Genomic DNA, 72,089 nt, shown 5'->3' on the forward strand with positions numbered 1-72,089 from the left:
GCACGTAACAGCCTCACTGCTGCCGAGCGAAGAGCGGCGAAAGACGAAGACCCGCTACCGGCAGCCGCGGTAGAAGCGCCCCGAGCTGAGCGCAGCCGGGGCAGCAGCCGAGGGCGGAGGGCACACCCACCGAGCCCTGGGCCGAGCCAGCCCCGCGGCCCGAGCCAGCCCCCCGGGCCGAGCCAGCCCCGCGGCCCGAGCCAGCCCCCCGGGCCGAGCCAGCCCCCCGGGCCGAGCCAGCCCCGCGGCCCGAGCCAGCCCCGCGGCTCCCGGCGGGGCGGGGCCTGGGCCGCTCCGCCGCCGCGGGGGCGGGCAGGGGGCGGCCGCAGCGGGGCAGGGCCGGGCCGGGCGGCGGCGGCGCCGGGCGAACGGGCGGGGGAAGGAAGGAAGGAAGAAGGGAAGGACGGACTGAGCGACGCGGCGCCAGGTCGGAGGAGCTGCGGCCGCGCCCGTGCGTGTCGGCGGGCGGCCAGGATGGATCACCACCAGCCCGTCAGCCGCTACCAAGTGGTGAGTGCGGCGTCCCCGGCGAGGCCCCGCTCGCCTCCCCCCGCCCCTCGGGCCGGCGCGGCGGGCGCGGTGCGACTGGGGCGCCCTTCCCCCGCCCCCGCTTCTCGGCTCCTACGGGCGAGGGTCTGGCAGGGACCAGCACCGGGCCGGGGCCGAGCGCGGGCCGTCCCACGGAGGGGCTCTGACAGCTGGGCCTTGCTCGGGCGGCGGGGGCTGCCTCCCTCGGCCCCCGGCAGCCCCGGCCTCGGAGAGGGCGGCTGCCCGGCCTGCTCGGGAAGCCGCCTTTGCCCGCCTCCCTCTCCCCTCCCGCCGGCTCCGCGGCCGCCGGTCCCGGCACGGGCTCGGCGGATTTTCCCGGGCGCCTCCCCCGGCCCGGAGCGGGTGGCGGCTCCCGGGAGAGCGCGGCCGGGGAGGAGCGGCCGGGGAGGAAGGGACACGGGTCCTTGTCTCTGCTCAGTACGTGCCTCGGAGCGAACCGCTGGAACCTTGAGGCTTCTAAAAGCCCGTAGATGTCTGGCACGGGGATGGAGTGCAAGGCCTGTGTGAAGAAGATTAGAGGGAGGGAGGGAAGTGTGAAATGCAGGAAGAAGACTGACCTTCAGTGTGTTTGTGTCTGTGTGTATGCGCACGCACTAACAGGCTTTTCTCAAGAACGGTCTGCAGCTTTGGGGGTCACTGAGACCAGTTTTTCTTTTGTCCCTGAACTTAATCATGGAAGTAATCATTTAGAATACAAAGATTTTCATCCTGCCCGAATTGATTGTGTTGTCTGTTTCTTGCAGTCATCAGTTTAATGTCATTTACATAAATCTTGCAGTCATTAGCTTAAGGTCAGTTACACTCAAAATATGTAAACTTTCCTGATTATTGGGTGTAAAAATGACTTAGGTGCAGTCAGTCTCCTCAAAAGTTTAAATTTTATCCTTAAACTCCTTGTACTTAATAGCTTTGCTGTGAATAGAAAGATAAAGAAGTCTGAAATCTTTGTTATTCTCTGTGATTCAAATTTCTACTGCAGTCTTCTAGCTAAATCCTAAATTATTTATCTTAGTGTTTGTGTTTTACAGCTTGAGTAGTGAAAAGAATGTCCGCAGAAGTAATCACACTTATGTCTGTCCATATGTAAATAGTATTTATATTCAGGTTGTTCCTAGGTTATGATTTAAGAAAAAATAATAGGAAACACTTTTATTATATTTGGAATATTTATTTTGATAGTCCTACAGCACTGTAGATTTTTGTATGCTTTTGGGCACTTAGATACAGGGATTGTCACAGAGGTGATGAACTCACCACACGCCCTGTGATGTATTCCTTTAGGGCGGTAGTTGTTCACCAGCTGCTTTTTTTCTGGCACTGTGCTTCCATAACTTGGAATCAGTAGAAGTCCTAAAGTCATTCCTTCTTCTCTGCAACAGAGAAGAAAAATGCTGGCAGAGCATTTTTTTGAGAGCCTACAAACACTATCTTCCTTGAGGCCTGAGGTAACCTGGGCATGTTTTAAAAGGCCTTGAAAGAGCATATGTTATTAGAGGTCAGACAGGGAGAAGGGAAATTTTAATTTAGTTACTCAAAGGAGTAAAAAAAACCCCAACACGTGAAGAAATAATTTGTCTCTCTAATATTTTTATCTTATGCTTGTTAGGAACTTCCAGTGATGGTGCTGATGCCCAGCTTTGGGTAAAAACTATTTGATATGGCCTTCCAAAAGGGCTTAGCTTAATGTTTGTCTGCATGAGTTGGCCTCCTCAGTTTGCTGTGTACATTAAATTGTGAAGTAATTTGTTATAAATCAGTCTGCTGTGCTCCAGAGTTTAAAATACAGCCTTGCTGATTACTGCCACATAGGAAGGAACATATTGTTTTAGTTTCTTTGTTATATCTGACTGCTGAAGACTGAGATTTTTGTAATGTTGTTTACTTACTGTTTTGGGTCAGAGAAAGGAAGGACCAAGGCAATTGCAGATATACTTAATTAGCAGCTGATTATTCAAGCATGTGATCTCAAGTGTTGTGATGTATTTGCTTACATAATGGCTATGATAGGTACTGAGCAATAGATTATTGCAGATTTTATGGTTCTGTCCTAGTTTTTAAAGACAAAATGTAGGAAAAAAAGATGACTTAATATGGATAATACCACATTTTATAAATGTTTTATGAATTTAGTTTTGTGAGCTCTGGCCAGTTCTGCTGTGTTCACTATTTTTTTATTTGTTTGGGTTTTTTTTTTCTTTCTCCCATGATTAGTAATAAATACTTTTTGGCCCTGCTTGTACCTATTCTGCCTTTACTTCTAGCTAATCAGTTTGAGTCTATTCAGGGCAAGTTCTCTTCTAAATAGAAAGATTTCTAGGTGTGTTTTATTATCAAAAAGTTACTAACTTGTGTTTCTTGGCAGTAGCACTTCAGCGAAGTTGAAGAAGCTATCTTTCTCTTCTTATTTGTGGTTTCTTCATGTTAGTTAAATTAAAATTCTTTAGATTGGCAGGCAGTTTAGTTTTGAGTTTTAGCACAAAAAGCCAGTTCTGTGACATTTTCTTATGAAACAGAAAGTATCTCATCATAAAGCTAACCCTCCGCTTTTCTTATTTTTATCTCTGTTGGAAATAGCTCTAAAGCTTCATTCTGTATCTTGTTCTTTTTGCGTGTCTGCATTTTATTTACAAAGCAGTTCAGAAGTGTTCAAACCGGGCTGCTGTTAAAAGCTGGTGTTTGGAATTGCAGCAAAGTGAGTGTTTGTGAGCAAAGAGCAGGCAGTACGTCAGCATTACGTAACTCTGTGCCGCGGGCATGTGTGATTTGTATTGCTTTCTGGCCCTCCTGTTTTGTCTCTCTTCGTAGGGCAAAAAGACAAATAATTGATGGGTAAGAATTTGTCATGCTTCCCTGCAGGAATATGACATTAGAAGTAAATTAGCCAACCTTTGTTGTCTTGCTTTACTTCCTTTTTTCTTTTCCTTAGTCACTTGAATGACTGCATTCCTGTTGATGAATGTGTCTTAAATTTTACATTTGACATTCCTTGCAGGTAAAAGTCAGTTACAGCTGTATCATTTACTTACTGTTGTATTTTTTTCTATTTCTTTCCCTATTCTGCTCTTTGTTGGATAAGGCATCAAGTTTAGGAAAATTATATTAAAAATTCTTCAGTAATCATTCTCCTGATTGTTTTTACCTTCTAATTCTTTGTCATCGGTCCTTAATAGCATTACTATCTTGTCCGAAACATTTGCTTCTAGTCCAGCCTGTTTGCAGAAAAAGTGATTGGAATGATGCTTTGTGATTCTGTACTGGAACAAAGAGGAGGAAATGCAGCTGTTTTCTGCAGCACGTAAAACTGAGAGAGCAGCTAGGCTTTAAAGCTCAAGGTTGCCTTTTTTACTTAGAAATGTGGCTTTCCAGCTAACTGAGTCATGAGGGAAGACTTCGTGTGCATGTGAGTGATTTAGGCACAGAAATTGTGTTGAAGGCTGCAGGACTTACAAGCTGTACTGCTCATGAATTATAATAACCAGTCTTTCTTGATTAAAGTTTGGGGTCAGGTAGTCTGGAGTCCTTGACTTAGGGTTTAGTCAGAGCTAAACAGGTAAATGCTAAAATGGGAAGGTAACAAATCGATTTGGGGGGGGGCAAAGGCAGCTCTCCACAATGTCACTTCAGCTGTTACTGAACTTGCCATGCCACTGTAGCACTTTGTTTTGGTGGGATTTGTAAGTGATGGTTGAGGTAAGACTGATGGCAGCCTCCTGTTGTATGGCACTATGCAGGGATAAAGAAATTGTGGCCTTTTAAAAGAGATCTTAGTCTTGTATAAGTTGTGTGTACTTATAGAAATGGGGCTAAGAGATGAAAATTTGTTCTGTAAACACTATAGCAAAAAACAAACTAAGATAAGGCTTTATTTTCTGTATCTGTTACCTCTATTGTTGCTGACTCTTTACTGTCCCAATGTTACTTAGTTAAAAACCTTGATCAAAGTCATCTTTGTAACTCTCATGAAAGTCAACCTACGCAGGAAATGTTAACAAAGAGAAACCTCTTCCTTCTTTCTCTTCCGGGGACCAAGCCTAATAGTGATTAGCAAATAAACTCCCAAATGTAGGTAATTCTATGGCTTTGATGGAAGACTGCTAGCTTATATCTGTATATCTACTGTGTTTTCTACAGTATTTATTGTCTTAGGAAAATTCTTATGTAGCAGCAGAATTTCCTTAAGCTAGCTTGAGCTGTTCAGTAACACCGAACAGCTCAAGCTAGCTTAAGGAAATTCTGCTGCTCTCCACAGATATGGGGTGGTGTCATAACTGGAAGATAAAATTCTGCATCTGGAGCACTAAGTTGATAATACTGAAAAATACTGAGGAAAGATACATTAACTGATAAGTGTTACAGTTGTTTCCTTGTGATAGTTGCGCAGATATTTTTAGAGGTAGTAGCCTCAATCATAAGAGGATACAGTTTTTCATTGCATTGACTTTTTGCACATGAAATACCTAGATTAAACTTTTAATGGCTTAAAAATCAAATGAGACTCTCCTGAAATGAGATAAATGATGCCGTCAGACAATGGTCTGTCCTTGCATCTTAGTAGTTGTTTGGGCTGTAATATTAATCATTTAAATTTTTGAAATTATTTTTGTAGCACTTACCTGTTAGAAATTTGTCTATTAAACAGTAGTTTCTCTCTTGAATGAACAGCTTTAATATTTTTGTAAACATTTTTTGCTATTTTTTACATAAGATTCCTGCTACAAACAAGAAAGATTATAACTGTTGAAACATTCACAGATACAGTAGGGATGCAGTTAATACTTAAAGGACTACATTTTACCTTTTTTTTCACTTTTTATTTAAATTTATAAGTACTTTCTCATTTTATATGGACAAGGAAATAAATTTCAAGTCTCTCAGTATGAGGCTTCTAAGTAAAGGTGCTGAGGTACTGAACAAATACAGTATTTTTGTATACATTTAAAGCAGGGCTGTTTAACTGTTTTGCTGTTACTGTCTGATTTTTTAATCTCTTGGAGGGCCACAGACATATCACCCTGCTCTGCAGCTGATTCATAGGAGGAAACCCTGGCTCACTGGTGCCCAGGGATGTCAGTGGTTACAATAACTTTCTGGGTTTTTATGTGGGCGGTGGCCTTTCATTTTGATGTGGGCATAGAATGACCTAAGCGATTTTGCACACAAATTGGCTTAGTTTCATAAGTTTTACCATACTGAGCAAAAAAAAAAAAAAAAAAAAGAGTAAAGGCAGCAAAGTGTACCTGATTGCTCCACCCTGGTTTTTCACCAAAGGTCTTGGTAGGCCAGAGTTTAAGGTCGGGTCTGTGCAAAGGTACATGAGGAGAGGCTGGGAGCAGGACTGGCCTTTCTAGTGGCAGCAAGATCTTGGTGTGGCTGAGCCCGTCTTGTGAAACTGGGGCATTTTTAGGTTCTTGAAAGATGAAGCCTGAAAAAAGAGGTACCTGATTTGTGCAGTGACATGAAGTCACATAATTTAAAAAGGCAGCTTCAGGCTGTGGTGTGCCTAGTAAGTCTTCTAATCATATTAGAAAAGTTCAGTAACATGAATAAAATTACTTCAAATAGTAGGGTTCTGAGCAGGAGTCAGCTGTGTTATGGCCAAACTAGATGTTCTTTCTGTGGTACTTGAAAAAGGAGAAGCTGTAAGCCTTCTCTCGGCTCATTTGTATCTGAAAAATGTAGTAGGGACCGCATCAGGATAACCTCAGAAATCAAGCACTGCATTAACACAAAATGTTAGTAGTAGTCTTCTAGATGGGGAAAATGAGTTAATTTTGACAAATGGCTAATTACAGGCATATTTTGAAATTTTCTGCCCTGTGACAGTGTAGACAAAACAAGGAAGATGTGGCAACTGGTAATGTTGTCACACCTAACTTTGTGAGACCTCAGTGTTCAACTTAGTCATAGATTTCAGTGTTCTCTGAAGTTTCATAGCCTCAAATCTCCCTCTAGATATCTAGCTATTTTGAAAAAGGGAATGAACATATACCAGTACACTCAAATCAGGGAAGCCATTTTCAAATGAAGAAAAGCAATCCTAAGAGATTGAGTAAAAAAAGAATGAAAAAAATTGGCAACTTATAAAGTTGGAGAGGCACTGCCAACTTTTCCTACTGAAACTGAACTACTGCAGAGCCAAGGCTGTGGGTTTGAGCTGCCTCAGCCTTGGGTCTCCCACTTCCTGGGCAAGTACTGTCACAAGTAGCTGATTTTAGTAAATTGGGCACCCCCTTCACCAGCTGTGTTTTTTAATGAGAATGACTAACTTTTTCTGGTTTGTGCTTAAGTCTTGTCAGGCACAGAGCATGTCTGATTTACAGTGAAAGTGAAAAATAAATTTCCATTCTAACATGTAACTCTTTATTCCACTTACAATACTTAGGTATTGTTTCCGTTATTGTAGGCTAAGATTAGCCTAAAACTGAGATTGTCTAACTTACTCCTCAACCACTCCATAGCCAAAACATTAGATATTGAGTCATGCCCCCCAGCCTCATCCATGGTTGTGCCTCCAGCTGTGTTTGGAATGCACAGAACAATTTTTAAAAAGTCCTCTGGTCTTTGAGTGGTGTAGATGAAATAATATCTGCAATAAGCTGTATATTGCTTTTTCTTTGTAAACTCCTCTTTATATTTCTTTAGTTATTAGGTGCTTGGCAGCACCTTCTTACTTATAAAATGTGCATGTCTTGTAAAAAAATGAAGAAAAAGTTGGTCTCCCACTATTGCAGTGTAACTTAACATATTCACAAACATGATTTGTCCATTTTAGCTTTGAGCAATATTTACCTCTTGAAAGTAATCTTATAAATGTTCACTGATTGTTCTTGTAGGGGAGGTCAGAGTCATGTCCTTGATAAAGATGTATATGTAGCTTCAGCTATTGAACATACTTTTGCTTTTCCCTGATTAATCTGAAAAGATTATGTAGGAAAGGGCCTTGAGGAGAGGTTATTGAAAAGAGGATACTTATAGTAGCAGTTCTTTCCTTTCTGCAGGAAAAAAGTTTAAGGTTCTTTTGAAGTGGTGCAGGGTGGTGGATAAACATTGCATTGGCAATGGTTAGTTTAATTAATGCTTGTCATCTTTAAAGGAATAAGTGATGCCTTTGGTAAAACATGAAACAATTGGATTTGGAGTCTTGGCTGATACTGAGGTCAATTGTCCATTTTGATCGTGGTACTTATGAATCAATTGTTGTATCTTGAAATTTCCCAGAAAGAGTCCTTAAGGTATTTTTCAAGAAATGTACTGAAGCATTAAGGCTCTTAATTGAATCTCCAGAGTTGTGGTCATAAAATTGACTTGCATCAAATACATGGAATAAATAGTTAGGAAAAAAGACTTCCCCAAGCTGTTTGCTCCTTAAAATCTGTTCCAAATTCCAGAACAAGTGCATAATTCAAATAAAGGAGCTGGCCACTAAATCCCTGCAGTGCTGGGCCACAGCTGATGTTGAACACTGGAACAATGGCTTATGTTCCATTCTTGTGTGCCTCTTGTGTGCTTTGTTTTGTTTAGCTGCCTTATAATCAACCAACCCGCTGGAAAGTGTCTGCTTTCAGGTGTGTGCATTATCTTGCTGGCAATTGAGAGGTCCAGAGAATTGTCCTTTGTGCCACATATTTTGTTGGATCGCTTTGAAATGCTCAGTCAGCACTCTAACAGTAGTGTTGAAAAAATTCCTAACTATCTGTTGAGACCTAAATGCTTTTTTTTTTTTTTTAAGGAAGGACCCTGAATGTTTATAAATGTTGTGCGAGTTGCAAATCAAAATGAAAATATTTTCACAAGAGCCTGTTCTTGAAATTCACAGTGTGTTCAGCTGGTGTTGTGTATGTGTGTTTTTTTTAAGCTGTCGAAATTTGTCTGTATTATCTCTGTAAGTTGAGAAGCTCAACTACTCCATTTCTGTTACTAAGCAAATGGGTTATACTCAAAAAGTCAAGCATGACTGACCTGCTAATAAGAATAGAGTTTGCTCTTATTGATTAATACTGTCCTCTGATTTATATGTTTTTGATTAATGATTTCATGTTGGGCTACTGAGCCATATTGTTGAGTAGGAAACTCTTTTGCTAGGCTGGCTTTATTTAAGTACACATACTCATATGTAATACATAATATTCCTGGTTTGTCAATAATCTTGAGACTTTTTAAGTTCTTCATATTTTTTCTGAAAAATTTTCAACAACACTTATGCATGGTACAGGAGACAGACACTTGACTCCTTTTTTCCCTACTTCTTTCAAATCAGAGGCTTGAGGTGAAACTGTATGCTGCTTCTGCAGTTCAGTTTCCATAATACATTTCCAGGAGGAAAGTCTTCTTCATCTTTGTTATTCCCTCTTAAAATAAATTTATCATGTTAGCATCCTCCTGCATCGTCTTTAAGAAGTTTTTGTTCTTAAGCTCTCTCATTGTACTTTAACTGAAATATGTATGACATTTAGAGTAATATTCAGCATTTTCAATCAGCATTGAATTTTGCAGCCCAAATGAATATAAGCTAAAATGGAAATTGAACTAATTGTTGAATATTGAGTCTGCTCTTGGTGATGTTTCCTGATTTTACAGGCTGTTCCCTCTACTTTTACAGTTTTTATGTATGTTCTGTGTGACTTAAGAGTGACCAGGATCTACTTTCTGTACTGATTCTATAAAGCTGCTGCTGAGTCAAGACATGACCTGTGACTGGTGGTTTGCTGAAGCTGTTGGTTAGTGGCAGCTGCCAGCAAATCCTGATGCAGCACTGTCCATCATTAGGGAGTACGGGGAGAATGAACAGGAAGTTTTGTATGAGACACAAGACCTGCCCTTGTGTTGGTTGCTGTCAACAGTTTTGGTTGCTCTCAAGGGGAGCTACAGAAAGGAAGGGGAAGTGGACTTCTTAAAAGTGCTCTGAAATAAGTGGTGGGAATTGAAGTGACCAACACCTGCAGAGTCACCAAGGCAGTGGGTAAAAGCAGTTGTGGAGCTGTTATTCACCAAATTGTGCAATATTAAAATTGTAGAGTGTTCACTGAGGTTTGATTTAGAAAAGAAAGTACACAGGAGAAGCAAACACAAGATTATACAGGCAGATGGTACCAGCAGATTCAAGAAAACAAACTCTCATGCATCAAATCTGTAAGAGATGCAAGTGGAATAGGCAGAGATGTACACTTCACCAGCTGTAATGGAGCTGCTGTGCACACTGGGGAATCTGAGGAAAATGGATGTCAGAGAAGTGATTAAGGCTCATGTGCTGATTGATGATGGTGTTGGAGACAGAACACGCCCTTAGACTGACCTCGGGTCTCCTTAGCGTGCTTCTGTTTTGTTACTGAGTTTCTTCTATCTAGAAAGTGTTCAAGGAGGAAAACCTGATTTTATACTTTGTTTGTAGAATTAAACCAGTTCCTCAAGCTATTCTCAAGTTACTATTTGACAAACAGAAGCTACATGATAGGTGGTAATGTTTTTAGTAGCTTCTACATTCTAGAGTAGGTCAGAGTTGCAATACCTCATTCTGTACAAGCTTTAGAGTAAGCTTTTAACAACTTCTTTTTCCTAGAATTTTTTTATATCATGTGTGAAGATTTGAAAATGTTGGTCCCAGACATTCTTTTTATTAGTATTTAGTCATATCAGCTTTTTGTTGGCACATTTCTCTGTTAATTCCTATAACTATGTAATACAAAGAACACTAGGAAACAATGCCCAGTTTATAGTTTTACAATGAATATGAAGCAGGTATCTGTTGGGATCATACAAAAATTCCAGTATTCAAAATTATTGTGGCATTATTCTTTAGTAGACAAGAAACCTTCAAGAAAAGGGGATAGAAATGGATATACTTTGAAGAATAACCATACTTTTAGCGTGATTAGTCTTAGAACATTTATTTTTCGAGAAGAGTTCACGCATTCACACCAGATGTATTCTCATATTCACTAATGCCTCTACTTTTACTGTTAGTGGGAGGGATTAGAAGGAATACATCTCAATAAAAGCCATAGGGAATGAATGCAGCTGTGTGTCGTGCTTCTAAATGTGTAATTAATTGGCTAAATCTGAATTATAATACATTTAAAATGTTATGTGTGAGGTAGTTGTTGGGATGGACGGAGGGACACGTCTGTGCAGATCTATCTACACACACACTATAATGTTTTTATTTTCTTTTCCTTCACAAAGTCCTGATCACCATTGTTTTATTTGGTATGTGTTTTTTTTTGAATCAGATTTATAGGACTCTTTAAAAAAACCTTGAAAAATTCAATAGCCTAAAGATCCCTAGCTAAAAGAGTACTAAGATAATTTAAGGGTTGCTTAAATACATGTGAAGCACTTTCACTTGCTACAGATTAGTTAATTTTTGCACAAGGAAGTTCACTGTGGTAGAAGAGCCATTCTTTTGGCAACTTATTTTCCAACAACATTCAGTATAAATCTCTGGCTTCTTTTCATTTCTTTTTCAGTTGAGGTTTGCCTCCAGAGGTTCTGGGTTTCCATGGTATCTAATCCCTGTTTAACAGACACACTTGGTATTTCTACACAGCTGTGGAATGGCAGCAATGGACTTCTGTCAGCTTTCCTGCTTCTAGTGGAGATTTACACCTTTGACCTTCTGACATATTAACTACTGTTGAAAACTTTCTGCAGAGATGCCTCATAAAAAAAAACAAACAAAACCAACCCAACAGAAACAACCAATATGCCAACCCACTTGGTTATCATGAAGGGGGTGCTGCTAGATCTGGGTGTTGGATGGCTGATGCTTGCCAAGTGATGGGATGGTGAGGAAAAGAAAATTATGTGCATCTGTTCTGTGCAGTTAAGAATTCTAATCAGATTTGATCACTTAGTTTTGCATACATAAAAGGAAAAAGTAGCTGAAAATTTCTATACTTCTGCATTTTACTGAAATGCCTTATCAGCTTAATTGCTAAGTAGTTCAGTGTTTATTAATCTTAAGGTTCACCAGTCTTTAGAGGATGGTGTTTCTCTGGAGGGCTTGTGGCTGTGGCCAGGACTATATTGCAGCAGATCATGCATTTGGTAGAGAACTGGAAATAGTTGCCTTCCTGCTAGCTGGTCTGCATGGGTTCATGGGAAATTGGTGTTAAAACACACATTTGAAGAAAAAAACATGTTGTAAACTACCTTATTTGTGGAGAAAAAAACCCTGATAATGTGGAGAAAGCTAGTAAGTTAAAGTACAATGTGGTTTGTTTGGCCTATTTTCTCAGTAATCCTTGTATTCTAGAAAACTGTGAAATATTACTTTGAAAAAGCTGTCGTGGGTATGTTTTTTTTCCCAAATAAACAAGAAAATGAAAACATTTATTTTGCAGAAAGACTTATTTTGTTCTTCTGCTCTTAAAATTATTCTCTAAGTGTAATTACAGATTATTTGGTTTAGTTTTGATTTTTCAGTGGCTACTGGTGACCTAAATCAGAGCTGATTGATCTTAGCACTTGCCTTCAGCAAGTTTGCTGGTGACACCAAGCTGTGTGGTGTGGTTGACATGCTGGAGGGAAGGAATGCCACCAGAAGGACCTTGAGAGGTGGGTGGGTGCAAACATGATGAATTTCAACAAGGCCCAGTGTATAAGGTCCTGTGCCTGGGCCAGGGCAATCCCAAGCACAAACACAAGCTGAGGGATGAACAGATGGAGAGCAGCCCTGCAGAGAAGGGCTTGGGGGTGCTGGTGGGTGAGGGGCTGGACATGACCCAGCCGTGGGCACTCACAGTCCAGAGAGCCAAACGTGTCCTGGGCTGCATCCAGAGCAGTGTGGGCAGCAGGGACAGGGAGGGGATTCTGCCCCTCTGCTCTGCTCTGGTGAGAGCCCACCTGCAGGGCTGCATCAGCTCTGGGTGGGGTTAGGGTTAGGGTCCCAGCACAGGAAGGTCATGGACCTGTTGGAGTGAGTCTGGAGGAGAGACACCAAAATGATCAGAGGGATGGAGCTGCTCTTGTGTGTGGAAAAGCTATGCAAGTTTGAATTGTTCAGTCTGGAGAAGGGAAGGCTCCAGGGAGTCCTTTTGGCAGCCTTACAGTGCCTAAAGGGGCTGTGCAAGAAAGCCAGAGAGGGTCTTCTTACAAGGAGATGCAGTGATAGGACAAGGGAGAATGGAGGAGGGTAGGTTTGTGTTAGATATAGGAAGAAATGGTTTCCTGTGAAGGGTGTGAGGCACTGGAACATGTTGTGTGGAGAAGCTGAGAGCACCCCATGTGAGGAAGTGTTGAAGGCCGGGGTGGAGTGGGCTCTGAGCAGCCTGGCCTAGTGGAAGGTGTCCTTGTCCCTGGTGGGGCAATTTGGAACTACGTTATCTTTAAGCTCCCTTCCAACACAGACCATTCTGTGATTCTATTCTTGGTGATTATAGTTTAATGATATCGGTTTTATGTGTTTTTCTAAAAATAAAAAAATAGTAGCTGATAGTATGAGCTATTGATACAATTAGGTGGCATTCAGAAAACAGAAACATCATGAAGTGTTTTTCTAATAGGTTCAGAATCAAATTTTATTTCAAGATCTTTTTTTTTTTTTTGCCTTGAAAATCCCAAGATTAAGATTTTGCTATTTACATATAAATCTAATTTTTAGACTAGTAAAGCTGAAAAATGCACTATGTGGTTATAAAACAAGCATTAAATTTGCAGCCTGTATTTGTTGAAGTTATTTTTATGTAGCAAGAGATCTCTGCTTTCATGCCTCATTTGTAGAGAGCAGTTTATTGCAGACTTGGAAATCACTACCAGTAGGCAAGTGTAAAAGGACTTGAATTTTTCAGCAATTGAAAGCATCAGTTGAAACACAGATGTGAAAAGCTCCCTGTTAGCTTATTGAAGAGGATAGCTTTTATTTTAACCCGCTGTTTGTTGCACCTATCATATTTACAATGTCATGGTTTCTGTGGAATAATTGTGTGTACCAGTATGGAATATGTCATGAAGCTAATGCAGAAATGTCAGAGTTCTTTTTGTGCACTACACTGGCAATCTTGAGTCTGTTATGCCTTTCCCTCCAATGCTAGAAGCTGCAATAAATGGATATTTTTGGTTGACCTCTTGTCATAATCTGAATAATTGATAAGAAGACCAAAGTAACTTCTACCAAGTGAAGATAAATCTTAGTTGCCAAGAGTGTTTCTTTTTGTGAAGAAGATGCATCAATGGACTGTTTTGCATACAAAGGTTGAACTTAGATGATCTACTTGGCTGTCTCCATAGTTTTATTTGAAACAAAGTTTTAGGTCCAACATCATGGAATTTCTGTGTATTGTATTAGTTTCAATACAGTTTGGAAGAACCCATGAACTCGTCCTGTAAGGTCAAAACTGGACAAGTCAAAGCTTCCTTGAAAATGTAATTTCATTTGAAAGATAGAAAGAAGGATATGTTTAAAGTGCTTTGTAATTTATGATTGCTAATGAGAATTTTGTGTAGCTCTGTAGTGCCCCAGACAGAGCCATCACTGTGAAAATTTACCTAAAAGTCACATTTTGACAAGATGAGCTGGTAATAAAGGTATTAAAAGAAACAGGAAGGAAAGCTGGCTAGTTGTTTGAGATTTTGTTTTGTTTTTAACTTGTATGGCAGTATCCCCTGCATAATTTTTTGCTACACTAAAGAAATTATGTAAGCAGAGTGAAAAAGAATGTTTATACGAAAAAGGATTTTAAAAATACGTGCAGTATGCTGTTGAAATTAATTGTGTTGCAATAATTTTATAATATACTGATTTCTATAATCATATTTTATAAAAGGAGTAAAGAACAGCTTTTGAAATGTAAAATCAGGTAAGAAATTGAGTGGTGTTTGTACACTGTGACTAGAATTAGCTTGTGCTACTTCAATGCACTTCATCAGAGATCATCATTCTGATCTTGTGCATTTTTGGTACAGGTGATAACAGACATCTTATTATATCCTTTTCCTCTGTTTTTTTATTTTGTAATTTAATAACTTGCTTATACCACCACTCTTGTACAATCAGTCAGTTCATCAGAAATGAAGCAAACTCTGTTTAGCCTGGAAAGCAAACATCTGTAGGTCAGATGAAGTTGCTATCTGTAGATAGATAAAAAGTGTTAAGTAGATAATGAGATCTTCCACTTTTAGTTTTTATTTTGATAAGCCTAAACACTTGAATCCATCCCCTCAGTAAAAGCTTTTGTTCTAAGCACTTTCTCGTGGGTCATGTTTCTTCGTAAGCTGTCAGGTGACTTCAGATACTGCATCTGATTACTTAGGAAATAATTATACAAAATAACAGATTTAAGGAAATCAATTGTAGAAGGAATAGTTGAGTACATTGTATAAGAATAATTTCTTTTAAAAATTAATGCAAAAGTAGAAAAGAAATATAAGTGTATTTTATACAATATTTTGGTGCTGAAAGGTCTGGCATTGATTTTAACTTCTGAAATGAAATAGTGAATCACTGTTTTGTAGATCTTTTCTGGAAAGGAAACTGAAGATAGTGTAAGGTAAAAATCATATGAAGGAAACTATTACGTTTTCCTGTGTTGCTCACCCTTTTGTAGCTACCCTGAGACTGAGTCATTGTTGGCAGAACAGCTGTTGCTCCTCAGCTGGTCTTTGAATTCTACGTGTCCTATCATAGATGCTTTTTGACAATATAAGCCTGTAATGTACTGTTGTTTGAGGGCTGCAAAAGCAGGGATTGAAATACTGGCATTAACAGTTTAAGAGTAATGTGTCTAATAGCAAAGTTCTCACTTTTTCTTTTTATAGTGAAGCTTCATGTAGTCAGCCAGATACCCCAAGTACAGACTAAACCATGAAGGAAAAAAATTTCAGTGTCACCCACTTTTGAAATGTGAGGGAGGGAATAGGGGAAGTTACTAATTTACAGTTCTCTGTGGTTTAATAGGTCTTGGTAATTGTTTTGATCATAATGTTCACAACAGCAACTGTATTGCCTACTACCAAATTATGGTTCATTGGAGGCATGGGAGGGGCTGAGATAATGAACTGCAAGTTCTCCTCAGTCCCTTAATTAAATGTTTGGTGAAACATTCTTACTATTGGAAAAAGAAAATCTTGGATACTATTTATGTACTTTCAATGTAAAACGCTGCTTCAGGTGACATTTGAGTACATAGCATAAGTAATGCCTTGAAACAGACATTTTCTGTTCCTTTTTGGGTGTTTTTAGCTTGGTTTCTATGGCAATGAAGCCTATGAAGAGTGTCAGGCCTCTTCTTCCCCTGTCTCCAAAAATAACTTCTAAATTTACCTCCAGTAGAAGCCAAAATAAAATGTGAAGGGGGAGGCTCAAAAGTAGTCAGATTCCTACTGGTTTCAAGCAAGCTGGTGACTCCAGAGAGTCAGTGTGCTGTGAAGACAAGGCAGAGTTGCTACAGGACAAAATGATATAATCACTGCTGTCTGCCCTGCTGGTGTGGGCAGAATTTCCAGTTTACTGGGGCAAGTTCTGCTGCAGTTGGGGGGTTTGTTTTTGTTTTTTTGTTTTTTTTTTTTTTTTCCCTAGTGAAGTAGTCCTCTGAAAGAAACTGAAGTTACTGAGGAGAGAGTAGGATACGGGACACTTGAACAAGAACTAACAAAGTTTGTGTTCCTGGAACAGCTTGTGTTTATTATTCTAGCTGTAAACACTCAAGCTACTTAATCCTGTTATTGTGCGGTTGTTGTTGTTTTATTTGATGGTGCCTTTTTTTTTAATAAAAGAGGTGAAGATTTCTTTTAAGTTGCTGCTTTAGGGTAACCTTGGTGCTTTTCAGAATTTCTGAGAGGCCTTTATGATAAAAGAGAGGATAAATAGAAATATGATTCCTAAGTATAAGTCTTACAAAATAAAGGCACTCTGAGCAGCACTGAAGGGTATAACATGTCTCTATTATATGGAACCCTTAGGATGGAATTTTTCCATTTCCTAATTGCAATTGCTATAACCATTGAATGACTCATTAACTTTGTCTTTGAAGGCAAGAAGTCTCATGTATATTTTTCTTGTCTGATCTTCATGTTAACTCCATCATCTACTAAATTACTCCACTGTTAGTATATTACAGATAATTTGGAGTAAAGCAGCTTTCAAGAAAGCATGTAGAAGTTGTAAAATTAAATTTCTGAGGAATGACAAAGTTTTTTTGTTTTGTTTGTTGGTTTGTTTTTTTTTTTAGGAGTAATATGCTCTTGGACCAATGATGTGCTTGTGGATCTCTGTATCTTCAGAATAGTGACAGCATTTACTGTGGTGTAGTAAGGAAAAAAGTTGCAATGATTGAAGATGAAATAGGGCAGGAGAGAAAGAATGGAAGTAACAGAGATCCATTTAAGTTTGCTTTAGTTTTTCCCCTGCCCAAAGACCAGGTTGTTTTGGTGGGGTAGTCAGAACTACACACACATCCCAAATGAGTGTGAGTATGCCAGCCATTAGTGTAAGAACTATACCAGTAGTGTTTTGTTCTTTATACTTTAAATAATCAAATTCCTTTTATTTAAGAATGGGCTTATTTTGGCTATATCCTTTGCAATACTAGATTTTTCTTGTGAATTTTGTACTTAATTTAGAACCATAACATTTATAGCTCTCAGCTTGCTTTTCTGATCTGATCGACCTTTTTACAGTTGTCTGGTTTGTGTTCTCACTTGCTTTCTGTATCCTGGAATATATTAGGTTATTTTGAAGTGCTTTTGTTTTCTTTGGCTTTAACTACTCAAAATGGCTAAAAATATTTCTCATATTGCTGCTACTTCCGGATCGCTGATTAGGCATTAAATGACCTGATTGCTCAGGACCCAGAAACCCTCAAAAACACCTATCATTTTATTTGAAGGTGACCTCTGAGCATCAGGAAATTTTTTTTCCCCCCTTATTTTTAGTAATGTGAAGGTGACTGAGCCTGGAAACATGTTTTCTGTATAGCTCATGTAGTCTCTGTCCTTGAAGGTATTCAAGATATTTGGATGTGGTATCGTACATCCAGCTGTAGATGGTTCTCCTTGAGCAGAGAGGTTGAACTAGATGGGCTCAGAGGTCCCTTTCAACATCAACCATTTTGTGAACTTGGATATAATCTGCATATTAAAGCAATTTTTGTGTCAATGTTACAGTGCTTAATAAGAAATTTAGTGTTCTTCTTAGAAGGCACTTTCCCCAGTAACCTGATTGTACTGTGCCTAATAGAAAATAATTGTAGTTATATTCTTAATATTTGTTACTGAAATAATATTTTGCTGTAGGGTGTTTGTAAAAAGTACCAACTTGAGGTTAGAGAATTCTTCTTTTAGATATATTTAACAATCTTATTTTTTGTTCTGGGTTTTACATGTGGTGCTTCAGCTGCTGCCTTCTAGGAATCTTATCTTGCAGTTCACACTACTGGGAACTAGCACTTCTCTAATTCTAGTGCTCATTCTTTTTAAAAGCTTGATACGTTCTAAGAACTATCAAGTTAGCTAAAATAATAAAAAATATCTTCTCTAAGAAAAGATATTAGCAGCTGGATCTGAATTCCACAGTTTCAATCAGCATTCTTCCTTTGTCCAAATTCTTATTTCTATATATGCTTTAGTGGACATGTCTTTTTAAAACTGCATCTTAATCAAGGAAAAATAAAATCAAACCAACAACTTGAAGCTTTGTAGGGAAAGGATTTTTCTAGAGTGTAAAGAAAAGGACAATATTTTGAAGTCTTAGAATTTGCATGGAGAAGCTCTTTGACAAGATGCAAGAGAATGAAGGTCCCAATTACAGAAGTAGATGTGTGTCTTAATTCTTTTTCTTCAAGATAAATACAATAAATAATAGTATTTCTCACCTGATATGCTTTAAAATATGCTGATACATTTTATGACTGTACATAAGAATAAAAATTTAATGGTATTAAAATATTAATATAATAGTATTTTGCCATATAGTAAACATGGAAAACTCCAGATTTTTAAGATTCTCTGAAAATCACTGAGAAGAAGAACATTCCGGGGAAAAAAAAGGCAAGGCATCTAACATAATCTTTTGCTGATTGCCTAAAAGAATTTAGCTGGACTACTTGAAGTGGTCACATGCTGTTTTGTAAATAATTTGTTTTGTTGATGAGAGTGATCTTGTCTCTCTTTGAACATGTCTCTGCACGTGTTAGGTTGTCATGGGAAGTATTCCCTGAATGCCTCTGAAATGTGTGTGTTTTTCTCCTAAGCTTCACAATGAGGATGACCCCCCAGAGTCTTCAGCAGCTGAGCAGCCTTCCACGTCTGCAGAGACTCCGCAGGCTGCGCAGCCAGCAGCCTCACCTGAGGCAGAGACTTCCCCTCCTCCTTACTGTAGCATAGCTGTGGAAGCAGCTGCAACCTCAGGTATTTTTCTCAAATAGCAGCTTGTCAGGGATGAGCACGTATGAATCAGCTCTTGGTTCAAAGTGGAATGATGCTGCCATGTAGGTTTTCTTTTCCATGCACACAATTGCAGTAAAAAGCTGTCCTTTGATGTGCAGCCCTTTGGTTTGTTCAGAAGCAGCACTCTTGTAAATTACGCTGATTGTTCCAAATTGCTAGGCAAAATGGATGGTCATTAATTAGCTTAATAGGTTTTATTCAAGTCTGCTTATAGTTCATTTCCACATTTAATCTACATCTTTGAGTAGTGCTCCATTATTAGAACTCATTAGCAAGTTGCATTGCCTCTTTATAAAAAACTCTTCAGACTTCTTTAGTGTGTGACATGGTTTGGTGAAAATATTGCCATGAAAAGGTTAATTTTGCTCGAAAGGCTCTTGATAAAACTTCTCATGGAAGATGAGTAATGGGTCTCTTTATTCATTTATTCGCTGCTCCTTTTATTCGGAGATTGTGGCTTTTCTTGGGAATATGGGAGATTTAGCAGCAGGCAACATTGAAGTTCCTGTTTAAGTAAAGTTACATGGATTTGTGTCTCCCATGTGCCAAATAAATATTTTAGGAGTAGCTGCCAACCTAATTTTTTAAGTGTTTGTTAAAAGAACAGTTTCCTGTCCCTGTTCTTTGAGACAGTGTTTGCAAGTATAATACATAGCTGTGTGGAATTATCCCTATATGTAAAATCCTTGTGTTGGTGTGCTGACAAATCTGTTGACCATGTGACCTGTGCTGACAAATCTTTATCACGTAAACAGCCTTTTAACGAGCTACTGCTGGGTATAGGAGGAAGCTCATGGCATATTTTAAGTACTTTTAATTAATATTGTTAATAATTCTATTCTATGTGGTGATGTCTTACTGTTACAACACAGAAAAATGAAGTCTGTGGTCGATTTTGATGGCTATTACTGGACTGAAATAATAGATTGATGCTGATACTGAAAAACTTTTTTAAAAAAAGATTTTTGTGTATATATCTTTCGTATAGTTAGATAAAAAGCATTTGGTTGGAACGCCTGGGGATATAACTAACTAAATATGATTTTTTTCTTCATGAATTTGTTGATTTCTTGCCAGCTTCTGTGTTGAGGTTTCTGCTTCGGGTAGCAGCTCAAAGTACCATCGAACTACTAAAAGTTTTTTTTTAAAAAGATTTTTAAGAACTTCAAATGCAAATATCCTCAGTTTTAGCCTCTGTAAAAAATATTCTTTAGAGGTAAATAATGATGTGCATGTGAAAGTTAATATTCTTGACATCTTTCTGGTTTAAAAATAAGTAACTTCTTTATTTTGAACAGACACACAGAATGAGTTTTATCCTGTGCCACCTCCATACAGTGTAGCTACCTCTCTTCCCACGTACGATGAAGCGGAGAAGGCCAAAGCTGCAGCCATGGCAGCTGCAGCAGCTGAAGTTGCCCAACGAGTAAGTGATACAGTTCTGCTCTGTTTCGGTTTTGTGAAATGTGTTAGGCTACTTATTGGTAACAATTTGGCCCATTTTATGACCCATGACTATAATAATGGTGGATTGATGATTTAAATATTTTGGATGTTTAGGAATATTTGGATGTTTATATAGATAGTGTAAGTTACTTGTGAATACTATAAAAAGCACATCATATTCAGTCTTTTGAAAGACATAGCTGTCTAAACAGCTTTAAAAGCCAATTTTTACTCTGTTTTACTACTTTATCCAGTATTTTGTCAACTCTTAATCAGGTATCCCCTACTAATATAACTTTGTAGAGTTATCAGTAATGTGTACTGTTGTGGATGGTAAAAATGAAAGAATTACCAAATACCTTTAGAGAAGAAGAGAGAATTTCGACAGTCTGGAAGAGATATGACCCAAAATCGTGTAGGCAGCTTTTAAAAAGAAGGGTTCCTGTTGTTTGATCTATGGAAACTTAAATACTGAAGTTCAAAGAAATGTTCCGAGTACTTAAAAAAGCCCCTACATGAGTTGTGGTAAACAATTAATAGGCATATATCCAGTGTCTCTAGTTTTGTAAGAATTAATCTTATGAAGAATATCGTCTTCAAAATAGAAGATTGGTATCTGTAGTTAGTGGTAAATATTAGTTTTGTAAGCAAGTTTAATCTTTTCTCTGAAGTTCTGGGTTGTGGAAATTCAGCTACTATTGACCATAATGTACTATACCCAAAAAAGCCTTCTTGTGCTTTCACTAAAAATTTCTTCCTTGAGGTCAAATGTGATTATATTTGATATACATTTAAAAATCTTAGTGGCTGTGATGTGCTTGTGACTGGGAAAAAACCTTTACTTACCCAGCAGGAGGCAGGTCCTTCCTTGACTGCTTCACAGTGCACAACACTCACTTTGAGATATGCACAGCTGATGTTAAAGTAGGTTTGTGTAACATCACCAGTGATGATGTCACACAAAGCTGTTTGATTGAATTCAGTAGGAAACCATGGAGATTTGACTTGCCAAGTTTTAGTAGTGAGGGGATCATCTCCATTGTCACATTTTATCTGCTCTAACAGGAGTATGGATTGTTTATAGTCTGTCCTTACTGCTTGTCACATAAGTAAAACTTTTGCTGAAATACTGGTCTGATTCAAGTCCTTATTCTGAAATTACAAATTTGGAGCATTAAAAACCCAAACTCTAACTTGTAGAGTATCTGTGACACTGCAGACAGGATGTGCATCTCTTGCAAGATTTTTGCTCTCACATCTAGAACCCTATGATGCACAAATTTCAGACATACAAGCAATCTCCCTTGACAACTCAGCCTGAGGTTCAGGCAATTTCCAGAATAAAGCTAAGCAAAACAAATGAAACCCCAAAACAAGAGAGCAAGTATTTTTAGTCTTGTCATTTTAAACTTTTATTTACTCTTTCTTAAAAGTTCAGGTCACTGTAACAGAAACATCTTTTGCCCTTCCTCAAGCAGTCTGCCTGCCTCTGGTCAAACCACAAATTTTTGAAAAATTAGTTTCCTCAGTTGATAAATACAGCTTCAAGTTTTGTAAATGCATGGAGATGGTCTTGCATGAGAAAGTTTAGGCTGCTCATAGTTCTGAAGGGGATGGGACTTCAGAGGTACTGTTCCTGGAGAACGTTCTCAGTTTCTACTCTGATTCTACTGTATCAGAGTAGAATTACAGAACTAAAAGTAGATACAAATTTTGGCTGCTTGTTCCTGCTTTTGGTGAAAACATTGGATCTGAGAAATAGCAGTTTTTGGTGTTCCCTGAAGCAGATTTATTATTCATGGCCTTCAGTTAGAAGGGAAGGGGAAAGCCACTATATTCAGCTCTCTTCAGTGGTGGGTGGGGGGGAAGAAGGACAATTGGGGCTGACCCTGTGAAACTTACATGTTGTGGGAAGAGAAGTCGCGTTTTGATTGAGTAGGGAGGTAAGTAGAAGGGAGCAGAGTCTAAGTCAAAATAGGAAAAGGCAAGGATGAATGGAAGGCAATGGTATGGACAGGGTAGAAGGAATTAATGAGAGACAGAAGGGAAAAGGCTTAACTGAGATGGGAGGAGAAAGGAGCCCAAGTGGGGACAAAATGTAGTACTAGGAAAGGAACTGAAGCTGGTGTGTGAGAAAAGAGGACCAGGGAGGGAAAAGGAGTCTGGAGATAAGAGGCGAGAGAGTTGGATACAGTGATGAAGTGAGAAATCAACTTTTTCAGTCTGCTTTGCTAGAACACACAGGGGATCTTGAAATTCAAGAACTACGTGACACCACAATAATTTCACTTATGAAAAATCCGTAGGAACACGTCATTCCCCCAATGCAGAGATGGACTAAAAGATTCTAGACTTAATGGCAATACTAAGTTAGTATCAGAAGTGTATCTGAAAGTCACATTCTTGCTGACTGCTGAAGAGCTCACGTTTATCAGTAATTCTGCTTAGTTTGCTTCTGTTTTTTGGTTTTTTTTCCCCTCTTTCTTTTTCTTTTTTTAGCAAATGCATGCATACACACAAGCTGTATTTGAGAAACAGCATTAAGGTTGCAAAGTTGGGATTTGGGGGAAAAGTAAAAAATGCTGAAGCTGAGTTTCGGCTTTGTACATAATATTAAAATTAAGTGCCAGTGCAGTTTTAATTACTGCTGTTTTAATTATCTTACCACGTGATGCTTCCACAAAATCCCTTCCTTATTTAATACCTCTGGACTTACGCTGAGATAGACTAAGACTGTGTAATAAGGGTGTCTTAATGTGGCAGGTGGCTGGAATAAGAAAGAAGGCTCTTGTTACAGTTTGAGTGGTGCTTTGCCATCTTTAGGGGAAGGATTTAGCTCTGAATACCCATGGAAGAAAAGATAAGTAACTTAATTATGTAACAGTAATGCAAAGTTCAATTGTTTTCTCACTTTCACAAGTGACAGCTGCAGACATTATCTGACCTGCATGTTACACACTTTGCAAAACAGACAAATGATGTAACATATAGATTTTTCAGTTTTTATTTTCAGCCTTATGAAATTAGTGCTCTTACAAATGTGAACTGTGCTGTGTTCTAAGCTTCTGGTTTCTTCCTTGTAAACGAGGATATATTGCCTCTTTACTGCAATAATGTAAACAATGGGAAAAAGTTGAATGTCCTTTTGTTACCTTGAGCAATGTGTGAGGGTGATCACTTTCATGGTGGACTCCAAAGTGTGCAGTGAAGGTTTAAATCTACTCATTAATCAAAAGAGTGGAAAATGACATGGAAGGGCAGCACACTTATTGCACAGCTTTCAAATTTTTGCCCCCAAATCATGTAGGCCATTTCAAAATATCTTCAATGTGATCATATGAAATATTTCATCATGGGCCTGTGTTAACAGATAATATGAAAATTCCAAACTTAACATTTACTGAAACTTTCAATAATTTTACAAAATTCTTTGTGTAGCTTGTCTTGCAGGAATAGATTGTGTATAAACGTGTGTTCCTTTCAAATGCTCCCAGAGATCTCATTTTTTCAAAGAAATTGTACTAGCCCTGTGTCACCAGTGGTGATAGCATTAGTTATCCTGGCTTTTTCTTTTCAAATCCTCAAGGTCAGTTTTGAAAGGGCAATTTAAATGGACAAAAATGCTGCTAACAGTTTAATGACTTTGTTTGTATGTTGCAATGAATGGCTTTTACTTAATGCTTTTCAGTTGCATTTGTCTTATGTTTTTCTGTTTTTACATGCTTAGCACGCCCAGTTTAGGGAATCTAGGAGTCTGTTTGATGAAATATTCCTCAGTCGTCCAGAGGTATGGTATAGTTCTCTCTAGTTTAGACTTTGCTATGAATTTTCCTGCTGGCAAACAAATGCTTCTGGGGTTAATTGTGCCTTTTTTCTCCATTATTAATTTCTCCCTATTGGTTTGTATGCTGAAAGTATAATCTATAGGGTTTATTAAGTAATTTGACCCTTTCCTCAGAAGTTTTTCTATGTAAACACTGCATTGTGAAGAGTTATATCACTCTTTACTTTATTAGGGTGGTTGTCTCCCTATATGCCATGCTAGATTTCTGTTTGAAAAAAAAGCTAAAAAACATAGAGGAGAAAAAACAGTTCTCCTCTTGCAGAATACTACAGAGAACACTCAAGTTTATGGGGGTTTAATAGATTCAACTTCAATAGATGCTCTGTACCATGTTTTGTTTGATGTTCTTTTTTTTAGAGAAATTACTCTGTGTGACATGCCATTTATGTTGATAATATAATTTGCTGTTCAGATGTTTCTCTGGTCATAGGAGCAGTAACCTTTCTGTTCCTACAGATGTCAATTTATTTAGAAAGCAAGGATGCTGTCCATCTTCCTTAATTTGGCTAAATTTGCCAAAAACCAATGGTATACTGAAATAGTGTTACGTATCTTACAGATTTGTGTGTGTTGTGTTACATTCTTCTCATTAAAAAGAAAAATAAAGATAAAATATATGACCTCATCGATAAAAATGCCACTATCTAACAGAAGCATTTTGTAAAAATCTGTTTGACTCTAAGCATCAGTGTAGAGGACAGTTGTTCTTCATTGCCTGTTTTCATTCCTCAATACATGGTGGCAAACAATTATATTTTGCAGAAAGACTAGGGTAATTGACACCAACCAGATGAAATGAGAGCACTGAAAGACAGTATTAGTGCGGCTTGAGCAGTGGTCAGTGTTTTCTGTCTGCAGGACTGCTCATAAAACCTCAAAATCCCCAATGATGTGTGGATATAGGCTGATTTGATTTCTTAGTATTCTGAGTATTTAATATCTTAAACACTTACAATTTTTGTACACTGGTTTTTGTAGACAGTAAAGAGAACTCACTTTAATCTTTCCTTTTGACATGGAATGTGATAAATTAATACTTGTTCACACTTAGTACAACAGTGCTTTTTGCAAATATCTGCTGTCATGTTCCTGAGCTGTATTTATTGACCTGTGTTTCTCACATGTGTAAGCATCAGAGAAGCCTCAACTAAATTTGTTACTGTCATTGAGCAAAATTTCCTTTTTTCTGAGTCAGCTTTTACATGGAGCATAATTCACTAATTGTTTTGGAAATGCCAGTATGAAGTACAGTAGTTAGCAGACAATTTTTAAAAAGTCCAAAATTATTATGTATGGGTTTTGTAGACCTTGTGAAATTAAAATTGAAATTGCTTTTTTTTTGTCCGACTTGAAAAAGGAAGTTTTATGGCATGCATTTCAGAGATAAACACGTTGAAATGCAGCTCTCTTTTTTAATGCTGTTTCAGCCCTTCTTTCCTTCCCATTCCCTTCCTCTCCATCATCAGTCTTGTATCTGCAGCAAAGTTGAGCTGAACAAACTGATGCTTTTTTAGTCACTTAAGATGACTATTTAGGAATGCCTGAAATTATGTGGAGCTGAATTATAGCCCCTTAAAATTCTTGCTTAACTGGCTTTTTGTGCTTCCATTGGAATTGTCTGTGTGAATAGCAGTGTTTTTTAAGTAAGTTATCTGATACAGTGTCTTGGTTAATTAATCTGAAATACAGAGCACAGCTGGAATTTCATAGCCCTATCACTAAGGGTGAAGCTGACTGCTCTGAGTTGGTACAGCAGTCATTCAAGGATGTTTTTAACCTAATTGCTATACCCTGGTGAATTATTTTGCTCTATTTACAAAGGGGAACATGTGACAGAGCTTTAGGTCACTGTGCTTATTTAATGCCCTTTTAGTCATAAACATTATTTCTGTAGTAAGTGCTTGTGGGTGAAACAGCCAAGTAAATTTCCCTTGATCACTCTTGATTTCATTTATTTTTATAGGAAATTTCTTATGTCAGTTCCAATACATTATGGTAATAGGAGGAAAAATTAGGAAAATAATTACCTGTGCTTCTGTTTAGACCATTTTACTGCTACTACTGACAACATTATTTAACTTGTATCATCCTGCATTGTTTTGATGTTACTCATTTAAGTTTAAAAATGGTGTTTAATTGGTGTTAGCACTTCCTAAAGAGCCTGATGAAAACTGTCATTGTGAAAACTTGTGTTTGCTGAAGCAATGTTCCACCTGTTCCTAAAACTGCATATATAATACCTGCCAAGTTCTGTTCAAAATCGAGTGCTGAGAAACAAAGCAGATCTCTCTTTCATTATTTTAAGGTCCATTTTGACTCAATGGGAGAAGTCTTTGGATGGTTTTGACTGACGTCTCTGTTTGCTTTTGTTTTACTTCAAGTGCTGTGCCTTTTGAGTTTGGAAGCCTTTCAGACACTTTTAATGTGCTCGCGCCCTCTAGTGACCCTGGAGGTGTTCTTTGCCTTCCTTATGTTTTTCTGTGGGTTATAAAATTCAAGTGCTGTTGCATCAGCACTTGAACTTAAGATACTAACCTTATTCTATAACTTTTATTTTATGTTAAGGAAATTATTAGAAGACCTTTCCAGCAGGAAATGTATAGAGCATACTGTGTGATGTCTTTTCAAAAAATATGTAATAGTTTGGCTACGTATCAAGATAGTTACCTTAAAAAAATGTATGTTGATTTTCATTGTCAAAGTACTAATCTGGAATAATTCTAGCTTCATTTAAGATGAGCAGACAGTATGTACATAGCTTCTACAGAAAATTTGGGCTCTGTCAATATAAGCAGCAAATAAGATTTGTTTTATACTTAGAAATTATTTTTTTAAAACTTCCTTTATGTGGACATGTTACAGGAATGTAAATTTTCTTCTAGCTTTAGAAGCATGATTAATACTTTATCCTATAGGTAGTTATTCTAAACTTTTCACTAAATTATCACTAACCTGTAAATCCAGGAAGAAGAGTATCCACCACGGGATGATTTCAGTGATGCAGATCAGCTTAGAGTGGGCAATGATGGCATCTTCATGTTGGCATTTTTCAGTAAGTTATCTTGTATCCCAGACCTACTGAGGTATACCTTAATTGTGCCTTTTTCCTATGGAGTATAAAAGAGCTGTGATAAATTGCAATAATGTACTGTAATGAACAGATTTTTCTGCCTGTGCTCAAATATAAACACTTCCTGTTCCAGATACAGCAAATATGTTGCCTTTTTTTTGGTGGCATCTGTCACAGATAAGGAGACAAAGCAAAGTTATAGTAAATGCTTGAGGGTCTAGCACTGGAAATTCTATCATCTTCTGGTTGGACCACCAACGTGAATTAAAGACCAGATCACACAAATCTGGCAATTGATTTTTAACTGGAAAAATATTGAGAGAGGTGATGTGCTGAATAAAAGTTGCTGGTGTTAGTGTAGTGAATTAAACAGACATGGATTGAATTTTTGGAACAAATCCAACCCTACTCATTTTCAGGTTGAACTAACCACTGTTTATATAAAAATGCATTGTTTTCAGGTAATCTCTGATTTCAACAAGCCCTCCTGTAACTCTTTGTCATGTACTGTGTGTACACTGTGCATGTCTTGTAACTTGTGTACTGCATTAAGCAAAGTTAGATTTAGCAGCTAGAAGCTGTTTCTACGAGGAAGCTGCGTTAGTTTTACAAATTGCTTATTTATTCTGAATTTCTGAGGGTTTTGCCCTTTCTGAAATAAATGTTTGGCAACCTGGATGGAAGTTTGGTATTGAGAATATACCAAATGTTCTGCTGAGAATTCATCATGATTAAAGCTGATTGATTATCCACTGAAGCCTCAATTATGTCTTTTACCCTAGGTTTTGTGGAAGTTCTTATGTAGTCTTTTTTGCAATCTCTTTAACAGTTGCAGATGCAGGTTACGATGCTTTCACAGGTTTTTATGTTGATATATGATGTGGTGTTTGCCTCTTGGGATCAAAATATGTGTCTGCCTCACAAAACAAATCTATAAAGATGTTTATAGAGTAGCAAAGTGAGTTTTGTAGACTGACCTCTTTCTGTAGTTGGAGCATAGAAGAAGTATATTCTTGGGGTCAAAGGGAGGTATGACTTAGTTTTTCTTTTTTACTTTATTTTCTTTTCCCTTTTCTATGTTCTATAACATAACTTTTTGTATTTAACCTATTTAGTTCCTTTATTGTGTGAACTTGTTCTTCCTTTTAAATTCTGGTTCAGGCCTTCATTAGCACTGCACTAGGAGGCCAAGGGAATTGTTTGCTTTAATATGTCTTAAGTCCTTTAAGTCACAGATGTCCAAAATTGCATTCCCAGAACCTGGTGTCCACCTTCAAAAATGCAAGTATGTACTTGGATAAATTGGCAACCTTCTCTTCAAATAGGTATTTAGCTGAGTCTGACTGCACAGAACAGTACTCTTAAACATTGGACAAAAATACTGTGTAGATCATAATTTTTCATGATTGTTCTGAGACTATTTTGTTGTAGACTTTGCTTGCCTATGAAGGAAGTGCATAAAATGAGTGTGTACGCATTGTAAGGTATTTATGCAAGTGTGTGTTTAATTGGAATGTGTTGGTTATAATGGATACTGGTTACACAGGGAAATTGATAAACTTTACTTGCTGTTTGTGCTCATAGTATGAGGAGTTCATAAAACCAGTTGTAGATGGTAATAGACCTGAAATGTTAGTTTTTAGTAATTTTTCTTAGGAAATTGGTGAATTAAATGAAAAATGATCTTAACATAATGAGGGTATACTTTGTGTGGGTCGTGTATTCATGCTTGTCCAATAAGGAGATAAAAGTCTCCAGGAAGTTGATGTAAGCAGATTTAGGAGAGCAGCAATTAAAATGAAATTTATAATAAGGCTATCTTTTGGGTTTTTCCTCAGAGTGGGACATCTTTAAATGCAAGTAGAGGTGGCAGATCACAGAAAGCCTCAAATAAACTCCCTGGCATAGTTAAAATGTAAGAGAACTGTATCAGGAACTGCTCTCTAGTGAAAGCAGAATGAACAAATGTCTTGTTCCAGATATGCTCTCCCACTTCCTCCCTGACTGTCAAGTACAGCACTGGAAGATCTTGGGGATGGAAGCAGGGGCAGATAGCTTTAAGTATAAGAATAAGTTAGAATTCTTTAATTTCATTTTATGCAAGTGAAGTGTAGCAAAATGAACTTCATGCTGAGCTTACCTGCATGTTGCAGTCACTTAGCGATATGTATCCACCATCTAGTGGTAGCTGCCCACGTTGCATAAAATTGCTGTCTCCAGGCCATCTAGTGGCCAGATCTGTTTGTTGGGGGGTTTTGGTCGTTTTAGGAGCCTGCTGCATGCCTGTTAGAGACCTGTTTCCCATCTAAGCTATAAAGTGTTGTTCTGTTTAGCAGGATGAAACAGAATAATACAATACAAACTCAAGAAGTGAAGTTCTTTGCATGAAGAGCTGGATTTTTTTGCTTGATCCAGAAACTTAGTGAAAAACCTTTGAAAAACAGTAAATTTTATTTCTGATATATGGTAAAATCATGTTTCAGGAAATTGGTGCTGCCCTTAGTCTGTGATTATGTTGATAAGCTAAGAATCTTCTCTCCATTGGTCAGGACTGGTGTCTGTCAGTTTCTTATTTTGAGGGAAATGAATATATAAGTGAATATTCATTTTGCTATGAATGCAAATTGGAAAAAAAATTCTATTGGACCACTTCATATGTTTTTTTTCTATTTTGTATTTTTAAGTGCCTTGTAGAGCATGGTAGAAATTTTCTAGAATGCCAGAGGAAGTTAGTAGGTGAGTTTCTTGGAGTATTTTTTTTTTTGTATGCACAACAAAAAGGAGGAATTTCTGAGCTGTATCTTCCCAATTTGAACACAGCTGTTATTGTGATACAATAAGTAACTGTCACGGACAAAGGGTTTGGTTTTTCTGCTAATCTGCCTGTAGTGGAAGTCTTTTGAATTATGTCTGATAAACTCATACTGGTATGTTATCTGAAGGAGATCCTTTTGGACGTTATTAAAAGGCTTATATGGTTTTCCTTTATATTTAAGGAATGCTTTAGAACCAACCTTTTTTCCTGTTTGGAAAAAAGGAAGGAATTGTGGAGCTTATCTGAATTCTTTGAAACCATGTAAGGGAGTTTTGGGTTGTCCCTACAGCATAGGAAAAATGAATTTGAACTTCACAGGTTAATAAGGAGATAAAAATGGAGAAAAGTGTTCAGTAGTACAAGCAAAGCTTAAATTCTCATACATAAATCTGACCTTTTTGAACATCTAGGCTATTTAAGCACTGTATACAACTCACTGCAATAAAACCTGGTTTTATAGGGAAATGCAAATGTACAAAGTGTCCTAGACACTATACTGGAACAGAAAGTTACCATACCAAAGTTTTGTAAATTAATGTTCATACAGTTTTCAAGCCTGTTAATTGTCTCAAGCAGTCAATAAACTGCACACAAGCTGGGATACCTTCTTTGGGGGTTTCAAGGGGGCCCAATTTGGAAGGCAGAGTTGTAGCACAAGTTCAGGGTGAGCACAGTCTCCTTGTATGTGCTTCCTGAGGCATGGTAAGCATGGTTGAAGTTCCCGTGGGAGGCTTCCTCTGTGTAACTTTAGGAAACCTGACTTCTACATGCCTGTATCACAAATGTTCTGCAGGTTTCCCTTAGTCATGCAAGAGAAGCTGAGGGGAAGTTACTTCATTAACATTTGAAATGTTGGGACATAGGGAAACTGTTTTGAGTTCTTATTTCTCTCTGGTTATTAGGGGAGGCTGACTGACCTTCAAACACAGTCACTTAACTTCTTTCTTACTGCAGAAACAATTTGACTTACACAGTTTTTCTGTATGTATTAGATATAATACAAAACAATTGGAATGAGGGAGCTTCTAGTTGGGTAGTAAGAAAAACATAGCAACAAGAGTAATGAAGAAGTAGGAATAAATTGTCAAGGAATGTTTCTGAACATTAATTACTTAGGAAACAAGTTGTCTTCTGTGGAAGCTGACAGCCAACACTCTAAGTGATGATCATCAGTCTGTAAGTGAACCCTCAGAATGGAGCAAAGATCTATATCCCAGTTAAAGAATGGAACAAATTGTATGCAGGAGTGGGAAGAACAACTCGTGCCATAAAATCCTGGAAAGAATTATTTATTATTGCAGTATGTTTAGTAAGTCTAGGCCAGGTATAAAGCATTATGCTCTTTGGTGTTTGCTATATATTAAAATAGCAAGTAAATGAACAAACAAATTGTGGAATAAAGACTATAACTGAGCATTAGTTGCTTTTTGTATATGTAGTTGCCATTATAATCTTTTTACAGGCTTGATTCATGGCTAAAATTTGGAACATAAAGCTTCAGATCAGTTTTATTGCCTTCTTTTCATAATACTTAAAAACTTAAGTGAATAATGTGTAGTTGTGGAAAGCTAAGTAAAAAAGATCAGCAGGTGAAGTGCTGGAGCAGCTAAGGAAAAATCACAATGTAATGTGCTTGTCATTATGGTTTCATCTGTTGTATTTCAATATGTACAACTCAAAAGTCTTGTACTTTGTATTTTGGGGTTATTTTACTGAAAACCTTGAGGAGAAATACAGTATAAATGTAGGGACTGCATTGCATCACAAACACTCTATTAAAAAACACCTTGAGTCCAACCCTCCTTCTCCCAAAAACCCATTTCTTATGTGGGTCATTATCACCCACATAGTTGTTGTCATGAGGAGATAATGCTAAAGCTTATATTCTTCTTATATAAATTGCATTTATATGGACTTATTCCTTTTGTAATCGCCTCAGGAATTACAAAATTCAAAAACCATACTTTCATCAGTCTCACTTCTCTGAATGGTCTAGAGTATTAAAAGTAGATACTGAAATGATGATGCCAGTGCAGTCAGCATGAGTTTAGTCTAAATGTCTGAAATATGTTAATGGAAAGTTGACAGTAATTGAAAGTTGGGCTCAAGTAGGCATGTAAGCACTTTTGGGATAGAAAACAAATCTTGCACAGTGGTTTGATTTGCAGAGGAGATCTACAAGGATGCACCCAGACTCTGGCTGTGTGTAGAAAATGGGCAAGCAGAAGTTTAGAATTCTTTTTTAGGGTCATGATGTGGTTGTAGCAGCTCACCAGATTTTTTCCCCCTCAGTTTTAGGAATGACTTTCCTTATGACAGCCCATTATTAGTGTCATGGCAGGTACATTGTCTGTGCAGGAATGTCATGGAAGCTGATGTTGTATGATGGATGAGATCATCTCGAGCAGTTGAGCAGTGGCATTTACATTGCACAAAGTGGATGCAGAAAAGTAGTGGAGGATAGCATTTATTGCAGCAAGGAGCTTGTACAACGACTTAGTTGTCTCTAGTAGCTAGAGAAGGAAGTTGGTAATTCTAGTGAAATTAGTGCATAATTCCTTTTACTGATCACACCCCTCACTGGTCTATTTTCTCCCTCAGCTTGATGGGGGAGCTTTTGCTGTGGCTTCTCTATGACAACATAGGGATGAAAATTATGAAGAACTTTCATTGCAGTAATAAGTTGAGACAGGAATTATACAGGAATTTACTGCAGCAACTCTTACCAGATGCAGTGTAAGCTGGTAAAGCTCAGAGCTTGCATGGCTGACAGAAGATACACATGGATGCACATGATGGAAAAAGATACACAGATGGGCAAATGAGGCTGATCTTGATGTAGAGAAAAGCAATTGGAGGGAGTTGCAGTCTGCTCAGAAAATGCATTTTTGAAAGTAAATATTGTATTTCATAACCAGAATGAAACAAGGAAAATGATTTTCAAAGTAGTGGTGGGACATGAGATGTAAGAGAGAAGTAATGGCAAATATGGAAAACATGTAGACATTATAGTTGCCTTTCTTAAGTTTGTTAAAATGATGCAACACCAAGGCAGTTTGGGAGAATCTCCCTGATTGCCTGTGTTTTAGAGCAGTGGAAGTTACGTCTTCCTTGTGCTGCTGACACACACAAAAATCTGAAGACACAGATTTTTGCTTAGGTCCTGACTGTACAAGTTTTCTAGCAAATGGTTGCAGATAAAAACTTAAATAATGAGATTTTCCTTCTGTATGTACTTCAGTTTTATTGGAATATGTGAACTTGCATAGTTTACAATTTTTATAACATTGTCTTTTCTGCTGGTATTAGCTACTTATGTAACTTGATAGAACAGCAGACTGATTAGAGAGAAAAAAACCCTACTGTGAACAGGACTGGAACATGCTGATGCCTTTACTTTCAAGAGTTGGGCAAATACCTTTATGTTAAACATCCATCAAATACTTACGCGGTGACTTATGCATTCTATTTTGAATATTCCTTTAGTTCAAGTTGAAAGTAAGGTAAAATGGTTAGTGCTCGTTTTTAATTATAAAAAGCTATTTTTCCCCTCCTGTATTTATGATTGGGAAATCTCTGATTTTTATAATGCATTTACAAATGAGTTGAGGTAATTAAAAAAAATATATTAAAATTGTACATATTCTGAGAATTTCTCTAGTGCTCATAGACCATTAGAAACATGTGAATCTTGTGTCCTTTTTAAGATACCAGTCTTTAGGTATACCTCACCATAGTAAAAGTCACCCTTGGTAGCTTGAGTAGAGGGGAGAAAGAGCAGTGAGCTTTTATGCTGAGGCAGGATCAGAGAATGCATTGAATAAGGAGCTTTTGAAATCTGTTAATGTTAAAAGATGGTGGGTTTGGAGAACTTGCTTAAAATAGGGAAATCAAAACAATTTATCTAGGCTCTCTCAAATGTAAATGTGTCTTAGAAAAATAGGTAAATGTTGGGGTCACAATGTTGTTCTATAGGGGTGGTTTTTAGCAGGAGTTGAATTGGTTTTGTTTGTTTCCTCTGCATATGCCAGTTTGGATCAGCATTTGCTCAAAGTTTTGGGTTTTTTATTTTGTTTCTTGGGGTCCTTTTAGATTTAATTGTATAAAAGTAAGAATTCTCGTTGCCGCCATCTTTTACCCATGCCTCTGAGCAATGCAAGATGTTTTCTCACTTGAACTAAATGACTATTTTGATGTGAAGTCCTCCAAAACTGGAACTTCCATGTGTTTAAAGTTCATGGAATCCTGCTGCAGTTTCACAGACTTGATTTTGCATTTGTGAGCATATCATTGCATCTTCATGTAGATTATTGGAAAAATTTTAATAAGGTTTTAAAGTATAAAAATAACGGGGTTTAATAGATAGTATTTCAAAATGCTTTAATTAAAAAAAAACTTGAGCAATTTTCTGTTCCTAGTTCTGTGTTCAAACTTTAACTGAAGAGACAGACTCATTTTTCCTCTGATGATTTAATGCCTGAATTTCATGTAGCTAAGTATGGGATTTTAAACACTGAGAATTTGTTGGCAGGGGTTTTGTTCCATGCTGCCCCTCTTTCCTTCCTCTTTAGCCTCCTCTGTGATTCTTATATTTACTGTGGAGTTCCCTAATGTTTTCAACTTTCCACTGTCATATTCTCTCCAGAATTCCTGAGTTACCTTCCTCTACCAGTTTCTCCAGCTCTTCTGTTTGGTGGCTCTCTTATTGGATGCCCTCACTGATTTCTAAGCTGGGTCATTCCCCTAATTGTGAATTCTCACAGTCTGATATAATGCATGCAGCCTGAAGTCAATGCAGATGATGATGCTGATTGCCAAGTACATATGCAGATATGAAACTTTAAATTGTTAAACTGGGGGTTGTGTAAAAGTGTTAATTGAAGCATTAGTGGTAGTTATGCTCAATGTTCTTTTTGTTCATTGATTTTTTTTTAACTTGTGTAAAGCTGCCAAGGCTACTTATGTCTTATGAATATAGAGCTAAAAGAGAAGGCATAAATATAGATCTAAGAGACTCATGAAACATCAGTTTCTCAACTTACCTTCATTTCTACACTAAGTTTTTGGAGCAAGAGTGGATACTTTTATTCTGTTAGATCAAAAATGGATAAAGCTAAACATTGCAGCCTTTATACATGCACATATGTGTGCATGTAACTATATTTTTGGTTATAAAGGTGCAGAACGGGTTTTTCTTTTTTGTTTTAATCCAAATCTTGTATGTTATAGTCCTTTTTGTGAATTTACTTTTCATGTCCAGTATAATCTGGTTAGATGTCTATGGCAGTATAATACTTTCTTTTATGTTGGAATTTTCTCTAGTGTAAAGTCGTAGGTTCCAGCCTGTTTACCATTTGCTTTGTCATTAAGTGACTATACCGGGGAATGTCTGGGTTCAAAGTCAATCTCTGAAAGCCTGAATTACCGGAAGAGAATTAACTGACTGTGTAAGCATGTCCTTAGTAGTTTAAAAGTGAAATTACTGTGAAGTCTGTTTGCTTAGCTCTACAGATTAACAGAAGCTACTGTTTCTTTTATTTTATAGTGGCATTTATTTTCAACTGGATTGGATTTTGTTTATCCTTCTGTATAACAAATACCATAGCTGGAAGGTATGGTGCAATCTGTGGATTTGGTCTCTCCCTGATCAAATGGATTCTCATTGTACGGGTATGTTTCTTGATTCACACAATACAGACTCTGTACAACAAACACATAAAGGATATAATAAGGGAATTGAAAACCACTATTTTTTCTTTTTTTACTTGACATACCATTTGATGTTCACATTTCTAGTAAAATAAATACCAAATGACTCATTCCTTGTACAAGTATTTAAAAGTCTACAGAAGTGGAGCAAGTACCTAAAATATCACTGGTATTATAGTGTCATGCATGAAGATTTATAGATGTCTTAGACTGTTGGGAAAGGAATATAAGAAAGCATTTCTTCCTTGTATTTGATTCTTTTATTCCTTGTAAGATACATATGGGACCAAGTCCAACTTAAATATGAAGTTAGTCACATTTTTACAATATTAAATGCTTGAGTCTTGATGTTTTCACTGCAAAACTCGATACTTTTCCAAAAGGCACAGTAGCTGAATGCAAGTTACTTAGCTAAGTAGATGTTAGATGAAATGTAATGGTGCTTTCTGATCTTGAATTCGGCTTATCTGTGAGACACAACATTTAAAATCCTGTCCCATTTAATGAAGAAAAAGATCTTGGATAACTTACATATCTTTCATATTCTGCCACCAGTAATCTTTTTTTAAATATTTTTTTCTCAGTGTATGTGTTAGTAACTTGACTTAGACTTAGCATGATAGTAAAAAAATTGTTGGAAGATTGCATGGTCCTTCCTGGATATGCACAGCGTACTTAGAACTTTTTTTTTAATTTCCTTTTTGCTCGTTCAGAGCAGGGAAATGCTGCTGGACCAGATGTGATTCTGATGTATTTGTTGGAATTCAGGGGCTGGGATAGAATATATCTTAATAGAGAGAGGGAAAACATAAATTTTTCAGCTATGCGTTCATTTGGGATATTTTCAGCTTCCCTTAAGGCATACTGAACAGAGGGCAGAAATTGCTCATTGTGTCACTTTTATTATTCCTCTCTGCTGGAAAATGTGCTCAAAACAAATATACAAATTATATATGCTAAACTTCCTTTAGAACACAGAATTACTGTGTTCTAGACTATAATTAAATTATTGTATGTAATCCATTATTAATTCTGAAATATTAGAGCTGGCCAATTTCAAGACCTCAGGGATGGAGTTTTTCATAATGAAGATCATAATGTTCCCCTATTGTCTCCCTTCCTAGAGACAAGAGCAGAAAGCTTGTGAGGTGTGTGTTGACAGTCATTTTAATGTGACACACAGGCAGGCCTGTGTGCACCAAATTGTTCTGTCCTTTTCTTTCAAGCTCTTTCTTTTTCACTCAGGGTCAGTAGTACAAAACTTTTTAGTGTCTAAACAGCCTGAATTAATGTATGCTTGATGTGTATCAGTTTTTACTGGGGAAAAGGAAGGGGGTAGGGCGAACAAAAGCACAATTTTGCTATTGGGGAGGTTCTGCAGCCATGGCTGATTCTGCCCAAGGAGAGGGGAGCAGTGCATGTGGGCAAGTATTTGATTGTTGGTTTTAGTGAATCTTCTTTTCAATTAAATGAAATTGTAACTATTAGAAAAGTATCTTGATAGGTTTGTGTGTGTATGAATATAGATATATATTTATAAGCACACACAGATATAATGTTTAGAGAATCGAAAATACTGACTAACAAGTGAGATGGGATCAATGTCAATGTGTTGTCAAAATCCTAGGAATTGCGTATTTATATATGGATAATGTAAAATACCAATTCTTTAGTTCAACTTAGCAATTCTGTTTCTTGCTTTTTTTCTTTGATTGATGGTCAAAATGAATACTTATACTCTTATATACTCAAAGAGTTCACATAATCTGGCTCAAAGAATTCATATAATCTGGCTTTATTCTGGAGCAAACATGTGGATTAATTGAAGGAAAAAAACACCTTTATCTACAGTTCTTTATATGTCTTAGATTTTCATCTGGTTGTATATGAGGCCCAGTATCTTTTGTTTGGTTGGGGTTTTTTTTGTTGGATTTCTTTGTTTTGTTGTTTTTGTGGGGGTTCTTTTGTTTGTTCAGGATTTTTTATTTCCCCTCCCATTACTTCTTGTTAGATATACTGAAATGTCCTAGAAAGGGCAAATGGGAAGCACTAAGCACAAAAGTCAGGATGCAGTAAACATAATGAATGACAGCAGGGTAGAAGCGTATGGGAAGTGTGCAAAGCTGCTGAGTAGGTTATTTTCCTCCTTCTGGCAACTCTTCACTCATCTCCCCATTTCTACTTTTTGTGGGGGTTTTGGAGACTTTTGATTAGCCTTTTTATCAGTGAAGCATGAAGTCTGGAGTCTGGTAAAGGCACAGATACCTGTCTCCAGTACGATCACACCCTGCCCTCCAGCTGCCTCCCACATCACAGGGAGGACAAAACTGTCTGCCTGGTCACTTGCAGGAACAGTTGAAATGGCACTTCAAGGTTCATTTAGTTGCGTTCAGCTCACTGCTGGGAACTGAATGCTGGTTTGAAAATGAAAAGACTTTAATGAGTTGGGGGTCTTTATGGGGCTGGTATTCATGGCAGCGATTAACAGTAGGGGGTATACAGAAGGTCAAAAGCTCCCCTTTTGTAGGGTCAGCAGAACATCCCTGTCTGATAAGATTAAACTAATGTGGCTTTTCGTGTTAATATCTAAAGCAGCAGGCTGCTGTAATGTGTTTGGGATGGCAGGCACTGAGGGGAAAAGGGGAAAATCAACAAGTGGTGACTCATTATAATAAAAAATGACAGATTACTGGCAAATAATACAAGAGTGTTTTCATATATACATATATATTTTACATGGGTACACACACGTATTTTTTAGAGATTTTTCATTACTTTGCTGCAAACCAACTGATAATAGGAATGTTTTATTTGTGTAATAGACTGCTGTACATATACTAGTTTTGAATTTTAGTAGGATATATTTATTTTAACTTGCTCTTTCCTCCTTGCTTTCTCTATTTGCATAGTGCATTAAATATGTCTTAGTCATCTATCTTACTGCAACTAAGCCTCCTCTATGAATTTCAGTTTTCAGATTATTTTACTGGATATTTCAATGGACAGTACTGGCTTTGGTGGATATTTCTTGTACTTGGTAAGTGGCAGTTGAATTCATTTCTGTTTTGATGTGGAAGTACTCAAAGATGAATCATGTAGCTGTAAATAAGAGTTTTGTAACATGATTAGCTATGTGCTTTTCCTTAGCTGGTGATAATTTTGTTTTGTTTTTATTTCCATACTATTCATGAGGTTATTGGTAACCATAGTGGTGTTATTGTGTGAACTGTGGACTATTCAAATACTCTTCAGCTCAAAAAATTTTGTTCTGCATAAGGGATTATGTGTAAAACCGAGATTTGTAACTTGTGCTTTTTAAATTGCTTCTACTGTTCTAGGGGTGCAGAACTGTGTAATGAAACTTTGGCCTTATGTGATAAGTAGTAGTTACATGTATAAACCTATATGTCAAGTATTAAATTTTAAAAAATGTGTCTGAGCCCAGGAAGGTGGAGTCTGCTGTCTTGTGCACAGGTCACAAAATGTCCTTTTTGAGTCCTTTGAAATGCAAACTGCATCAGCAGTTGCTCAGTAGGATGAGAGAATGGTTTCATGCTTCCTGATCACAGTGGTCCCATGATGTCAGCTTTCTCTTAAGAGCTCTGTCTGCCCATGTTTCAAGTCTGATGCACATCAAATTCTAGTGTTTGTTTTTAATGAAGGTATACCAAAGCCCAACCACTATAACTTTTCTCCAAGTGTGGATTTTGTAATTTAGATATGGAATCTGGAATGATTTTCTTTGACAGAAGTGAATGCTGCTATGCATTTTAATTTCTGTTTCCAGCTCTGGAAGCATGGTAAACTGTTGCTGGTTCAGTAGGTGGCACTCTTCCCTTTGAGTCAATTGATTCAAGTGGCTAACAGCAAATGTTAGAATGAAGCATTGAGTAAGTTAAGAAAAAAGACCAACTCTGAGATCTTCATTGTGACTCACTATTTATCTTGCAAGAAATGTCAAAAATCTTAAACAACATTACCAAAAAATTTCTCTATCTGCCTCTTAGTAGCATTTAAGGGCATTCATCTCTAATGTCCACCTTTCTCTGCTATTGTGCACTTGGTTGCTTGATATACATAAAACCTGCAAATGTTTAACAGCTCACAGCATCAGTCCCTTGAATGCTTTTGTATTTTTTGAGGTTATTGCATTGAAGTAGGTGAAATGACTCTTTGCAGGCACAAACATCTCCAGATAAGTCTTTAATTAAAACAAAGCCCGTGGTGTCTGAAATTGAAGTTTGACACCTTTTTTCATTAGGATAAAAATAGTGTTCTTCCCCTAGTGCTCCCTCTATGGAAAAAGCCGTCATTTTTCTTTTTACTGGTCTTTTGCACATATTCAGGAGGTAGCTCACTTTTATTTGGGAAAGCCTTATTTTTGGTCTGAAGTGTTTGAGGATTTATTTTTTCTTTAAATCACAAGTTGGAATAAAAAGCACTCTGAGGCATACAGTGTGCAGCTGGCAGTCAGCATTCCCTTGTCTTATGTAGGTTTTGCATGAAGTATGCCAACAAAATTTTTAAACTGATGAAGTGGCTTTATGGTATTGCTAGAACACCATAGAAGAAGTCTACCTTAAAAAGCTATTTATAATGACATGGAGGAGTATTATCATGTCATGGGAACACTGCCAGCCAGATCTGTGTTTTGTTGTTTTGGATAACCTTTTGTTAGAGCACACAAAGTACTATGTCCAGCTTCTCTCCAGAAGTGAATGAGTTGGAGTCTTTCTTTTGCATAGCCCTTTGACATCCTCCAGCCCACCTACTGCCATCTCCTCTCTTCTGCTGTTCATCGATCGTTTCTGCTCGCTTTCCTACTTTCGACAGCTGGAAAAATCTGCTTGTGCGTCACGGAAGAGCAAAGTGGTCTACTTCCAAAGAGCTGTCATGTATCAAAAAATTGGAGAGACACATTTCTAAATTTCAAATTTAAGTGTTAGCCAGTGTTTCTTATTGAGGATCACATGGAAAGTGGAGTGGTTTTTCTTTCTTCCTTTAACAGAGAAATGTAAAATATGGGTTGAACTTGGACTGATTTTCCAACGTTTATGATGCCGAAAATACTCTATCAAGCACCTAAAGAGCTGCCTGCCCCCATTTTGCTGTTTCAACTTCTTTTCAGTTGAAAGGGGGACTGTCTCTGGTAGCTTTTGGGTAGCAAGTTTTGTAGCAGACTTGCAGTCAAGATCTTACTGAGGAAAGCTAAAACAATCATAAACAAAAATCATTTAGAGAGGAATTGATTGTTACAAAAAATCGAGGGCTCATCCAGGATAGCAGGATGGAAAAGTGCATCATGTAGGAAAGAAAATAATTAAATCCTTTACTGAATTTGTAGAACCTCAGTTTAGATTTTCATTTGAACCTTTGAAGTTTTAATGCACATGTGTGTATTCACATAAGCATATATCTTCAAGGTGCCATTATTGGAAATGTAACTTCTCTGTGACTATTATGTACATCTTTTTCCTCTTAGCTGAAATATTCTTTCAAATGCAGTGAAATGTAAATACTTTAAAAGATTTTGAAATTTAGAGGTGACAAAAACTGTAGTATTGACATATGTTGAGTAATTTTCTTTGACAATTGTTCTTCCTTCTCTTGGACTGGTGTTTTTTTACAGATAGTTAAATCTCAAGTCCTAATCTACTATAATTCATTACTGGCTTCTTGCTAGAGCAATCTTTACTTTCTTATTTTTCCCTCTTTTGACTCACAGTACATTTATTGTGCTTATTGCTAAAGGTACATTTTGTGAAGCAGGTACTCTTCTAACACACTAGTAATTTATTTTGAGAGCTCTACTTGAAAAGAGTTGGCAAAACAGATTCTTTTATGTTTCAGGATTTTTTTCATCTTTGTAAGTATTTTCAAGCAGTCTTTTTAGCTGATGACACTTGAAGTCTAAATCACTAAAATTGGTGGAAAACCTTTCATAAAATTGAATTCTTGCATCACAAGATGAAAGCTGACTTAGTTGTTGAATTTGTGAATGATAAATGAAGACTTAAATTTACTTTGTTTTAAAAATTATGCAAATAAGAATAACGTGAGATAGTGTGTATTTATGTTAATATACTTAATTTTGTGCATTTTCTACATTTCCAGGACTCCTCTTGTTCTTTCGAGGCTTTGTTAATTATCTTAAAGTCAGAAATATGTCTGAAAGCATGGCAGCTGCTCACAGAACAAGATTTTTTTTCTTGTACTGAAGGTAAGCCATTTTTAGTGATGAGGTTATCTTTCCCAGGAAAATGAAGAAGAAAGAAATATTAGAACTAGACAGTCAAACTCCTGTCATGAAGCAGATGTTGCATGGTTTTTGAACATCTGTCACGAATACTGTGTATATATATTCTTCATGGGCTTGGAGATATGTGAAGTTTCTTACTTGAAAGCATCCTCAATGCCTCTAGTTGACCCTGGAACTAATATTCCGCAACAAATATTAGGAGGAATATATTTTTCCTAAGAAACAGTATCTGCTGCTGTCAGGATACTGTCATTTGTGCTGGAAAAACTGGCTTTTGTAGTCAACCTGTCATCAGCAAGTTAGGAAGCACTCATCTGCCTGCATATTAAATCTGGTTGACATGGGTCTGAACATGCAAACAATAGTTGAGTACTGTCTCTCTTTACATGACTGGATTAAGACAGTCATGTACAAGTATGATTATTGTGTATGCAACAATGTGCTTTATGTATCCTTCCGGTAGCTGACTAATCAGCCTGGCACGTATCCACTCTTTTTTTTTTTTTAATACTATTTATCCGTTAAGTGGATTTATTGGACTTCACTATGTAACTTAAACCAGGGGTCCTTATTTGCATTCAACTTTTTTAAAAATTTAAATTGCATGACAAGATAAATTTAGCCTAGAAAACATATTGCAGCATTTTCAGTGCTCTGCACTTAACTAAAAATGCTTAAAGACTATATTTTGGCATATCTGAGAAACTATGTTTGCTGTGAAAAAAAAAGTATTTTATAAATTTTCTTCAGGATTGATCACAGGATTTGATAAATTTTTTTGAATTAAGCTGCAACACATTTTCAAAGTCTGAAAACAGAGACACTATTCGCCTGGGGGAAAAAACCTGATTCTTTTTACAGAAGACAAGCACAAACATTTAAAAACAGCTAATGATGAATGTGTGCTATACAATATACACTTGATTATGAAAAAAAAATCTGTTAATGTAACTGTGACATTATATTTCTTTTAAATTTGCTTTTTTTCCCCCAAATTATGCAGTAAGTTAATTAACTGAGATGTGTATTGCTTTTTAGCATTCAATATAAGTTAGCAACTACATGGCAGCATTGACTTTTTGCAACAGTTAGATATGGCTTCTTTTCTTAGTGTTGTGGTAACCTCTTCAGAATACTGTAATTTGTAGATGTGACTGAAAATAGCTGTTAGCTTTCAGTACAGTAAAGTTAAAAAATACTGTTTTTACAAAGAGTTGTTAGGACTAAATGGTATTTGAGAACTGTAGTTTGAAGAGAATAGTGAAAGTGTAGGATAATGCAGTCTGGGATTCCTTGCTCTTCTGCAGTTAAAATTCTGTGTTGGGAAGAAGCGCTGTTTAACCCAGGACTTACTGGAGTTAATGAGCTGTCCTATCAGAGTTCATCTGGCTTTGAATTTTTTCTTTACCTGTAAGCACCGCTGAGATGCGTGGGTTGTGGGCTTATAAGGTCAGTGGGTTGTTTAGAGAGATGAACACATAAATATTATGTTTTTGAAGCATCTTAAGTGCTGGAACAAGAAGTTCAAATTAATTGCTATTGCATTTAAATGTCCTTGTTCTTGCATAGACAAGTAAGCTCCTCTAAAGTGACTCCTCTACACTAATTCTTAGTTTTAATAAATAATAACACCCCTACAGTTTGAAATATTCTCAGGTGTTCTTCTGAAATCATAACAGAATAACAGAAAATGTTTGTGGTTTTTCTCCCATCCTGTCATGGGGGGTAGGGAGGCTGCTGTTTTGCTTGCAGTTCAGGTTTGCTGGTCACTTAGCAACGCTGCTTCTGGTGAGTCACGGCGATGAACTGAAGTGCAATTTTTCTTTATCTACAGACTGCATCGAACAGACATTCCTTTCCTATGCTGGTGTGAAACTTCCAGATGATCTCTAGCCCTCCAAGTTAATAAGATAGAAGACTACTAAAACCAGAAGACAAATTAATGAAAATATGGCTTCAAAAATGAATGACAGGATGGCTTTATGATCAAGTACCAGTTCTGGTCATTCTAGTAAATATTTATAATTGCTGCCTTTTGTTTTAGCACATTTGTATATGTGCTTGTTAAAAAGATAGTATTGAAGTAAGAACAAAGTATCTATAAGTATAGATTAGGTACAGTCAGACTCAGTTAATCTGTGCTTGTTGTATCTGAAAGATTTGAGTGGTAACTTGTTCCACAGCTTGTGTGTACCACTGACTTGGTGATCTGAACTTCTGAGTACAATGAAATGCATTAAATGATTCAGATTAACCAGTTTAGACAGGTTTTTTTATATAATTTAGATTCATCTAATGATTGTATAGAACATTTTTAAGTTTACTAAACCCCAAAATTCCTTGTCACAAACTTATATTCGCCAATATTTTATCGAATTCAGCCCAATATACTGGTTTGTGCTAAAACTGATACACTTTGAGTCCCCTGTAAATAACTCTGCATAAATGACTGTTTTAATTGCTTCTTAGGAAATATGTCAAAATATATTTTGTAACAGCATATTCTCTAAATTTTGTTTAATCCTAGAGCTATATACATATTTTTTGTTAATTGGCTGTTAAAGGTTTAGTTAGTAGTAGATGTAATTTTGGAGGTTTACATTCTTGAGGTCACTATAAATACAACATCCACATTGAGTGCTTCTCAAAAAAAATCATACAACTACTTTATAATGCTTCTTTAGAATAAATACATTGCCATTTCATAAGAATAAACAAGTTTAAATGCAAGGTAATTTGGGAAGTAATCTATGAAGGGAAAAAAAATCTTTTAAAGCTCTGAAAGTAGAAAATGTGTTTTACTTCTCCCTTTATTCATTTAAGGAATGCCATTATGTTTTTATAAATATCATCTCTTTAAGGGGTACTGTCTGCAGTTCATGCACATGTAGTTTCTTTTAAAGTTTGTGAAATTTATGCTTCTTCTTTAAATAGAAGATGACATCTCTCAGTCCTTTGTACAACTGGAATCTCAGTTGCAAAAATACATTGGCTGTTGGTTGCACCTTTGAGGAAAAATGTACAAATAGTTTCCTCCATTTTTCTTTTTAATTACAGTTCTGTTTTTTTATTACTAACATTAAAAACAGTGAGGTTTATGTTGTGTTAAGCTAGTGCTGTATTGAGTTTTGTATCTATAATTAATGTTTAAAATATACATATATAAACGTTTTCATTTTCCTAATCTTTCAGAGATAACTGTTAGTGACTAAAATTTTAGGGGCACTTCTACTTCTCAGCTTTTTATGGAAGAAGAAAGTTAAGTATTATGTTCAATATCGTATTGGGATTTCCTTCTAAACTTCTGTTTGTTTCTGTGTTCTTTTGCATTCATTGTCCAGATGAAAAAGAAGCGAATAATAAAGCATTGCTTTGTTTTGCTAATTATGACTTAATGCTTTTTTGGGGTTTTTTTGTACTCCATGTTGAGAAATGTACGCTGCAGTATTTGTGTCAACATGGAATTACAGACAAATTGCTTGGCAAAATAGGTACTAACCAATCCTCCCTGCTCCTTTTCATTTCATGTTTTATGACAACAAACTGTGAGGACATTTCTTATGAAGAGGTAATGCAACCTTGCAAAGCAGGCAATATTTCTTCAATTTCTATGCTTACCAAAATCAACTAGCCCTATTTTTCAACTATATCAATTTTCCCATATTAAGTAGCAATTTCTGGTGGAATTACTTCTGTTCGTTCCATGCATTTTATAGGAAGCTTCATACACATACTTTGTGTACTACCTTGGAAAGAATCTCATTTGGTCAGAAAGAATATGCAGAGTTAAAAATGTACACGTTATCTCATCCTCTGTAGTTGATGCATCAGTTTGGAAGCCTGAAATCTCATCAGCAGGAGGAAGGGAACTGGGACAGTATTTTCAAAGACTCTGCAATCTATTCCAGATGTGTCAAATGCTGCATATTTTCCTTGCTATTTCCTGTGAGCTTGGTTTGGAGCAGCTGGCTCTGTGGTTTAGGGACACCTGGCCAGCTTTGCTTTGTGTCTTAGGGGTATGGGGGAGAAGCTCCAGTATTGCAGTGAAGTTGACTGTAAATAGATTTTGCATGAATGCAAATAAGGCTTTGAAGCTTGGGACTAAAAGAGCTTAAGAAGGGAGGTGAGGAGAGAACATTCTGGTTTATTTGAGCAGATGGCAATGAAATTTTTCTAGTTTTGTCATCTACTTCTATTGCTGTAGATATCACAGGAAGATTGACATCTTGAATGTGATTCAGGTAGCCTGTGGGACTCTATTAACACATTTCAGAAATGATCAGTCACTCATGCCTTCAGTCCTCTTACCAAGCAAAGATTGCCTCCAAGCTTGTCTCACGTAAGGTATGGATACAGTCCTCATCCTGCAACACCTTTCAACGTGATTTCAACACCCTGTTCTTTCTGCATCTGCTTCCCTCCCATTGAATGATGACAACAGGTGAGGAAAAGTGGCTTTATTTGTGTGTTGTCATAACATCAGAAAGCTTTTAATCTCTCTCCCACTTTTTGAAAATGTTTTCCCATAATACTCTGCATTAGTCCCTTCTGTGTCATTGCTTACATTGTTCACTTGAGCAAAAAACATTCATCTCATGAAATGACAATATATAGCTTCCTGGGCTTTTGAAGAGAAGATGAATAATCTCTGATATGGGAGTAAATATCTCTTACTATAGCAAAAAATATTTCTAATCACACTAAAACATGATTAACATGTGCATAGCTACCCAGAAGCAGCAGAGTCCAGGCTACTGTTTTGCCAAGTTATTCTTTTCCACCATCCAGAGATCCTTATCTTTTTTCTTTATAATATGTCATGGACTCAACTCTTTCAACACTACAATTCATATGAATGAAGAAATCAGTATTTTCAACTTTGTATTTTGTCACAAATCTCATGATGCTGGTGACTTCCTTACCCTTTTGCTTAGTGTGGTACTTACACAAGTTTAGGGTTGAAAAAAGTGTGTTCCCTCCCTGAATGCTTTTTAAAATCTCAGAAGTGGATGTGATGCATTCATTGGCACTTGTTCCTGATCTTGGCAGGACTTCTCTACAACTACCTGGTGCAAAGAGTCAGTGAATTTTGTGACAAGCTGCTTAGGAATTAACATTTTAGTCATAAAATTTGCACTTTTTAAAAGGGAAACTGCTGCGTACTAGAAATGTTATCTTTTCAGTAACAGCAACAGCTGTAGGGGTAACATAGACCAGAACAATACCACTTCTTACTAATCGTGTCCAATATAACACATTTTTCAGTGAGTACCATTTTTGAGTACCATGTTAAATTATGTTGCAGTGTTATTTTACTTCTAACTTTGATTTTCACATTTATTGTGAATGGTGAATGAACACATCTAAATGGTGAACATTACAGTTGTCAGACTGAGTCACTTTGTTTGTTCTTAGAGGTTTATGCATTTTTGAGGTGTGAATCTGAAAGTCTCAAGAGCAATGAAGTATCAAGAATTTAAGAATCAAATTGATCAAGGAGGTATACCCAAGAAATAAAGCAAAAGCCACTGTGTGTTGTTCTCTCCACTCCCTCAAATAAGTCTATCAGTTTTTTTACTTTTCACCATTCCTGGGTATGAAAAAGTATCTTCAGTTCTGCAATATCTTGCCTTGCACATCATTGACCTTAATAACAACTCAGCAGAAGAAAGTGTCCTTCCAATTATGCCCTTATAGTTGAATTGGTATTTGCAGTCTTCCCACAGTGAGCACACATATAATTCATGATATTAAAATTCCCTATAAAGAAAATAATTTTGTTAGTTGAGAAGGTATCTGTCCTATGATAATTATTAACTTGAAATTTTGTGCACTTGCTGTTACTTCTAAGGAATGTCTGGGGTAAAGGGTTGATGAGATTCTTTTTTTACCTCCATGATGGGACTCTTCAATGGGTTGTCATGAAGCCAGTACAATCCCTAAGGCAGGCTGTAGGTGTTAAATCTGAGTGTGTGTGATGGAAGACATGCCCCTCTGCTCTGACCCCACCTGCAGGGCTGCATCCAGCTCTGGGGTGCCGGCACAGGGAGGACATGGGCCTGCTGGAGTGATTCCAGAAGGACACCAAAATGATCAGAGGGATGGAGCAGCTTTCCCGTGAGGAAAGAGCGAGAGAATTGGGACTGTTCAGCCTGGAGAAAAGAAGGCTCTGGGGACCCCTTATGGCAACTTTACAGTGCCTAACGGAGGCCTACAGGAAAGATGGGATAAAACTATTTTAGCAATGTCTGTTGTGATAGGATAAGGGGTAATGGTTTTAAATTGAAATATATTAGATTTAGACTAGATCTAAGAAAGAAATTTTTTATTATGAGGATGGTGAACTGCTGGAAAGGTTGCATGGGGAGGTGGTAGATGTGTCATATATGGAAATGTTCAAGGCCAGGTTGGAAGATGTTCCTTCTTACTAGATAACCTTTAAAGGTTTCCTACAACTAACTTCATAAATGCTATCACAGCATTTTTGGTTTCTTGTTATTTCCCTGTGGCTTTTCTAAAGATTTACTCATGGTATTTGTGCTGTATAAGTACTTTATATAGAATTTGATCTATGTCTGTGGTCCATGCTTATAAAGCAACCTACTATATTTTGTGTGTGGGCAGTATACATTTAAGTTATCAAGAGAAAAGATGATTTGTGGGTTTTTTAAAATAAAAAGTGTAGTGGAGTTTGCTTTTGTTTCACTTTAGAAGTTTCAGCAGACTGTTTATTACTTCTGCATTTCAGCCCTAAACTGTTAATTGTAATGGTGATTTTTACATACTTATTTCCTTGGATTTCCTTGGATTTTTTCTCATCCTTTTTTTCATGCCTGTGTTAATGCTGGGCAAGTGTTTAGCTCAGTCCCACTCCCCATCTTTTTCAGAGCTTCTAATTATAGACCATCTGCGTTACAAGAGTGATTAAACAGCTCACATTACAAATCACATGTGTGATTTAATCCAGATTTGGGGCTTGTGAAATGCATAGAATTAGTCTAGTATTATTTGTACTCCTGATTAGTACAGAGTTGTTTTGCACTTCAAATGATAGATACCATAATATTAACTCTTTTTTTTAACTATTAACTCTGGCTTTAGGTTTGAGTTGGAAAAGTTACCACAGTGACCCAATCTCCCTGATCCTGAGCTAATAAGACCTTTGCAACTGATCTAGCTGCATCCAGAGCTATCTTTAATTTCCTAGACTGTGACTAGTATCATCAGGACTACTGGGAATTATGGTGCAGAAATTTAGATGTGGACCCAGCTTTGGTTTGACATGGCTGATTGTAATGCAAGTAGAACACATTTGGTGAGGCTGAAGCACTTGCCTTTGGGGCCAAGTTGAGCATGAGCATCACTCTCTTCAGCACACTTGACTATCTATTTTAACCAGTTCTTTTTTAATGATAGTGATAAATGAGTATCAGATTGATGTATTTAAGTTCCTTTATGAAGCCAAGTTTAGATGTATTGCTTGGTTGTACAACGGGTTGGCCTGAATTTCTTCTTTCATGATTATTTCTACATTTATAATAAATAAATGTCACCTTTCCCAAGAATCCCAGCTCCCATATGAGTGCTATTTACAGGGCTGGGCAGCTTCTTACCTGCCTTCCTTTGGAGTGGTAATTTCCACACTCACTGCACAGTCAGTCAGTCATTCAGGTGGGAGGGGGACCACGGGAAGTAATCTGCTGTGAGCTCCTGTTCAGAGCAGGACTGGTGCTGAATTCAGACTACGTTGCTTAAGACTTTGTCAGATGGATCTTAAAAACCCCAGAGCACATCAATTTCCCACACACCGTGGGTGACTTGTCCCAGTGCTTGATTATCCCTGTGTGTTGTCATGCCTGACCAAATATTGATGAGGGATGTGATCAGTGCCTCCTTCCACAGCACCCCAGAGCTCTGAGCTCTCTCTTGACAGGGGAACCCTGCCATGAGCAGAAATGTAACCCAGGTCTCTGGGTTACTGAGCAGCCCTGAAAACTGCTCTGCTGTCAAGTGACAAAGGGCAGAAGGCATTTGGAGGGAAAGAATGTTCAAATTCTAATGAATTGCTCACATTTCCAACACTGAAAAAAGGATTGTGGGTCTCCTACTATTTCCTGCCAGCTTGTTTAAGCATTGTAGCACTCAGGGCACTGGATGCTGTGAATAATCTTAATTGCTCCTGAAATTATCTCCCTCATGAGGCCTCTTCCTCAATACATGGCATCTGGGTATTCTCTCATTATTCCTGTTTCCGACTAACTAACTGTAGGTTTAAGTGCCTGGATCACTTGCTACACCACTCATGTAATTTCACTTGCCTAAAAGTTTGCATTCATTTGCCATCTAGTCTAAGCTACTTACCAAGGATTACTCTGTCACCAGACCAAGAAGTGCAATTTCAAATTATACTTATTTCCACTTAAAGCCATATGTCCATGGAGTCAATGGAATCAGCATTTAAAACATTGGGACTATAAACTGCACCTTTCAATACCTTTCAAAAAATGTGCCTAAGAAAACAATAGCTTTTGGTGTCACTGGGACTTGCTGAAGAGTTCCTCAGTTATAGGAAAATTGCTTTTCTTTCTGTGAAATTCAATTGTGCAATTTTCCATGGTTTCCAGTGTTCCTGCCCTTGGGGAACATCTGTCCTGTGGCTGAGGATACCACAACTTCCAGAGTTGCCAGTCCCCTGGGTTTCTCCCAGATCCAGCCTTGTGTTTGGCAATAGACTTCACTCTGTGGTGTTTCAAATGGAATGGTTTGGGCTTTGTGAAATCCTGTTTTCCTACAGACTTTGTTTCATAAGCAAATAAGGATCAGCTGTTTGCTCCCTTCTGATCCAAGAGTTGTCAGGACATGATGAAGCAAGTATACAGATTTCAAAATTTTTTCTCAAAACATACCATTGAGCTGTGGGACTCCTTCCCCCAGTATTTTGGTAATTTTTGTGATGAAAAGTGGCTGAGTTCTTTTACAAAGACCAAAGAAACCAGTTTCCACAGCCAGGCGACTTTTTGGTGTGGCTTGTGGGGGCTGTATGTTTCCATGATAGAGCTGGCAAGGTGCATTAGGAGTGCCACACACCAAGCTGCTGCTCAAAAATGTTCATGTTCCCAGCTCATTCATTTAGTTTATGAACAATCTTTCTGGATGTTATTTTGGGATTATTTGCTACTTGAGTGATTTTGAGGGGTCACCCAAGCACTCCAAGGCGTACAGCTCCATTTGATTCTTGAATCCTTCCTCTGTAACTGCAAGAGCTCCCCAAGTTTTGAGTTTTACTTAGACACTTAGCACAAAAAAGAACAATCCTGCTGCAGGAGTGCTGTTCAGCTGCTAGACAACAATTTCCAGATGGGAAAAGTTAGGGACTGGCACTGGCATGGATTGAACTGATTTTCAGAGGCAGCCTGGGACACCCAGTGCTGTGTAGCTGCAAAAAGGAGTCCTTGACACCCAGGCCAGTGGTGCAGAATAGCATTTGTGCAGATACAGCAGCCCTGCAGCAGACTGACTGCATCCATGCTGCATATATATATAATGCTCAATTGTCCTAAGACTTCTGAGATGATAGTGTTTGGAGGATTGAGACAGTAGAAGAGGAAAGAGAGTTCAACCTGGTGCAGTCTTAGTCATCCTGCCTGTTGGGAGCCTCCTCTAGAATAATTTCATGCCTGAACTGCATCCAAGTCCAGTCAATGGGGAGAGAACTTACTCAGAGCAGTCCAAAATAGCACCAGAGAATGACCTAACAACTCCTGTGTTCAGAACGTCGGGGTTCTGGTGCTTGCTTTCAATCCATGACTCCTTCATTGAGCAATGCGGGCATAACCTTAAAACCTATTTTCACAGCACCACAAATTTACTTTGCTGTGAGCTCAGTTAGGTAAAGCCTGAGAAAAGCCTTCATATTGTTTAAGTAGTGGAGACTCCTTCTGTCAGCTCTAGAAAACTGAGTCAGTTTTCTTAAATAAGCAAGATTTTCTTGTGGTTTGGAAGGTTAAGCCTGAATGTTTCAATCTGTTACATGACATGAGAAGTGACCCAAAATGGAGAATGGGAGAGTCTAACACTAAGCTCAAAGTTACCCTCACCACCACTATATGAGTTAAAATGTTGTGACTGTGTGATTTCCAGGCAAGTAGCAGAAGGAGCATGTTAATATTTAATTTTCATTCTGTGTGACATAGGAGTGCCTGCTTGCTGCCACCTCCACTCCACATCCCATCTTCTGGCAGGGCAGTTTCCACACAAAGGTGCAGCGATGACTGGCCGGAGACCCTGTGACCTGGCTAGCTGAGAAGGTGGCCAACAGTCCCACTGCAGCAGGGGGTGTCAGCCCCGGTGGCAAGGCCCCAGGACTGGCAGCTTCAAGCACCCCTCGGCGGTAATAGCCTTGGGCTGTGCCTGCAGGACGAGGTCTCGGGGTAGAGCTGCTGAATAGGGCGGAGCAGAAAAGAGCCGGACACTCTCTGGGGTCAAACGAGTTTAATGTCCCGGGGGGCGACCAGCAGGGAGTGACCGCGCGCGAAAAAAAAGTTGGGCATGGGATTATAAAGGGAGGTGGTAACTGGAGGTGGGATTTACAAAAAACCAATCAGGGGAAGTCAGGGGACGTGCTTAACATAATAGACTGTAAGGGAGAACTAATCGATACATTATAAAGGAGGGGCCCCGGGACCTCAGCCAATCACTACTCCCACTGAGAGGAACATTCTGGAAGACTGGGAGTGGTGGGGAGTGATTGACTGGGCCCAGGGAGGAGGGAAAATAATACATATTAGGAGATACAGGGTGGGGAAATTACATGACATGGGGGCAACCATAGCAACTAAGTAATAGACAGAAACTAGGGTGGGGAAAACTGGGAGGACAGAACCATCGTAACAAAGGGGGGGAAGAAACAGAACATACCAACACACCACAACATCTCCCCGTTTTTTGTTAAATAAAATTGAAAAGAACGGAAAAATCTGTACTAAAAGGTTCAAAAGGCTGGATTCCGGGGCTGATCAGTCCAGGCGTCTTCTTCTTCGAAACACAGCTCCTGGTGGTATAAGGGAGGCGCAGCGAGCTCTTCTTCATCTGCGGTTTCCTCTGCCTCCGAAGGATAGGTGTCTCCCTCTGCAGATTCTCCCGCTACCACCTGGTTGACACTTGGAGCTGTGATCTTATTAACGAGTCTTTGGACCAGCCCACGGACCAGCGAAAAGCAAATCAAAAGTAAAAATAAAACTAAAACAACTTTCATAACCGATTCTAGAACAGAACTGGCCCAACTGCCCAAGCCCCAGCCCTTAAAAATGTCCCTCAGCCAATCTGATGTTTCTTGCTCCATCCGATGGACTTGGTCTTTCATCTTCAGGATGGTGTGTCTGACGTTCTCAGCTCTTGATGACAAATTCATGCAGCAGAGGCCCTCAAACTCCTCACATTGATGATGATGGAGCAGCAATAGGAAATCTATTGCTGCCCTGTTCTGGAGTGTCGCCTTCCTTGTTATTTCCTCGTCTGTGAGGAGGTCGTATATAGCAGCCGAAGTCAAATTGGCTTGCTTAACCACCCAACACTCTAGGCGGCCCAATTCACCTAGAGACTTCGCCACTGATACCCACGGCAACAGAATGGTAAAAGCGACGGTTTTGGAATGGGACCAATGTGTAATTTCATCATCACAGTCTTCTGGGAGATCTTTAAGATCTCTTTTGGACCTGGCCAATTCTGCTGTGATGTTAGTCTTCTTCCAATTCACAATTTGAGTCATGTTGGGGGTAAACAGCGTCAGCTTGCCTAATGTGCACGGCCCTCCGATCAGACCAGAGGGGATGCCTGCCCACGCTCGGTCGCCACAAATTAAGAATGCTCCCCTGGGAAGGGCGTATGGGGTGCGGCCCGTGGTGGTGGGGCCGCTGATCTTTAAAATGGCCTTGCACCACTGGTAGGCTTGATATTCAGCTTTATTCTGTTGCACCACCTCACTGCCCTTCTCAATAGAGGAAAAGGTATACTCAAATTGAAAACAAATAGAGGAATTGGCGGAACCGAGCAGGTGGAGTTCAGTGGGCTCGGAGGGCAAAGGATCCAGCTTTACCACTCCGTCTCTCCAAGCGTTGCTGGAATCAAAACTAGGAAGGATAGTAAGACTCCGTGCCAAAATCGGGGAAAGGGCTGACTGAAAAGCGGAGGGGAATTCACCTGGAGAGAAAGGGATCCCCACAAGGCACGACGACATCGGGTCCTCTGCTGATGCTGCGTCGAGGCAGATATGATCTTGCCCTAACGCCTGAGCCAAGGTACGCCAGACATTCACCTTTGGCTGAGGGACGATCCACGCTGCCCAGGGTGGAAGGAGGAGGCAGAAAATCAGAAGATGTAAAGGAGCGCTTGGGCGCTGCCACAGTTGAGGGCTGAGCTGGGCCATTCTGGCGTGGTGTGGGCCAGGCAAAGGGAGACAAACTGAAAAAACAAAACAAGCATGGTTATAACTTAAATATTTTCTTAAAGAGATGGTTCTGTCTCAAAAAGTAAATTAAGTTCGGGGGAAGAATCTGAGACAGGGGAGGAAGGTCGGGAATCAAGAACGACTCGAAAAGGGGCGCGAATCAATGGTGGAGAGGAAGGGGACCCGGTCGGAGGGAACCTGTGGAGAAAATAAAGGTGAGAGAAAGTGAGAGGTTTCCTCCTCCGCCGCCAACATGCCTCCTGCACCTGTGGCACAGTCTCGGATGTTTTTGCCTGCTTGGGGAGGAAGGGCTTGACCCATTTTGATGGTATCCATTTCGGCCCTGAGGGAGTGGACACGCAAGCGTATCCCCTCCCCCAGGTAACCAGGTCATATGGCCCTTCCATCCGCCAGGTCTCCGGATCCCTTATCAGAACCGGAGGCCTGGCCTTCGGCTGCAGCTGTTGGTGACTGCCGAAGTGCCGGACAACTGGAGGATTCAGGTTGTCAAAAGAACAGTTTAGGAAGTTTAAGGTGTACAAAGCTCTCGACAACCGGACGTGGGGGGTCTCCACCTTCACTGCCGCACGTTGTTTCTCCAAGATCCTTTTCAGGCTCTGGTGGGCCCTCTCCACCATGGCTTGGCCTGTCGGGGAATAGGGGATGCCGGTCTTATGCTCTATTCCCCATTGTTGCAGGAAGCTCCGCAGCTCCTTGGAGGTATACGCTGGGCCGTTGTCAGTTTTTAAAGCCCTAGGGATGCCCAGGACAGCGAATGCCAGAAGCAAGTGCTTCTGGACATCCGCCGCCCTCTCACCTGTGTGGGCAGAGGCAAAGATAGCTCCTGAGAAGGTATCGATGGAGACATGGACGTAACACAACCTCCCAAAGGATGGGATGTGTGTCACGTCCATCTGCCACACTTCACAGCTCGCCAAGCCCCTGGGGTTTGCCCCAGCTGCGATGGTAGGCATTTGATGGGCTTGGCATTGGGGACATGTGGCCACAATCGCCTTGGCCTGATCCTGCGTGAGATGGAATTGCCTGACCAGGCCTGGTGCATTTTGGTGAAAGAGCTGATGGCTGATCTTAGCCTGGCCAAACACATCTGGGAGCGGGCCCACCGTGACAGCAGCCGCGGCCAAAGAATCAGCCCGACGGTTGCCCTCAGCGATGAACCCTGGCAGATCAGTGTGTGATCTTACATGCATTATAAAAAACGGATGCTCTCGGTGGGAGACTAATTCTACGAGTTTTGAGAGCAAATTAAACAATTTTTGGTTAGAGACCTCCTGCAGAACTGCTGATTCCGCTCTAGATACTACACCAGCCACATATGCGGAATCTGTGACCAAATTGAAGGGACCAGGAAACCTCTCAAATGCTCGGACGACTGCGTCTAATTCAGCTACTTGTGGAGAGGCCTCCACAATGGCAACATCAGCCTTCCACCGCTGAGTCTGAGGATCCCTCCAAGTCATTACAGACTTGTGGGATGCCCCGGACGCGTCGGTAAATATTGTCAGAGCATCTAGAGGCTTCTTACTCTGAATTCCCTTGATTGATAATTTAAACTCCGAATTAAAAAGTTTATGGGCCGGCCGATCGACCGCAACGCGGCCAGTGTAGCTGTCTAATGCGAATTGAAGCATTTCATTGGTTTCCAGCAGTTCATTAAAGGTCTTTAATTTGAGTTGGCCCGAAACCAACTGAATTGGAAGGTGAATGCATGCAAAATCACAGCCTGCCAGCTCCCTGATCCGAGATCTTGCCTTTCGGATCAGTTCGGCCATCAGCTCTTGTGGCCTTGTCATCCTTTTGGACCTGTGGTGGCTGAGGAACACCCACTCTATGATTAAGAGGGGGTCGCCCAGACCCTGGTCCTTTAAACTCTTGTCCCACTGATGGATCAAGCCGTGAAGATGTGGCAGCTTCCCCAGAATAATGAATTTAAATGGCAGGCCCGGATGGTAGCGGTGGGCCTGCCTGGCCGAAATGATTTTCTGAACCTTCTCCAGGGCTACCTGAGCCTCTGGGGTGAGTTCCCTAGGAGAACTCAGCTCCTCTCCCCCTTTCAATAAATTGAAAAGGGAGGCTAGGTCTTCTGTTGGTATACCTAACCAGGGTCTCACCCAATTTAAAGACCCACACAGTTGGTGAACATCCGCTAGGGTCTGGACTTTCGTCCGGATGGCCAATTTCTGCGGAACAATGGTCCGCTTGGTGATTTCAAGGCCCAGGTACCTCCAAGGTGGCATCCTTTGAATTTTTTCTGCTTGGAGCTCGAACCCTGCAGCAACCAACGCACTGGTTGTCAGGTCAAGCGCATGGGCAAGTAGATCATCTGTTGGGGCACAGATGAGGATGTCATCCATATAGTGATGTAACAGGACGACATCCCCGAGGGCTGTACGGACAGGAGACAGCAGCGAAGCAACATACCACTGGCAGATCACAGGACTATTCTTTAATCCTTGCGGAAGAACTCTCCAGTGATAGCGCTTGGCCGGGGACTCACGGTTGATGGAGGGAACCGTGAACGCAAAACGTGGGGCATCATCAGGATGCAGAGGAATTTGGAAAAAACAATCTTTTATGTCGATTATAGCCAAATTCCAATTTTGGGGGAGCATTGTAGGGGATGGCATCCCTGGTTGGAGGGGACCCATGTCAATTATTTGTTCATTAATTTGGCGGAGATCGGTCAGGAGCCGCCACTTGTCTTTATTAGGTTTTTTGATAACAAACACTGGGGAGTTCCAAGGTGACATGGTCTCCACCAGGTTGCCTTTGAGCAGCTGCTCCTGAACGAGCTCATTGAGCGCCTTCAATTTTTGTTTATTAAGTGGCCACTGCACTACCTGTACTGGCTCATCTGATCGCCAGTCCAGCTTCCAGGTAGGGCGCTCCTCAGTGGCCACTGCCCGAAAAACCTGGGGAGCCTTTGGGAGGTCAATTCTGGCTCCCCATTGGGCTAGCAGGTCCCTTCCCCACAGGGGCTCGGTGTAATCTAAAACAAATGGGCGTACAGAAGCCAATTGCCCATCTGGCCCCGTAATTTGTACAATGCTCTTTGACTGCTTCGCCAATTTTAGACCCCCTACACCTTGTATGTGTCCGGCTGCGTTTTGCAAATCCCAATGTGACGGCCAATCCCTAGAGGGAATGATCGTCACATCTGCCCCTGTGTCCAGTAACCCCCGCACGATTTTACGGTCTGAGCCCAGGGACAGTTGACATGTCAGCCTGGGCTTTTCTCTTCCCACAACTTGGGCCCAAGCAACCGTTGGAGGTGAGGACCCCTTAGATGACTGGGAATCCTGTACCTCCTCCGGCACTGGAATGGCTTGGGCGATGATTTGGCCCTTGGGGAGAGAAAGCGGGGGCTGGACGCAGTACAGCCCTAATGCAAATCTGTCCCGGTCAGTTGTTACTAACCCCGGGACTATGTGAAGATTGAATGGTGTGTGTTTGGTGTCCCCAACAATGATCCACCTGCTACGTCCAAGTCTCCTCCAGCTGCCGGGATGTTGAATGTCGGCAGTCACCAGGTGGAAATCAGTGTCCGGGAGATGTATTTCGCGGGTCAGCTGCAGCCTAAAGGGAGAAAACGAAGAGGTGGTGGTTAAAGCAGGTTGAGGCTGAAGCCAACAGGTACAGTAAGTCAAGTCCGGTAAGGAAAAGTCAAGTCCAGTAGAGGCATGTGGCGGGCTTCTCCCTGTTCCCTCCTCCCTGCCTGGTGCAACCTTGCCCGCCTTATTTGTATCATGGCGCAGGGAGGGGCTGCGCTCGCTTTCTAGTTTTTTTGTTGTTTTACTTCCTGCTTCCCAGCAGGACACTCCTTCCTTTTAAATGTTAAAAATTCTTGCCGCAGTGGGCAGTCAGGCATCCAGTGCCCCGTTTTTCCACATAGATGACACGGGTGGGTCTCTGGATGTCTCCTTGCAGCTCCTGGGGTAGACGTTCCAGCTGCTGCCGCGCTGTAATCCTCCTCATCGGCGCTGGAGGTCGACGCGAACGCCACTGAGTTCCTCTTGTTCTTCAGCTTGGAGTCAGGCGCTCCTGGCAGTGGGACTTCTCGTGCCACGACCTCCATCATTTGCTCGATGGTAGGTCGTGGACTACGGGGGAGGGTTCGGATGGCTCTCCGGCATTCAGAGTTTGCGTTCTTGAACGCCATCCGCCGCAACAGGTTTTCTCTTTCTCCCTCCTCGGAAGCTTGAGTCTCCACGTATCTGTAAAGTCTTTCTAAAAAACGTAAATAGGACTCGTGTGGCCCCTGCTGGGGCTCTTCCTCGTCTTGCTGAGAGAAGACCGCTGGGAGCTTGAAAAAGGCCCTCTCTGCAGCCCGACAGGACTCGGTGATCTGCGTCGGGAAGAGCACCCGCGCCTGAATCGCCCCACTGGCCCATGCCCCTGTACCCACCAGATGATTCGTGGATATCAGTTGGCCATCTGCGTCATGTGCAGTCGCTTGGTTCTCCCAGAGAGCTGGGAGAACTTCCGCGACTTCCCTCCCCCACTCTACCGCCCAGGCCCTAAACTCCATAGGTCCTAAAAGGCTGGAAAAGAGAGCTCTCAGGTCAGCAGGGATCAGATCTCCCGGTGCAAGGGCCGAACAGAGAAGTCCCCGGAAATACTCCGATTCCCGGGAGTACTCTCTCTGGGCCTTGCACAGATCTTTGATCCGATCTTGTGCAATTGGCACCCACTGAGCCTGGGAGCTCCCCTCCCCGCTCAGGCGGTAGGTAACCGGGGCAGCTTCAAAAACAGGGGCTCGCCCTGGCATCCAGTTACCCACACCCCCCCCCCCCGGGAACACAAAGCGTGGGAACCGGAAGGGAAGGCGTGGGAACCGGAAAGGAGGGAGGCAGAGGCGGGGCCTGGCATCTGGGAGGGGTCAGCTGATGGGCATGGTGGAACTGGAGGTGGCAGCTGGGTTTTCTCCGCCTCCAAAGTGGAGTCCGGAGGCGGGGCGGAGACAGGAGGCAGGGTGAAGGAGGAGCTATTGAGGGGTGGAGCGCAGGGAGGAACAGAGGGTGGAGGCAGGGGAGGAAAGGGTGGATCTTGGGATAGGAAAGGATTTGACTGAGGGGTGAAGGGATTATGGGAAGGAGAAGAAAAATCGGCGGGAAAATGCACGTGGCCGCCCCCATCTTGGGCTCCATAGGAGCCATCTTGTGGAGGCGGTGGGACATTAACCCGGGGGACATTAAACAGAACACTCTTGGGAATGTCAACCGGGTACTGGGGAGGTTGGGAAAAGGGGTAGGAAAACCTGCTCCGAGGAGTCTGGCCAGGATCTCCTCGGAGTCCTCCTTTTGGAGGGCCAGGTCGGACCGATCGAGAGGGGGCAGAGGGAAGATGGAGCCTCTGCTGTGGGTTGGCCTTGAGGACCCCCCTCAAGGGCTCCGACCGAGGGACACGGGGTGAGGTAGACGGGGTAGGGACAACAGAACCGGGGGAACTGGGATTCAACCGCGACACTGATGAATTTTTTCGCAGTTCCCTCTGCTGAGACAACAATTGCAAAACTTTACCCGCCCAGTAAGCGGCCGGGTAAAGCTTTGCCTCCCCAGAGCTGACCTCTTGATCTAATTTTGCTAAAACAGCTTTCCAATAGAGAGGGTCTCTAATTTGCTCTGGGGTAGTGTTGGGGAACTGAGAAAAAATCCACTTTACTAAACTCTTTAAAGCAACCTTCGGGGGATCTAAACCTCCCCCAAGCAACAAACTTCTAACCTGGTGAAAGGCTCTTTTTAGAGGGGAGCTCTGACGCGCACCCATCGCGTAAATTAAAAGAAAACGACAGAGAAAGTAAAGAAAAGAGCACTCCTCTGATGACACTGACTGCCTAAACCGAAGTAAAAAAAACAACTAAAACAAGAACTGCCCGTCCGCCCGCTCCCACGCTGCCGCTTGCCTAGAAGACTGGTCCCAGAGCAGGCATGAGCCCCCAACAGCAAGACAGCAGTAAAGTGAAGGAAAAGAGGGGTTGGGAGCTGTCCCCAAAGCAGGGCTCAGGTCCCGGGAAGATTAAAAAGGTGGGAGGGAAGACCCCCAAGGCAGGGGCTTACCAATCAGACGAACGGCGAAAAGAAGATCCGGTAGAGGCAGAACTCCGCCCTCGGAGCTCTCCTTGGGTGAGAGGAGTTGTAGCTCCGGGTCCACCGGGAGCGCTGCTCCTATAATGGAGCCTGCTGCGACCGGTGGTAGATTAGTGTCCAGAGGTCCGATGACCTCGTCCACGGGGTCCGAGCAAGGGCCACGCGGTGGGCGCCAATCTGCAGCGATGACTGGCCGGAGACCCTGTGACCTGGCTAGCTGAGAAGGTGGCCAACAGTCCCACTGCAGCAGGGGGTGTCAGCCCCGGTGGCAAGGCCCCAGGACTGGCAGCTTCAAGCACCCCTCGGCGGTAATAGCCTTGGGCTGTGCCTGCAGGACGAGGTCTCGGGGTAGAGCTGCTGAATAGGGCGGAGCAGAAAAGAGCCGGACACTCTCTGGGGTCAAACGAGTTTAATGTCCCGGGGGGCGACCAGCAGGGAGTGACCGCGCGCGAAAAAAAAGTTGGGCATGGGATTATAAAGGGAGGTGGTAACTGGAGGTGGGATTTACAAAAAACCAATCAGGGGAAGTCAGGGGACGTGCTTAACATAATAGACTGTAAGGGAGAACTAATCGATACATTATAAAGGAGGGGCCCCGGGACCTCAGCCAATCACTACTCCCACTGAGAGGAACATTCTGGAAGACTGGGAGTGGTGGGGAGTGATTGACTGGGCCCAGGGAGGAGGGAAAATAATACATATTAGGAGATACAGGGTGGGGAAATTACATGACATGGGGGCAACCATAGCAACTAAGTAATAGACAGAAACTAGGGTGGGGAAAACTGGGAGGACAGAACCATCGTAACAAAGGGGGGGAAGAAACAGAACATACCAACACACCACAACACACACAAAGGAAAGCAGTTTCAGAGAGCTCTGAAAATACCCTGAGCTCTGAAAACACCGGGTCCAAACAATCATGAAAGGAAGGTGTGTTACCAAATACACAGGCAGGGAGACCACCCTTTGGGTAGTTTCACAAGCTGTAAGGCCTCAAATCCTCCTGACCTTAGCACATAATCTTCACTTTGCATTTCTAAGTGGTCCATTTGCTCTTGAAGAGTGGGGGAATTTAGAAGAGACACTTTTTGTTTTGGGGTTGATGTTATCTCTGATTTTTTAAAAATCTCAATATTTTTGGTTAAGGAACAAATACAGAAAATGTGACTTGTTTAGTATTTTAGTTGTGTTTTTCCTCATTTGGTTTTCTGTAACGAAGTTCAGAGAGGATGGCAGAGCTGTTGGCACAAGCATAAAGGATAATCAGTTGCTCTCTGAGGGGCTGGATGGGTATCTGGGAGGTAATGCTTCACCTGGGCTTCGTCTTCTTCCCTGGTGGTTGTGCCCACCCAGAAGGCTCTATAAAAACCTGTTTTGTTGGTTTTTTTCCTTTTGCCATTGTTCTAGTTAGAAGAGGCTTCCTGAATTCAGCCATATAAAGTTTTAATAAGTCACCTATTTGTGAGACTTTTTTCGACATTGGCAAACAGTGTGGATGGGAGGCAGCTCCTTGTGCTCTCAGCCACCTCCTCCTTCCCATCCCCTCTCCATGGGGCCTGAGGCAGTGAGAGCTTGCCCTGAACTCGCCACCTGAGAAGTACAGCAGCTGGACAAGGCATTTCTGCACCTTGCTGTATCGACACCAAAACAAACAGGGGCCTGGTGGTGAAACTGGTGGTGTGTGCTGTCTGCCCCGGCTGATGAGGAACTCCTCAGGTCCAACGCAAACATCTCTTGCTGAATGCTGGGGCCCACACTGTTGTTGACACAGCGATAAAATCACATTTGCACCGTGCAGCCTCCTTTCTTTCACTGCTTGTGAAAGGTGAGGTGCGTCCCAGCACCGAAAAAGCTGTGGGTTGGGATCTGGCGTGTCATGGTTTGCAAGGAGAGATCCCAGCCTCTGTCTGGATGGGGCATAACATGCCCTGCTTCCTCCTCCTCCTCTATCTGCTGCTCTCGGGTTTGCGATTCTTCCTTCAAACACAAACTCTGGATTAATTTCTCCATCAAAAAAAACAAACACAGTTCCTTGAGATAATACTTTTTGCATGCTGATATTATTTAGGTATAATGCATTCCTGAAAATGGGATTAAGAACTAGAAATGGGGGAGAAGCCCAAAATCCAAAGCAAAATAATTAATAAGAGTGATTGAAAAAGTGAAGATGTAACTTTGCACATTCTTTCAGATCCAGATGGATTAATAGTATGCAAGACAATATGGCAGAAGTTTATAATGAATAATCCGGCATATGATGATATGCTATTCCAGCAAATGCTGAAAAAAAGAATTATTGCTCAATACTAGGCCAGGTATTTTTATTAAAATAGTACTGAGTTAACTTCCACGGGCAACTCTAGCCAGATTTGTTCCACAGATTGTTAGCAAAGCCTTCTTAAAGAAAATGCCACCAGCTGACTTTAAGTACTTAACTTTTGCTTTAACAGAAAGGAGTTCATAGACTGTACTGATGACAGCCTAGTCCTCCATCTCTGACAGATTTGAAAGGTATTCATACTGCTACAGTGAAGATGAAATATGTACATTACATATGTTGTAAAGAGACAGGATACATAAAGAGGAGAATAAGCAGGCATCAATTAACATCTGGTTTCACCTGAGGCAGATGTGGGTTTCACAGCTTGGATTTGATTCCATTTTACTGTTCACATCCAGGCTTTGTGAGAGACCAGATGCATAGGTCGATTGCAAGCAGAGTCTGTCTTTCGTGTCTATGTACCTAAGAATGCAACACTTAATGATGTATGCAAGGAGAAGGACAAAACCATCCATGTTTGTCTTGAAGTTGTACTTGGAAAGTGAAAGAAAAAAGCCCATTTCAAGTCTGCAGCATTGCTCCCTTTTCTGTGGTTTTCCAGCGAGCTGCTCTGTAAGTCCATTTACAGCTCTGTACAAAATTGTCATTACAGTTTGCATCCCCAGCATTTCCTCTGCTATTTCTCTACAGTAATAGAGAAATACAGTAAGTAATAAAAGCTACAGTAAGTAATAAAAGCTACAAGAGTGATATCCAGTGTCCTTGAAATGCCCAAATTTGGTTGCAACAGAATTCAAGGTTTGTGTAAATATCTTCATCCTGGAACTTGAATTCAAACATTGGTTTATTCAGACTGTTGGATAGTTTATTTGTATGCATCTCAAAACCACTGCATAGTTTGGCATGGGAAGGGAGCAGCAGCCAACTGGCACGTCAGGAGTGAGGTCAGCTGGCAAAATGGTGAGGAAGCTGGCACACTACCTGCCTGCCACTGGTTTTGCTCCAGCTGATACTAATGCTCCATGCCATCAGGAGCCCTGAAGTCACCCACAAGTCAAACAACATTAAAGAAACATTGTAGACCTTTATATAACATGGTAGACATGAATCAGTTTTGTTAATGGAATGTGCTTTATCAGTGGAAATGGGAATCTGGATTTGGGGGAAAGGCGACTGGTGGGAGGTGGGCTGTTTCTGGGGATGGGGTGAAGAGGAGTCTTTTCTTTGAGAAGAGTGAAATTCTTTCCTCTGGAAGGTCCCTACCAGGTGTTTTGCTGAAGTCCTGTAGAGGAATGTGCAGTAATAAAAAATTGAGATTCAGTGAACAACCCAGGAGGCAAGGATAGATTTATGTCCTTGGCAGCTCAGGCCAGTCTCCATATGTTGTTAAAATTAGATGGCAAGAGAAATTAACTATATCATACAGTATTGCACAGCCTGCATATTAAGCCTCTCCTGTTTAAAAACAATATAATACAAATGGAAAAGATAAAATGGGAATTTTTCTCAAGTGAGAACAGATGGCAAAGTTTTCAGGCTCTGGAAGTCAGAGGGAGACTTCTCCATGGCCAGGAAAGAGGTGGGACAAGGAGCTCTCCTCAGGGCACTATGTCACCACTTTCTACAGCAGGAGTGTCTAAATCCTCCAACAGCGTGCATTGTGTCACGTTAGCTTACCTTTGGAGCTAGCTATCCTCCTTTTCTTTGCTGAAGCTGAAAATACTGGGGGCATAAAGTTCTATGGCAGACATGGTCATTACTCCTGATGACACTTGATTTATTAAGCTGCATTTGCCAGTTCCTGCCTCAGTGAGACTTGGGGAGTATGATGTGGCACTGTTGAGCATCTTGGTTGTCTTCCTTTCTTATATTTCAGGAAATGCAGGAGCTTATTATTAATTTTTGTGGTGTCTAAATTGCTCTCAGACCATCTGTCTGTCTCCATCTCTTCCTGGGCTGCAGTGCCAGCAAGCAAAGGAGCTGTGACAGACATTTGTGGGACCCAGAGGTACCCTGCCCAGAGTCCAGAGCCCACAAATAAAGCAGGGAGGATGTGTTTAAAACAATTGGTACAGGAACTCTGCAGTTTATTTAATTTATTAAAGATGTGGTCTGACTTGAGCTCCTTAAAAAACTTAGTTCCAATTCTCTTCTTTTAAGATGTGAGCCTTTTCAAGGCTCTGAAACAATCTCCACTTCCTATTTTATCCAAAAATTGTGTCACTAAAACACCTGCCAGGGAAAGCTGCAATTCTCATTCTACCTGCAGGGGATTTTTTAAATCCCTGGTCATTCAAAACATGACAGTTATGCCATGCCAAAACAGCACCCCCAAGTGACAAGTTATCTGGGGGCTGTTTTCCCAGTCCTTGATGATGACTCTATTCTTACCCAATAAAAATTTATTAGGTCTCTGAAATAGCAACATCATTAATGAATTATTTACTGGTTTGCTTTACCTCCCAGCAGAGTGCCCTAACTGATAGGCCTTAAAGTAATTTCCCTCTCTCTTTGTTCAATGTATATTTAAGTAATTACTTTATACAAAGGAGTGGAACAGCTCCAGGAGCAGAGCTTGGCAGAACAGGGCTGCTTTGTCAGGGCAGGCAGGATCCTCTCCCATGAGATGACTGCTAAGGATTCCACATCCTGAACCAGTATCTCTGAGATCCAGCATGCTAGCTTTTGAATAAAAGCACTACTGCCTTAATTTTGCAGATAATGCTGAAGCACAGCCACTTGAGCATTTCATGTGCCCCAAAACAGTTTGGTTTTTTTTCAATGTCATTAAGGACACTGCTCTTTGAGTCGCATTTTGCTTTGGAAAAATTCCTTTTAATTTCTTTCAGTGGTTTATTTTCAAGACTTAAGTAAAGTGAAAAAAAACCCCAAGGAATTTATTGACACATCTATAGCTTGCTGGGCCTTGCAGAGCAAAAGCAGCGAGGGAAGTGCAGCTGCAGGTTGATCCCTGCAGGGCAAGGAGATAACTTTTCATTTTCTGTCTGCCACAAGATGATGAATTTCAGTTCATCTGGAAAATAGTCATGGCTGCAGGATCTCAGTTCAGCTCTGACCTCCTGGGCGGTTCCTATCATCGCAGAGCCCCGGGCTTTGGTTGGGTTTGGAATCACTTTTGCACTGCCTTATGCTCAGTAAACATTTTGAAAGCTGACTGCAGCTCTAACTACTGGAGACTTTATTTTCCAGTGTAATCTGAGATCTGAGGCATGTTTTGCAGAAGGGTTGAGCTATGGGCACTCATGAAATATACAGCAGAGGCTGCCATCGCTCATGCCTGGGTTCCTAATTGCTGTCAAACCTGGTAGCAACTAAATCACTTTATGGCCTCTGCAAATAAGAACAACTGAAATACCAGGCCTGCCAAATGTTGTGGTATGACTGCAAATAAACTGCAGTGTCTGGCTGATTTTGGGGTGGATTATCTGACTGTTCAAAATTTGTAAGGTGTAGTCTACAGCACAGAACCTGAATTTCTCAGCAGCAAGTCATCAAAAAAATTGAATGATTGGCCAGGAAGTTAATTGTTTACACTAAAACAGCTTTCTTTCAAGACTTCGGGTGTGGATGAAGCATAATATTTATTTAAAGATGGAGATAAAAAAACTTTACCATTCTCACATAATCTCGTATGTACATCTCTGATGTAAATACCTTCTTATCCCTAATGCCTCTGACTGGTGTAATTGTATATTGTAGTATTTATATAACCAGGAAGAGATGAGTGAAAAAGAAAATGCTGTACGTCTTTTAGGGGTACGCAAAAGCATCCAAATCAGGGAATCAGAACCTTTATTTTCATAGGGATTTTGTGGGTTTTAGCAAAGAAAAAGGCTTCTAAGCACATGTATTTTCTTCTTGCCACATAGCTTCTAGCAGTTACAGTGTAGTTTATGCCTAGAGAAGATCAGTCCTAGACTTTTGTCCCATCTTTGTAATAGCAGTACAGCAGAGGATTGTGGGTTTGGTGTTCCATCCTTCACCTCTCTGGGCTGGAGGCAGGGGCTGTGAGCTACAGCAGCCCTGTGAGCAGTGAATGGCTCAGGGATTGCTGCAGCCAGGAGGTGCTTAGCGGGCCAGTCCCAACACAGCCTGTTTCTCCCTTACCAAGGATTCCAAACTTGTTGACTGGGAAAACCCTACTTGCCAGAACAAGATCTTTTTACACACAGCGAGAACAATCTCCTATTGTCTCCGGGGATAAAATGGTGCCAATAAAAGATAAAAACCCTATGCCAACACGGTGATGCATAAAACTGTGTTAACCGCTTCACCGCTATATTTAACTAGGAGGTAAAAGCCTCTGAGAGAGGTGGTTTTTGGTCTAACAAATCCAAATAAATGGAATGGAGTCAAGATTTAGACACTGAAAACCCCCAAACGTTATATTCACAACTCTGTTAACTATGAATATCACAACTTTTTTGTTTGTTTGTTCTGAGTGTCTGTATGGTGGGGCAGGAGTGAACGTTCAACTGTCCCCTGCTGCCTTCCCAGCCTTGTGGGGCTGCTGTCAGAAGTGAAGCATTCATATTTTTGTTCTCCACATCTGGAAGGAAGATGCTGGGACACGCTTCAATTTTTCATGGGAATGTGCCATTTCTTGTGCCTCCACTCATAGTGTTCCTTCCCTCTTCAGGAATAGAGGCTGCCTTAGTTTCCCCTTACTAGCCCAGCTCTGTATGAGCAACAGCTCCCTGAGGTTACATGTTTGGTGTAGCTAGGAGTTTTTAGGAAATGGAAGGAGACTGAGGATGGGTCTTATCCAAGACATGCAGTGACTCAAAAACTATGGAAGCTGATCTGATATTTCTGATACCCCTTCTCAGCTTTATGCCCTGGCAATGAACCTGAAGAATAGGGAGGTTTTTCTGCCCTCAACTCCTCCTCCTCCTCCAGCTCACTCTTGACAGCCTGTCCTGCCAGGTAAGGTGCCCAGGGAGAACGGCAAGGCATTTCCAGTGGCAAGGTACTTCTTTCCACCATGGGCTCTTTATGTAAGCTCTCTAGGTAAAGCCTGAATCACTCTCTCCAGAGACATTCACGGAATCACAGATCATTCTGTGTTGGAAGTGACCCACAAGGATCATCAACTCTTCAGTGAATGGCCTATACGGGGGTTGAACCCACACCTGTGGCATTATTAGCACCATGCTGTGACTAACTGAACTAAAACTGTGCACAAAGGGCACCAGAGGTATGCTCAGAGGGGACCCTGGATGCAGCAAACACCTCTTTCAGCATGCAGAGCATTTTAATATCCCGGGTCTGTTACATTCAGTGGTGGAGGTAAGGTCTGCAGGATGTGAAGCAGCAGCTTGTGTGGAAGATGAGTGCCTCTTCACAGACAGGACTGTGCCCAAGGCAAGGGATTCTGGAAACTCCCAGGCTCACCAGAGAGGCCCTGGGGAGGATCCTCAGGCTCCAGTGCTGCTCTCTCATACAGGCTTTCAGGATACTTTGTCTACTTGGATATAGGTAGCCACAAGGAGAGTTTGGTGGTCTAAATCTTGACTGAATCTTGCCTTCACTTGATTTTCCCTACACAAAATGATAATTCTCTGACAGTTTTGAAATCCATATGCTGCTTATCTTTTGATCTTCCATTATTCTTCTTGTTCTGCTTAAGCCCATTCTGTAAATTAGCTGGATCATAGTACTGGCATTGCCTTTGAGCAGTCTTCAGATGTTTCCTGAGGCGTGGATTACCTTGAACCATTCCAAGGTATGGAATGGTTCTTTCTTTTTTTCTTCACCCTTTCCCTGCTCCAGCTTCCCTTCACTAAGCTCAAACAATGTATCTCTTAGAGATCAGGTAGAGAAGCAGTTTGTATGGTATGAATATATGTGTACAGTGCACGCACACGTGTGGGTAGTGCCAATGTACACGCACAGAGCATGTATATATGTATGTGTATCTATGCATTTATAGAGTGCTGCAGAAGAGCTCCAAATTCAGTGCAGCCTCTAGATGCTGCTGCACACAAACAGCCAGCCCCTCTTTGAAAATCCCGTTTTTTAAGTTTGGATGTGCTCATTGTGGAGGGCTGGCCCCATTACGGGGCTTGCCCTTTTCCATTGATTACATGGCACCAAAATGTAGAATTGAATGCAAGTCTAGGTTCATGCTGAGAAAACCCTGCTAACCTCAGGGAGAAAGAATTAGTCGGTTTTGGAATTTTAATTTGGTCCCAACTGTACTTCAGCTTTATTTCAAAAATTTGAAAGCATAACAATCAGGGAAAACATGCTACATAGACCCATGCCATTGAGTTAAAACGTTTATTTGGAATGAATAAATGGAAGTGCAAGCCATTGCAAACAATCTCGTTGCAGATTGTTGTCAAAATTATATACACACGTGTATACATTTTCATTTCCTTCCTTCCTGAGATAAATTATTCTTTAAGCTCCTCCTGTGGAACACATGTGTCTCTGGAATTCCAGGGGACTAAAATGTGTGGAAACACAACATGTGAAATCAGAATTACGTCTGGTTATGTACTTTTTTGACTCCACTATGGCTCATCCCTTGTTTCCCAACAATGTTTAGATTAAGCCTTCCAAGATGAAAATTTATTTTCTTTGTGTCTCTGAATTTGCAGCCATCTTTTTCTGGTGTAGTGTTTTCCTGTATTGCTCTATTTTTTTTTCTTTAATTGGTAAAATCAGCTGTTATGACAGAGGCAGCATGATAAATAATAAGCAGAAAGCTCTCCAAGCAAGAGCTTCTTTCTCACGCTATTTCCTGCAGAGTCAGATTGTATGAATGCCTGCAAATATCTAAACTTGGGGCAGTATTTGAACATCCCTGTTACCTTTCCGAGCTTTAGATCCAGCTCTTTGATTTGTTCTCTCAAGCTCCTTAAAGCTCCTTCTCTGCCAGTTTGGATGATGTGTAGGAGTCTGTAATGAATACGCTCATTATCTAATTCAAAGTGGCATAAAACACTCATGCCATGAACCCCGCCACACAGCAATGCCCCACTGCAGCTCTCCGATTCATGCTGTACGAGATTAATAGCATTTATGTTATTCATATATCTTGGTTGACCTTGATCTGTTAGAAATTCCCTCCTTTTTATCTCTGTCCCATACTGGGGAGGTTTTGTCCCACATTAACAATGGAACTTTTGTACTTCAAAGCACATTCCCCCCACGCCCAACATCCTGAGTTTTAATTTTCCTTACATATATAATATCTGTTCCCTTCTCTTTCCCTCTCATATTCTTACCTATGTTTAATGGGCTGATACAATCTGAGGAGCTGTAAGCTTTTATTTTTTTTTTTTTACATATCATAGTAAGTTAACCCTTTGAAATCTAATTGCAGAAAAATACCTAAATTCTGCCAGAAGAAACAAAAACGTGCTCTAAGAATAAACAGCATTTGTAGCTTTTCTCTGTGGTATTTGTAGGGCAAATACTATCATTTCAGCTGTGACAACACATAAGGAGGTGTGTGTATGGGGAAAAGATGATACAGAGACTTGAATAAGGGAAAGATGGGGTCCATAATTATAGATATGATTTTTCAGAATGCTTTCAGTTTCTCCTTGGCCATTTGCACAACGGAGGCATGTTCCTGCCTCTTGCATTGCTCCTGCACTCAGAGAAGTGGATTGGCCCCCGTGATCCCCCACTTCTGCTTCCCACTGCAGCACACTGCTCCCTGCTCAGGGTGATGTGAGAGAGACCCTCTGTCTGTGAGAAAATCTGGGCTGTCTGGAAAAATGATGTCCCATGGGAAGCAGGTGTCTGGGGTCTAATATGTCTCAGTCAGCAGGTCTTCCTTTGCTGGCTGCAGCCTCTCACCACTGCTGGTGCTCCTCAGGGAGGTTGAGCAGTGAGTGGGAGCTGGAAGGAGCCGTCCCCTGCAGGTGAAATCCATCCTTCCCTGTTCCCTGGCACAGCAGCAGTGCCTTGAGGACAGTTTGCTGCCATGCTGGTGGGGAAGGAGACCTGGATGGGCCCAACAGCTCTTGTCCAGAGCTGGAGCAAGAGCTAACAGGGCTCTGGGGTGGAAGTGCTGAGGAAGAGACAGAGGGACGAGAGTGGAGCTGGGCAGGGGCTTCTGGTAGTGCATTGGGGCAGGGAGGTGCAGAGGAGCATGCAAGCAAACGCAGAGAGAAGGCAAGATAACAAAAGGATCACAAGAGGGATGTGGTGACAAGCATGAGTGACAGTCTAGTGAGGAGAAGAACAGAGCCCCTACATACAGTGCAAGGAGAGATGCTGCCTGAAGCACAGGGCCAGACTCACACCACGAGGAGTTATGGCTCCGCTGTGCACTGGACATCCCATGTCCTTACTGTCCGTCCTGGCCATCTCCCACCATGGCTGGAAGTGGGATTGAGCTCTGTCTGCATTCTAGTCTCAATTGCTGTGACACCATACCAGGCAAGCAGGGAACTCCAGCTACCACCTTTTCTTTTTCTTTTCCTCAGCACATGCCAAGACTGAGAGCTGTCAAAACAGGTATATACCTGAGTCTAAAAACTGCAAGTGGCAAGGACCATGTGGTTCTTAGGCTTATAACAACTTTTCAGTCTGTTTGTTTATTTACTTCTCCCTCCAACTTGTGATTGGTGGCTTTTTAATTTTTATTTTCCTGTCAGCTTTCTGGAAGGCTGGATTAGAAATGTAAAAACAAAAATCACTGATCTGGAAATACTTCTGAGCCAAGACCTGCAGGGAGAGGCAATGTCTTTTATTTAGACACCGATACTGCTGAAAAAATAGGCAACTTCCAGATATAATGGCTCAACTTTAGGTCATGAAATCTTGTCTTTATTTTTTTCTCCAGTGGTTAGGCCTAATAAAAGATATGACGTCTCCTTCCAGATCCTTCCTCGCCTGTGTCCCTAGGCCATCATCGCTCCAGCAGCACTTATCAGTAAATATTTGTGGCCAGAGCTGTGCTGCTGGGAGCTGTTTCTCCCTCCAGCTTCCTGCCTCCCCAGCTGCTGTCTCCTGCTGCCGCCTTCAGCCCCTGTGCTGGGCAGCAGCAGCCCCAGGGGCACAGAGGTGTCTGCCTCTGCTCCACAGCCCTCACTCTGCATTCACTCACAGCCTCTTTTAAGGGAGTTTGCTGAAAGGGAAAAAAAATATTGCATTTAATGCATAGTGAATAGAGCAGATCCTACAACCTTTCTTTGTGAT

The 72,089-nt window shown here is 40.4% G+C and overlaps 1 protein-coding gene across 2 annotated transcripts; it reads left to right on the forward strand.

Annotated features, from left to right (window-relative positions):
* Positions 1-354: 354 nt before the first annotated feature.
* On the forward strand, positions 355-45,440 carry NDFIP2 (Nedd4 family interacting protein 2). 2 transcript variants are annotated; one of them, XM_058822674.1, is made up of 9 exons: positions 355-510; positions 18,732-18,888; positions 20,226-20,353; positions 24,101-24,160; positions 27,182-27,269; positions 35,648-35,772; positions 38,782-38,848; positions 41,926-42,031; positions 43,905-45,440. In XM_058822674.1, exons 1-8 carry the CDS (start codon positions 475-477, stop codon positions 42,027-42,029), a joined length of 765 nt encoding a protein of 254 aa, XP_058678657.1. In that variant the 5' UTR covers positions 355-474; the 3' UTR covers positions 42,030-42,031; positions 43,905-45,440. The 2 variants fall into 2 exon arrangements, with proteins under 2 accessions (XP_058678657.1, XP_058678661.1); XM_058822678.1 differs by lacking the exon at positions 24,101-24,160.
* The last annotated feature ends 26,649 nt before the right edge of the window (positions 45,441-72,089 follow it).

The sequence above is a fragment of the Ammospiza caudacuta genome, chromosome 2 (assembly GCF_027887145.1).
Source record: "Ammospiza caudacuta isolate bAmmCau1 chromosome 2, bAmmCau1.pri, whole genome shotgun sequence".
In the NCBI taxonomy this organism is placed as follows: Eukaryota; Metazoa; Chordata; class Aves; order Passeriformes; family Passerellidae; genus Ammospiza; species Ammospiza caudacuta.

Coding starts and splice junctions, on each gene's coding strand:
- NDFIP2 (XM_058822674.1), top strand. CDS start 475: ATGGATCACCACCAGCCCGTCAGCCGCTACCAAGTG. Junction 20,354..24,100: donor CAGCTGAAGTTGCCCAACGA/GTAAGTGATACA, acceptor TTACATGCTTAG/CACGCCCAGTTTAGGGAATC. Junction 27,270..35,647: donor CTTCATGTTGGCATTTTTCA/GTAAGTTATCTT, acceptor TTTATTTTATAG/TGGCATTTATTTTCAACTGG.